This window comes from Asterias rubens, chromosome 11 (assembly GCF_902459465.1).
Source record: "Asterias rubens chromosome 11, eAstRub1.3, whole genome shotgun sequence".
Taxonomy (NCBI): Eukaryota; Metazoa; Echinodermata; class Asteroidea; order Forcipulatida; family Asteriidae; genus Asterias; species Asterias rubens.
In genome coordinates, this window is record NC_047072.1 from 16,154,124 (window position 1) to 16,209,930 (window position 55,807).

At 37.9% G+C, this 55,807-nt stretch overlaps 3 protein-coding genes across 8 annotated transcripts; 1 reads left to right on the plus strand and 2 right to left on the minus strand.

Annotated features, from left to right (window-relative positions):
* Positions 1-2,505: 2,505 nt before the first annotated feature.
* On the minus strand, positions 2,506-20,838 carry LOC117296568 (mitogen-activated protein kinase kinase kinase 7-like). Of its 6 annotated transcripts, none has more exons than XM_033779579.1 (18): positions 20,636-20,838; positions 18,374-18,484; positions 17,544-17,797; positions 17,135-17,259; positions 16,474-16,602; positions 15,302-15,359; positions 14,875-14,947; positions 14,090-14,138; positions 13,417-13,550; positions 12,934-13,084; positions 11,810-11,860; positions 8,794-9,132; positions 8,221-8,334; positions 7,609-7,670; positions 7,233-7,292; positions 6,727-6,782; positions 4,197-4,290; positions 2,506-3,355 (listed from the first exon to the last, which is right to left on the minus strand). In XM_033779579.1, exons 1-18 carry the CDS (start codon positions 20,702-20,704, stop codon positions 3,257-3,259), a joined length of 2,028 nt encoding a protein of 675 aa, XP_033635470.1. In that variant the 5' UTR covers positions 20,705-20,838; the 3' UTR covers positions 2,506-3,256. The 6 variants fall into 6 exon arrangements, with proteins under 6 accessions (XP_033635470.1, XP_033635471.1, XP_033635468.1 ...); XM_033779577.1 differs by having other exon boundaries at positions 2,507-3,355; positions 13,363-13,550; positions 20,636-20,836; XM_033779580.1 differs by lacking the exon at positions 8,221-8,334 and having other exon boundaries at positions 13,363-13,550.
* Positions 20,839-21,434: 596 nt separating this feature from the next.
* LOC117296866 (histone-binding protein RBBP7) lies at positions 21,435-29,192 on the minus strand. Its single transcript, XM_033779960.1, has 11 exons — positions 29,056-29,192; positions 28,056-28,209; positions 27,676-27,726; positions 27,210-27,304; positions 26,629-26,802; positions 25,852-25,967; positions 25,140-25,300; positions 24,793-24,919; positions 24,159-24,313; positions 23,804-23,972; positions 21,435-22,502 (listed from the first exon to the last, which is right to left on the minus strand). Exons 1-11 carry the CDS (start codon positions 29,072-29,074, stop codon positions 22,431-22,433), a joined length of 1,293 nt encoding a protein of 430 aa, XP_033635851.1. The 5' UTR covers positions 29,075-29,192; the 3' UTR covers positions 21,435-22,430.
* An 18,693-nt stretch (positions 29,193-47,885) lies between these two features.
* On the plus strand, positions 47,886-50,156 carry LOC117296807 (alpha-2B adrenergic receptor-like). The gene has a single exon (XM_033779871.1). The coding sequence runs from the start codon at positions 48,405-48,407 to the stop codon at positions 49,794-49,796; it is 1,392 nt and encodes a 463-aa protein (XP_033635762.1). The 5' UTR covers positions 47,886-48,404; the 3' UTR covers positions 49,797-50,156.
* Positions 50,157-55,807: the final 5,651 nt, after the last annotated feature.

A 55,807-nucleotide genomic window follows, 5' to 3' on the forward strand; every position in this document is an offset into this window, starting at 1 on the left:
GCCCAAACTATTCACGCTTTTCCTCCGCGGACCAATAGCGATGGTTTTCGGTCCTAAATGCCATATCGAGAACACATTAAATACAATGTCCTATTCGGTAGGGCTTAAACCATTTTTCGAAGAACACTAACAATTTTGTTGCATCGAACTTTTGGAGATCAGATTTCAACAAAAAGAAAAATATACTTGTATGTATTGTCAGGGTTCAGCATTAATGGAATCGCCCAAGCGCCACTGGATCGGCCTCGCGAAAAGGGCACTGATAAAAAAGGCGGCCTTTTCAGTTCAAAACAACAATCGGAATTCTGACTTTTTAACGCCAGCTCAACACCCATTTTTTGCATTGTCTCCTGTTTCTGTGTCCTTGTTATTTAAAGGCAGTGGACACTATTGGTAATTGTCAAAGACTAGCCTTCACAGTTGGTGTATCTCAACATATGCATAACATAACAAACCTGTGAAAATATGAGCTTGGTCGGTCATCGAACTTGCGAGAAAATACTGATAGAAAAAAAACCCCTTGTCACACGAAGTTGTGTGCGTTTAGATGGTTGATTTCGAGACCTCAAGTTCTAAACTTGAGGTCTTGAAATCAAATTCGTGGAAAATTACTTCGTTCTCGAATACTATGTCACTTCAGAGGGAGCCGTTTCTCACAATGTTTTATACCATCAACCTCTCCCCATTACTCGTCACCAAAAAAGGTTTTGTGCTAAAAATTATTTTGAGAAATTACCAATAGTGTCCACTGCCTTTAAGATGCTTGTTTTCATCCGCAGGACGTGGTATTTGTCTGACTACAGAACGGTTTTGGGGTGAGACTGAACGGGATGCGGCCCAAGCCAAATGTAAGACTATGGATGCGGAGCTTTGTGACTTGGGCATGTTGTCTTATGCGTGGCAGCAGAACTACGCTGATGGACGCTGGGGCATGTACGACGTGCCAGGTCGGGACGCTAGAGTTACTCCCTGTGGCAAAAACTACTCTGGTGACGAATGTTATACCTATAGAATGCTCATTATTGCTCCCATTCACGTCATCCCGAACACTCCCCGCCCTAGTCCTAAGCTACCCGCTTGGTGCTGTAAATAGACAAACATAGTAAACAACAACAAAAACAAACATTGTTCGGTTCGGTTGTCAGGATACATATTTTGTTTATCCCTTTTCGTTTTTCCATTAACCCTGTCAAGATTTAAGTGGACTACCTAGATAATAGACTACCTGACAGCAGCGTAACCATGGCGTAACTAAGGTGTATTTTTAGGGGGGGGGGTGCACACATTCTTCTAGGGGGGCCCTTCAGAACATTTGACCCGATAAAATATATCGGGCTTTAGATATCTCTAATACGACTTTAATTTTAGGACGGTTATTAAACATAAAGGAATTTATTGATTTATAATTATGAACAATCAATGTTCAGTTAATTTGTTAACAATACCATATTAATTATCGCTTGTCAATTTAATAACTGATGATTATTCTAATTACATCTTTTTTTTACTACGCTTTAATTCTTTCCTTTTGCCGTTTTTACATATATAGTTTGAGTGTATTTTTGTATAAGAGAAGCTTGAATAAAATTCCTCCTCCAGGGTAAAAACAAAATTTGGATTCTTGTCCAACATCCCCTAACTATAGTTATTACCCTTGTGGCTTAAAGGCACTGGACACCTTTGGTAATAATTGTCGAAGACTAACATGTAGTATTCCAATTTGGGTGTATCCCAAACAATCTGTGAGCATTTGGACTCAATGGTCATCGAAGTTGCACGAGAGCAATGAAAGAAAAGAAAAAGACTCTTGTCACCGGGTTTTCGGCTTTCAGATGCTTGAATTCGAGACAATGTTTTACATAATATTAATCAACAGCTCTCCATTGCTCGTTACCAAGTAAGTTTGTATGCTACAACTATTTTGAGTAATTAGTGTCCAGTGTCTTTAAAGTGATTAGCATTTATAGGATAAATGAATATAAAAAAGGCACAAAAAACCTTCAAAATGGCAAAACGAGAATTGAAAGTAAGGTGAAATGGGACACAAAAAATGTGAAACTCTAAGGATTGCATTAAAATGTACATTTCATGGACCCTGAATTCTTGCGAAGCCATGCCTGGTGAAAAATGGGGGGGGGGGGGGGGGGGGGGGGGTAGTGCTTTCTGCTGTACCAGCCAGGCTTCTGACGGACTGTATAGCCGTATGGACTGTAAAGGGGTTGCCCGTTTCAGCCCCAGGAGTAGGTGGCAACGGCCCCTGGAAAACAGTTAATTGTAGCCCACACCTTGAAGTGGCCTTCAGGCCTTGTGTGTCTGGCTACTTGAACAAAATAAAATAAATAAATAGATAAATAAAAGCTATTGATGTAAAAGGGTATTACTTCACATCCAACACTGGATGCATCAGAGTGATATGCCAATTGAACGACTTGGGCTAATGTCTTTATTGATACAGTGTTTAGAAAACAAAACCGAATGATTTACAATGACACAAATACAAACTAAGTACCAACAACATTTTGTATTATTCAGTTTATTTATTTCTTCAATATACAACTGTTTGATGTCAGCTAATTTCAAGTCTTTATTAAACAAGAGAATAAATGAAAACAATAAAACTCCAACGCATTGGTATATCATGATAAGCCTCAAGTAATATTCTTGAAATTTTAAATTCCTTGTAATCCATGTTTAAAACTTCAAGGTTGGGATAACTTTCTTTTATTCATGCATAAGTATTGTGGGAAAGAAATGTCCTATTATTTAACTATAAAATTAACAAAATTGAGAGAGAAAGAAGCAATTTTTACCTCATTCTTAAATTCTGTAAAACTTTGATCAGTTTAAAAATATAGCTGTCTTGAAAGAAACATTTATTTTAAAAGATAATAGTCTAATTTATAACCGATTAAAAAACATAAAAGTTTACACTAAAAGTAAGACTTTCTTAAATACAAAGCATTTTCTTAGATTTCTGAGATTTATATCAGCAATCACAGATAAAGAATACTTCCGCCCATGTTAAGTGTCACATGAGCAGTTATAGATGCACACCAACTCTTAACATGAGTGGACATGGGTGGACCATGGGCGGACCATGGGCTGACCATGGGCTGACCATGGGCTGACCATGGGCTGACCATGGGCTGACCATGGGTGGACCATGGGTGGACCACTGGCTGACCATGTGAGCACCAGTAGCAGTATGTGAAGTCAGGCAAAGGGTTGTTTGGAGTTGATCTCAATCATCAATTGGTTACAACTTTCTACCAAGTAACTTCTGTTTGCGTTGAACTTGGGCTCTGATTATATCAAGTTGAGATCTTAGATTCTTGTGTACTTCCATCAGTGTCTCCTGAAAACAACAAGACAAAGTCATTATAATTGCAAGATATTATAATAAAGCAAAAATTTGTATACATGTAGCGCCCAATCCATCAGGACAAAAACCAATGCTTCATGGCGCTTACAATCCCTTTAAACACAATGTAATTATCAGAACAAATACATTTTTGTACATAGAAGTTATCAGAAAAATGGGCTACTCCGAAAAATCAACAACAAAAACGATCTCTGCCCTCACAGATACCCATTAAACCCTGGGTGGAAAGAAGCAGTTATAGTTCAGTGCCTCTGCTAGGAACACAAAGTGTAAAGACCAGGACTCCAACCCACACTCTGCTGAACAGAAGCACCTGAGCTTGAGTTTGGTGCTCTCATCCACTCAGCCACGACACCCTACGACACCCTACGACACCCTACGACACCCTACGACACCCTACGACACCCTACGACACCCTACGACACCCTACGACACCCTACGACACCCTACGACACCCTACGACACCCTACGACACCCTACGACACCCTACGACACCCTACGACACTCTACGACACCCTACGACACCCTACGACACCCTACGACACCCTACGACACCCTACGACACCCTACGACACTCTACGACACCCTACGACACCCTACGACACCCTACGACACCCTACGACACCCTACGACACCCTACGACACCCTACGACACCCTACGACACCCTACGACACCCTACGACACCCTACGACACCCTACGACACTCTACGACACCCTACGACACCCTACGACACCCTACGACACCCTACGACACCCTACGACACCCTACGACACCCTACGACACTCTACGACACCCTACGACACTCTACTTACCTTTTCTCGTTGTAACTCATTATGCTCATCAATCATTCTCAAACTATCTTGCTGATCCTTCCAATCTTGATCTAGCTGATCCGCTAACTCTTTCCTGTTCACAAAATCAACATTTATTTATTATTAAGTTGGTTTATTTAACTACTGCACTGGCAGCCAAGCAGGCCGAAAAGTCCTTTTTACAAATAACAATAATTCATAGAAGTGAAAATATAGAAATGAAAATATATATATATATATATATATAGACAGGCACCCCCGAACAAAGATATTGACAAAATTGGGAGACCACCAACATAGGGCTAGATAGCTCAGTTGGTAGAGCGCCGGCACGTTAAACCGGAGGTCGTTGGTTCAAATCCCGCTCTAGTCAATTTTTTTTGTTCAATCCAAAATCATTTAAAAAAAATGTTCCCAGTCAGTTTCCCTTGTGGTTTATTATTTGATATCTGATATAAAAAGTCGCATCCCCTTAAGGTGATCCCCTGTCTGCCGCTTCCCAGGTTGTATCGTTACCCGGGTGTGATCCCTGGCTACACGGCAGTTTGCGGTTTAATGGCTTCTGACAGGCACCCCAGAACAAAGATATTGACAAAATTGGGAGACCACCAACATAGGGCTAGATAGCTCAGTTGGTAGAGCGCCGGCACGTTAAACCGGAGGTCGTTGGTTCAAATCCCGCTCTAGTCAATATTCTTTGTTCAATCCAAAATCATTTTAAAAAAATGTTCCCAGTCAGTTTCCCTTGTGGTTTATTATTTGATATATATATATATATATATAAAATGAATAGGGTAGATGGCCTTAGCTTTCGATCCAATCCGGACCTTCTTCAGAGGCATAAAACAAGTACAAACAAATACATATCCATATATATATATATATAAATATACAAATAATTAAAAGAAAAGAAAAAAAACACTAACTTAAAAAAACAGGGAAAAAAAGGGTCTCTGAAAAGACATAATCCCACCAATTGTTGTTTAAGACAATAGAACCACAAAAGAAAATACAAAAAGCTTGAACCGACAAAGAAAAGCTACATGTCTGTGTTTACTAAAAGAGACACTCTCTCCCTCCATTATAAAGACAAGTCATGTTAATTGTACATGATACCATGAGTTGTAGAAAGAGTCAATCTATTAACATCCTTTAGCTTTTAATAAACAATTATGTGTAGATTGGTTTAGTGTTAATAGCAATAATAATTATACAAGAGTCTTATATAGTAATAACAATAACTAGACATAATTGCATTTGTGCACAAATGCAGAGCTGTTTCGTGAAGAAATTTCTTTTTTCCACTTAATTTGAAGTTATCTTTGCATCAAAGTAGTTATGACCAATCCAGCCTATTTAAAAAAATATTTTGGATTATACCATGTTCAGACAGCATTTTATTACTTAAAGGTGCAAAAATGAAAAAAATAATAAAAAATAATGTGATGACGTCATCATGACGTCTTTTCACATTTCACAAGAACTTGTCAATATCCAACAACCTACCAAGTTTCAACATGATCGCATAATTACTTAGGGAATTATATTAGTTCAAAAAGTGCACCTTTAAGGCCACGTCACGTGACCCCCGATGACGTCATTGATCTGAAACTTCACACATATGATGGCTGCCTGACAGTTAACGTGTGTATAAAATTTGAAGTGATTACAAAAAACTTCACCACACACATTTTCAAAAAGTCCATTTTGACAAGTTTTCAACCTGCCGCTAGAGGGCGCTGTTGCATTTTGTGACGTCATCAATGTTTTTGTTGAACTGCCCACCCTTGCTAGACACTTACGTCCTTGAAAAGCAACTTCATAACTTTTACCACTTTTGAGTTACAGGGCACTTCCGTTTTTGCCCGTTTCAACCGGAAGTAGAGGTCATGTGAGGTCACGCACACGAAACAAAATGAAGACCTAATTTTTCCCTACCACATCCCGCAAACAGAAACCTACGGTCTCGTTTGGCTGATTTGATATAGATTTTCAAACATTTAACATAAAACACCTTAAGATGACGTCACAGGACCAGTGATGACGTCATCATGACATCCTTGCTTTAGGATCATTATAGCACCATAACCTTCAATCCCTGAAAGTTTCATTGCAATTGCTCTTTGGGAACTATGCAAAAAATTGCGAGTACTGAAACAGACAAATAAAAAAAATAAAAATAAAATAAAAATACAAAAAACTTTAACAAAAACAAGAGCTGTTTCGCTGCGCTTGGCTACGAAACAGCTAATAATAACAGACATTTACATTGCACCTATATGAATACACGTGTACATGTACTCTACTGCACATTACAAGAAACACAAACAAATGCAGAGGAAAGAAATACAAATATATAATATGCAAGGCTTCAAATTGCTTTACAAAAATACACAAATCAGCAATTACATAATACAGATAGAAAACTCATCAAATCTTACAATAAGCAGATAAGCAATACAAACACCAATAAAATATAGAGATTTTAAAAGTGTTGATAAAAACAAACAAATTAAGAACAAATCCTTACTTTCTTTGATGAAAGAGAGCCATTTCTGTCTGTATTCTAACCAGCTCCTGGGCAGCCTGCAATAGTAAAGTACAAAGCAATAAATAGCACCATATTTCTAATAACAGCAATATATTTGTGAGCATTTTTGACTAATTTCTACATTCTAAAAATTGCCACCAAGACAAAATGACTAAACTTTAACATATTTAAGACTTCCTAGAATAAAAAATATCAAAAACAAGGAGGAAAAGAAAGTACATTTTTAGCACTAAAGATTTTCAATGGCTTCATTCTTGAGTCAAATGAAAACCCAAACCCTAGTCAAGGATAGTTTGAGTAACTCGTTCTCACTCGAGCTGTCGTCCTAACTCGAGATAAGACTAGTCCTTACTCTTTGTAATCCACACCAGAACAAGACAGGATAGAAAAGGAAAAGCTTTAGTCCGTCTGCTGTGCACTGTGCAGCTGACTGATGATGATGATGATGATGATGACGATGATGATGATGATGATAAAGCTCTTACCTGTCGGTGTGTAGCAAAGATTTCCATTGACTCTCTGGAATTAGGGTTGGGCTCAAGAGGCTGCAAAAACAAATCATTTATAAATCACATTACACTATAAAACAATAAAGACAGTGAGAGGAGTATTATTGTGGCAAAGTAATGGATGACACTGTGGTTCCACAAATCAAATGAGCAAGACTTGTACAATGTATGTGTGGTATTTATAAGGCAGTGTCTAAAACGACGACTTCGGCTACAGCTACGACTAGATCCTGCACGCCTTCCTGTTCTTCAACACTGGCAGACTCGCTGATCTAGCTGTACCTGTAGCAGAAGTCGCCAGTTCAGACACAGCCTAATAATATTGATGAGATTTTTAGAGCTAAATTATTACCCTAAGATGGTGATCCAGAGTCATATATGCCATAGGAATAACAGTCTCTTCCTCAAAGGTACCTGTATAACAAACAAACATAGCCATAGGAATAACAGTCTCTTCCTCAAAGGTACCTGTATAACAAACAAACATCATATTCCCAACATGTAAGCGTCTTTAGACAGATTGATCATGTAATCACCGATGCATTCACCCATCTCAGTCACGAGCTCCAAAGTCGCACCGAGCCAAATAGATTAGGAGCGACTCTAGGTCGACCCAAATAAATTCTGGTTTCAGACAGACAAACTTAACATGACATTTACAAAGTTCGGCTCATGACAAGATTGACGTCTGAAACCAAGGCGCTCCAGAGTCGTTTCGAACGACTGCACCAGACGATCTTTCAACTTCTAGCATGTGCAGTCACTCCTAACTGTTTCAGACGCCAAACTTTTCATGTGCTTAAATATCTGTTGCTCATTACCAAGTAAGTTTTTATGCTAATATATATTTTGAGTAATTACTAAGCACCTAAAACAGACATTTTAATATTGAGTGAATTATATGAAATTGCAGAAAGTATAAAGCAAAATAAAAGAACTGAAAAGGTTATTAGCAAGTCCTCACCAGAGTGTTTATGTTCCATTGAGACACTACGGACAGGTCTTTCTCCTTTACCAAACTGCTGAGTAGTAAGATAAGATGTGTGTCTCTGTGTATCATCGCTAACCTGAGGCAAGACTAAAGCAGATACAGGCCAAGTCAAAAACAAATTGACTGAGATTGGTGACGTTTTTCAAAACAAACAAATGACACTCAAAAGTTCAGTAAAGCATAATTAATTTAACAGGCACTCTCCCCTGCTGATTGGAATAAAAAAAATGAAAGAGATTGATCAGTCTTAAGAGGAGTTTGGTCTATTTTAATAAAGGTACTCATTTTGCAAGCTGTCCACAGACTACTCAACAAAACAAATGTAAACTACAATTCACGCCCTGCCCTTCAATCAAGCATTAACATTCCATGGACAGCTACAAACTTGAGTGCTTTCAATAAAATAGGAATATTTTCTCTTAGAAATTATCAATTTGTTTTATTTGTTATTTAGCAGGAAACAATGCTCGTTATGCTTTACTTGGGTTTTGAGTGTCAATTGTTGTGTTGTTTTTAAATCATGAATCTCGGTCAATTTGGACTCACCTTGTACACTATGACTCAACCCAGTCAATGAAGACCTCTCATCAGAACTAAGGAACGTACCATCATCAGAGTTAGATCGTTGCTTCATATTCATGGGATCAAACTCATACAAGTCATATGGGGCTGTTTGTGAGTGAGGAAGGTGACTGGAATGTGGGCGTTGAAGTGGGGTAACTCTGGGTACAGCATATGCTGAGACAGTAGAAGATGAAGGCGAGGTGTGGGTGGTTGGGGTTGAAGGCACAGATTGAATAATGGGTACTGGGTTTGGGATATCTAAGAAGGAATCGATCTTGCCATGGGAATTAGAACGGCGATGAGTGTAAGTTACGGAAGACTCTGCAAAGAAACACAGGCAAAATAACAATCTTAGCATGCATGTAGTAATCTCAAAGTAAAATGATCATGCGGTTAATGAAGTTTGAAATTAAGTGTCAGTGCAACAAAGGTTAATCTCCTAAATACCAATTACACTAGATTTACATGCATTCTTTAGTGTACGTGTCAGTTTGAAAGTGTCACAGGCCCTTTGGATTCAGCTTCAAGCTCCGTCCTATATAGATCTCGTCTGACGCCCCGAGCACGTACGCAAAGCAACCGCAATTGTCAACACAACTGCTGGGCCAAGCTAGCCTGGGCCGAACCATGAGTCAAAGCCGTGGTTTTGAAAAGGGACATAATGTTGTTTCTCCCTTCAATCACCCGTTTGTACACAAAACCAAGAAAATTACCTTTTTTGTTAGGAGTGTTTCGGCAAGCTATAGTGCTATTTCAGATGTGACATTGTTGCACCTACATGACAAATCATCATTCCCAATTCTGCTTTATTTCAAGCATTACTAACAAAACAGTTGGATTTGAATCTGACGTTGACGGCAAGTATACTTCAATGTATTGTACTTTTCTTGTTATCATCGTGAAGATACATCAATGGTTTGGTGAATAGTTCCTTCATTCCAATAAACATGCCATCCATACAACAAACACTCAACATGCTGACCCAGGGACTACTGATGCCATCCTTACAACAAACACTCAACATGCTGACCCAGGGACTACTTGTATTTTCTTTCACAATTTTTTTATTACAAGAGGGTCAAATGAAATCAGAACATAATGTTGAAGGACAATTGTCTTACACACTCTAACCTCTTAATCTAGTCAGAAGTAGGTTATTTGGATCATATCATTTCTTTAGGCTAAAGTCTTTTACAAAATGAACAAAGTTGTGCATAACTTGGTTTGTGTATCAGACTTGTCACAAAGAAATGACCCTAAAAGTACATGCACATGACATAGAGTCATTTATTTAGAAGAACTAGCAGGCATACAAAACCATTTATTCGACAATTAGCGCCAATTACACGATGAATGGTCAACGAGAGGAAATGCTCAGAGCTAGATGCTGGAGGAAAACCCCAATGGGGGGAAACCCAACCCAATCCACATGCACGGCTTTGGTCTGGGGGGGGGGGATAGGTAAAAGGCAGGGCAAGAAACCACTTTGGTGCCCTTTGCAAAGTCCTAGAAGAAGTGACAAGGCTTTGGTCTGGGGGGGGGGGTAGGTAAAAGGCAGGGCAAGAAACCACTTTGGTGCCCTTTGCAAAGTCCTAGAAGAAGTGACAAGGCTTTGGTCTGAGGGGGGTAGGTAAAAGGCAGGGCAAGAAACCACTTTGGTGCCCTTTGCAAAGTCCTAGAAGAAGTGACAAGGCTTTGGTCTGAGGGGGGGTAGGTAAAAGGCAGGGCAAGAAACCACTTTGGTGCCCTTTGCAAAGTCCTAGAAGAAGTGACAAGGCTTTGGTCTGAGGGGGGGGGGGGGTAGGTAAAAGGCAGGGCAAGAAACCACTTTGGTGCCCTTTGCAAAGTCCTAGAAGAAGTGACAAGGCTTTGGTCTGAGGGGGGGTAGGTAAAAGGCAGGGCAAGAAACCACTTTGGTGCCCTTTGCAAAGTCCTAGAAGAAGTGACAAGGCTTTGGTCTGAGGGGGGGGGGGGTAGGTAAAAGGCAGGGCAAGAAACCACTTTGGTGCCCTTTGCAAAGTCCTAGAAGAAGTGACAAGGCTTTGGTCTGAGGGGGGGGGGGTAGGTAAAAGGCAGGGCAAGAAACCACTTTGGTGCCCTTTGCAAAGTCCTAAAAGAAGTGACAAGGCTTTGGTCTGAGGGGGGGGGGGGGGTAGGTAAAAGGCAGGGCAAGAAACCACTTTGGTGCCCTTTGCAAAGTCCTAGAAGAAGTGACAAGGCTTTGGTCTGAGGGGGGGGGGGTAGGTAAAAGGCAGGGCAAGAAACCACTTTGGTGCCCTTTGCAAAGTCCTAGAAGAAGTGACAAGGCTTTGGTCTGAGGGGGGGTAGGTAAAAGGCAGGGCAAGAAACCACTTTGGTGCCCTTTGCAAAGTCCTAGAAGAAGTGACAAGGCTTTGGTCTGAGGGGGGGTAGGTAAAAGGCAGGGCAAGAAACCACTTTGGTGCCCTTTGCAAAGTCCTAGAAGAAGTGACAAGGCTTTGGTCTGGGGGGGGGGGGTAGGTAAAAGGCAGGGCAAGAAACCACTTTGGTGCCCTTTGCAAAGTCCTAGAAGAAGTGACAAGGCTTTGGTCTGAGGGGGGGTAGGTAAAAGGCAGGGCAAGAAACCACTTTGGTGCCCTTTGCAAAGTCCTAGAAGAAGTGCCCCTCACCAGAGGAAAATTGCTGTGCCCCTTAAAAAACATTCAAGGCTTGAACATACATGCAACTTAAAATTGCTGTGCCCCTTAAAAAAACATTCAAGGCTTGAACATACATGCAACTTAAAACTGCTGTGCCCCTTAAAAAAAAACATTCAAGGCTTGAACATACATGCAACTTGTGGTCAATATGAGATTCAGAGGTAATAGTGTGGGTATCTAACTATTGTCCCAAGTGAGACTCAATGGGTAAGAGTCTAATTAGAACTATAGTGACTTCTCAAAACACCTGTCAAATAATAATAATTGCAAATATAATTGTGCCATGATACACTTATATCAAGTAGAAACAAGGATACTACCTGGTAAGGTTTGTGGCCATACAAACCCATGTATTAGAGGATTAGGCGGAGCTAGGGTGTTATAAAGGAGTAAAATATACAGAGGTTTGAGCTTTAAAAACGTTGTGTTGAATAATCAAAGATGCTATTTCCTTAAAGGCAGTGGACACTATTGATAATTACTCAAAATAATGATTAGCATAAATTTTACTTGGTAACAAGTAATGGGGAGAGATTGATATTATAAATTATTATGAGAAACTGCTCCCTCTGAAGTGACGTAGTTTTCGAGAAAGAAGTCATTCTCATTGAATTTGATTTCGAGACCTCAGATTTAGAAGTTGAGGTCTCGAAATCAAGCATCTGAAAGCGCACAACTCCATGTGAGAAGGGTGTTTTTTCTTTCATTATTATCTCCCAACTTTGATGACCGATTGAGCTCAAATTTTCACAAGTTTGTTATTTTATGCATATGTTGAGATACACCAAGTGAGAAGACTGGTCTTTGACAATTACCAATAGTGTCCACTGTCTTTAAATTCCATTGATTCTTATCATTATATTTGAAAAACTCAAACAAAACAAGTGAAGCAGCAAAGGTGAGAATATTTTACTTTAAATTGTTTATGGATTGCAAGAAACAGCATCTTTTATAAATAAAGAGAAGTCACAAATTAAATGCTTCTTAAACAAAAAGAATTTTATTTAAAAAAGAAAATTGCTTGTGATTTGGGTTTGAAAATTAAAAACACTGACATTAATATATAAACAATGTTATCAATATATTAGTTTTGTTTGATTGTATTTTCAAATCATTAAGCATGGAGGTGGGTGGAAGGGGGTTTGATGGAGTTTGGAAATTTTAAATGTGAAGGTGCCTCAACATTAATATTACGTGTTTTTGTTTTGATGACAGATGGTTCTGCGATGGTATGTAGTTTCAGCCAAACGTTGTCGTTTTCAGTACTACTGTCGTAGAAATTGAGGGACGACCGTCCTCAAAGCCGACGCATGCGCAGATGACGCCAAATGTCATCATTACGGTCGCAGAACCATCCCATTGTAAACAAAAACTCCCTGTTATAGGGTGTACCTCAGACAAAGTTTTGTGAGAACAATGTATGTATTGTTTTAAAGCAACTTACTTGATTGTTTCTCCTCCCACTGGTCTTCTTGTCTCTTGAAGCCAAGAACTTCAGCGGATCGTCTCTTTTTGTTATACTCTGGGTCTCTCTTTCTTGATGAGCTGTCAAGTCTTAGTCTTTGTGTAGTGATGACATTAGATGGTGGCGTATACTAATGAACAATAAGAATGTAGTCAATCATGTATTACAACCAAGCAATAGACTAGTACTCCATCAAACAATCACATCTACTAAGCTCTCTGCAAAGTTCCAACAGATCACATTTTACAAAATCTAACACCTTCCAATTGTGATTTAGCCTTCAAGAAAGACGTAATGACACAGGTGTCACAACTGGGACTCCAACCCACACTCTGCTGATCAGAAACAGCAAAGTTTGACCTCGGTGCTCTTAACCGCTAGGCCATGATACGCCACAAAGTTACTAACCTCTTGTTCTTGTTGCACTACTTCTGTCCTGTCTGGAGCTTTAATGACTGTAACCTCTTGTTCTTGTTCTACTACTTCTGTTCTGTCTGAAGCTTTAATGACTGTATTATGAGTAGTACTTCCTGTTCTTGAGTATGTAGAATGACTTGAAGAATAACAGGAGTCTTGAGTCTGTAGTCCACCCTCAACTGTTATCAAAAAGGTGAAGTTGCTTTTACAAATACCAACAGTCTTACATTAAAAGTAGATTGTAAAAAGCCAACAGAAGAAAACTTGGGATACATGTCTACTAGAGAGAAGTAATAACCACAACAAATACAAAACATCTTCCATTAACCCTTGTAGTGCCGCCAACGTTCTGAATATTGTTCCGCAGGCCACCAAATGTTCCCTTACAATCTGACACTTGACCATCTAAAACGTCTACTGACAACCCCAAGACCTTTGCCATTCTAGAGCAGTGTCATACCAACTAGACCACCGAGATTGACCGGTTGCTAGAGGCCGTAGGGTAACACCAAAATTAATATTCTTTATCCCCGATGCACAAAATTTACATCTATTATCGTTGAATGGTTGGTTGCCCTAAAAAGGTTTGAAGGTTCTATTTTTAATGAGTGCCTCAGTGGATATTCCAAACCAATTGAAGAAATCTAGAGAGAACAAACAACAACAACAAAAAACACAAAATGAAAGCGACTGAAACAAACAGACTAAACTTACTCACCTTCCTCTGTGGTTTCATATCGCAACGGCTGCTCATGGCCATCAAAGTACTGTTTAAAATAAAGGAGTTCAACAAAATAGTAAACAAAAGGGTAAAAAAATTCAAATAGTCAAACACTTCAATGAGATGATATAATCGAGATTGCATGCAGTGACAGTTTTGTAGGAAAAACTATAAGATTATTTTGGCTAAGGCTACTAGTGACAATATTGAAGCCTCATCAATGAGCACACAATATTGAAGCCTCATCAATGAGCACACAGTGTGAAGCCTCATCAATGAGCACACAGTGTGAAGCCTCATCAATGAGCACACAGTGTGAAGCCTCATCAATGAGCACACAGTGTGAAGCCTCATCAATGAGCACACAGTGTGAAGCCTCATCAATGAGCACACAGTGTGAGCAGCAATTTGTAGTTTAGATCAGGTGGATGTGTGGGGTGTCTCTGGCTGATAGGCTGTCAAATGAGGAGCTGAAGAGGAGTGGAGGGGATCAGCACTATACTGAGGAGGTACAGGCTGAGGTGGTTTGGTCATGTGGAGAGAAAGGAGAATGCCAACTGGGTAATGTAATCGTGGTTGAGCCCACACCCCACACCGCACAAGACGTAGCAGAGCTCCGTGTCATATGACATGGAACTGCTTGGAGTCAAAGCAAGGGACGCGACGGACAGAACCAAGTGGAGGAGAGCCGTAGGGAGAAAGCAGGCCAACCCAAGAACAGACTGGACAACGGCCTTAAAACCGACATGTTGACATGAGTGCTGATTAAACTGAAACCCTACCTTCATGAGATTAGACATGACACCAACTACTTCAGCCATTGCAGGTCTCTGAGGTGGCTCTTTAGCCCAGCACCTAAATAGATCAATTGGCAAATATTGGAAACAGTCACAGACGTGATACTTCACGGAACCAAAGAAGGTGACTGCCTCTATGCCCTCTGGTCCTCTGGTCATTGCCTTATAATGCTCCAGTAGAAACTTACAATATCCTTATATAAGGTGCCTGCTACCAATAAGAAAATGCCTTGGTGCCTTTGCCCTTGCAGTCAGTTTCATTTCAGAGTTAAATCTCTTTCAGTGTAGCAACAAACTTCTTTTGAAACACACACTTTTTTGAATCACCAGTCACTGGTTTACAGAGTTTTTTAGGTCACCTTATATTTCCAGTGTAATAAAATCCTGAATTAATGTTGCAACTATTATTTACCTTGTCATAAGTTTCTCCAGTGGTTTAGGAATTGACCGAATCATAGGTGGTCTGGTTCCTAATGGATAGAAAAAGATATTATTATTAAAATAATAATAATAAGAGGAGAAAAATTAAAATGCACCAGTGTCTGTCAAGTGTTGATGCTCATATGGCGCTGAACAAAAATAGCAATTTAACAATAACAATTAGCACAGCATATAAACAACTATCAATACAAAAACAATAACTGAAACTAAACTAAGCCAAACTAGATTCTTAGAAAATACAATCAAAAAATATTATAGAAGTATTAAAATCACTGTGCACACATAAACAAAGAAACCTACATGAAAAGCATAAATATTCAAAAAAAAGTTGCACATATAAAAATATGAAAATACAATACACATAATCATATTAAAAATTGACTGAGACAAAAGATAAACCGCAAAATAAGAATGACAAGAATATAGCGCATCTGCATCCCATATCCAACAAGGCTGATGATCTGAGACACAAGATATGCAAGGTCGGATATGGGATGTAGACACGCTATAATTTCCTGTATTCCATGTGAGCATGTGTGATATTGAAGTTATCTTCAAATCAACTTGACATACAGCTTGAAATAGTGCAATAAATAGAGTTAGAGTAGTGCAATATGCAGTGTGTGAATATCTTGGCTAGGTATACTTTGTAATATAATATTAAGAACCGTTATAACAACCAGTATTCATCAAGTTTTGACGCTCATGGCACGGATCAGTATAGCAATATAACAGTAAAACTATAATAATAGCAACATATTGAAAATAAAACATAAACAATATCTGAAAATAAGCCAAACTTCTGCTCTAGAAGAGATGGGTTTTAAGAGCAATTTTGAAATCACTAAGGGTTGATAGGCTATGTATTGTGAGTGGGAGCTGGCTCCAGAGGTAAGGGCCAGCATGAGAAATGGATCTATCCCACCAAAGACTGCGAGCTAGGGGGACGACTAATAATGAAGGATCAGATGAATCATTAGATTATAGGTGAGAAATCAAAGAGAATCAAGTTGTATTGAGTATCATATAATGTACATACATACCTTCATGTACTGCCCACATAATACGGAAACAAGGACTACTAAATACATACCTTCATGTACTGCCCACATAATACGGAAACAAGGACTACTAAATACATACCTTCATGTACTGCCCACATAATACGGAATGCAGGACCACCAATCTCATCAAATGGTTTCCTTCTAGAGATCACTTCCCATAGGATGATCCCCCAGCTAAATACATCACACTTCTCACTGTAGTTACTCCCTGTAGCAAGGCAAAAGTCAACTCAAATCTCAAAATTCCTTTAGAGGGATAACATTTCAAGTGAAGAGCATCATCATTTAAAAGATGTAAATTTGCATCAGGGATACACAATCTTAATTTTGGTTTGACCCATACCATGTATACATGTACACTGATGTGTGTTAGCACTGTATACTTGGTACTTCCCCAAGCTCTGTGAACAACAATCACAGGCAGTTAGGATTCAAACTGCCTCTAGCTACCGGGCAATCTCGGTGGTCTAGTTGGTAAGACACTGCTCTAGAAACGCAAAGGTCGTGGGCTCGAAACCCACCCAAGTAATATGCCTGTGTTTTGTTTTCTGAGTATACAGTGCTAACACACAACAGAGTTAATGTGTGTTATTCTATTTTCCTAGTATGGGGTGCTTGGCAAAATAAAGAAATTAAAGTTTTTAATTTAAAATTAAAATTTCATAAAGTTGTTAAGCAGAAAATCAGACTAAGACAGCTCTTTTTTATTATTCTCTTACTGACAATTATAACATATTTACCTTCAAATACTTCTGGTGCCATCCAAGCAGCACTTCCCTTATTGTTTGTCATATGGGTCTGAATATCACACGCTGTTCCAAAATCACATATCTTCAGCACTGTACCTCCAGCCATTAGTAAAAGACTGTTAAGAAATAGGACAAGTAGTACAGCAAAATTAAGGATGGCTGAATAACATAATCTCATGGGTGGCTTACCATCAGTTCTAAATCCAAAGACATCAAGGCAGATATTGCAGATAAAACCACCAAAAGTACAGACACCGTAAACAAACTACAGATCACAATGTTACATAAATAATGTTAAAAACTTGCCCAAACATTGGTAACAAAATCAAGGCAAGAGGAGAGCTAAAAAAACACAGCCACCATGATGAATAGCGCCCTCAGCTGTCTTGTTCAAACTTACTTTGCTGGCTTGAGATCTCTGTGAATAAGTGCCCTTGGAGTCATAGAGTGTAGATATGCAACTCCTTTAGCACATTGGAATGCCCAACTCATTGCATTAGCTGCTGTGTAGATAGCTTTAGGGGGTCCTCCATGCAGTATGTTATATAATGATCCACCCTCAGCATACTCCATGACTAGACATACAGGGTGTCTAGTGCAAGCGCCATACAGAGTCACAATGTTCGGATGATACACACGAGATAGCTGTCGTACCTGAGCAAAACAAAACATTCCATCTTGGACTTACATGTATGATTGTTTTGTGTTAATTTGTCTTTTTTACATCATACAATATTTAATTTCTTGTACAACATTCAGCTTAAAACAACAAATCGTTTTGCAAAAGATCAGTGTCTGCACTGTTTGTGACCCAATATATAATAAATGAAATACATTTTAATATTAATATTATAATTATTTATTTGGCCGTTTCAGAAAGAACAGAAACAATACTTGCAAACAAAAGTTTAGCTACAGGGAAACAAATATTACATGTTTTACAGAACTACCTGTAGGCCTACAGGCTAAATAGCAACTAAAAGCACTGGTCCTGAATGAAGATGACTGGCATAAGGTTTGGAAACAACAAGGAACAAGTGAAGAATAGATGAGAGATTAGGGTAGATTGGGTATTAAGGATAGAAAATAGGGTGGGAGAGGGAACAGCAGGGAACTAGGGACAGAGACAACCCAATTCAACCTGGCCTGGATTAAAAACAAAAGTGTACTTTTAAAACACTGTGACCCTGTAAATGCAATAATGCTTGATTGAAAAAGAGTCTGTAATACCTCAACCCTAAATGCCTTGATTTCCTCTTCGGATTCGATCATCTTGACAGCAACATACTTTCCTCTCCATTTGACTTTACTGACGACACCAAATGCACCTTTACCAACAACCTGTAAAGTCAACATTACACATAATCAACCCTGAAACACAAACTTTCATAACACTAATAAATACCTTCCTTGGATACCTTGCCCTCTTCTTATCAGTGGAAAACTGGCTGTGTGGGGTGTCCTCCTAGAACTAAGAGGTTTGTTCCGCTATTGTCTCACAGCAGAACAAACTTCATAAATGTACGTAGTTCTAGGAGTAATGTGTGGGATTTATTAAAATGTAATAAAGACCTGTCACCATCTCTGTTAATTGTATTGGTCCTAGTAAAATAGTAAGCATAGAGGGCCTACTATTGTTTTGTAAACACTCTGTACATACTGTGCTTGTTGGGCGAGGAACTTGACTCAACTGCGTCAATTAGTGCATTTCTTTTTTGCAATTTTGGCAAGGACAGTTCTTATGGGGGATTGTGCTGGATTTGGTTGGAAGTGTTCAACTTCAATAACTTAAATAAGAAACAACAAATCTTTGATATTCAGTGGTTGGTTTGGGTCCTACTAAAAGCCGACAACGCCGACAAACTTCACGAAAAGTGTGTATTTTTTAGCACTTGTCAGATTTAGCACTTGTCAACAACAGAGGGTGCTTCATGTGAAGACCTTCACTGCAGTGTGCACAGTGCTCTCTATTGCTAAGTCTGACTCACCCACATCATAATGGACTGGTCCAAACACGATTTTAAGCCAAGATGGCGTCCGACCGTTTTCCGTGAAAGTTAAGTTTTTTTTCTGGTTAAAAATTCCCACTTTTCGTGAAGTTTTTCCATTAAATTTATGTTTATATTACAAAACACACATATTTCTAAAATATATATGGTTTATTTGCCATTTTTGAGGTATTTAAAACTTGTTGGCGGCGTGTTGGCGGCGTGTTGGCGGCGCTCTGGACTTGTTGTTGGCGTTGTCGGCTTTTAGTAGGACCCACTATGACACATAACAGGGCTACTAAATAATGACTTTGTCCAGATGTAATGATTTGAAAATTGGTCCAAAAAATCGTGTACAAAAATTACATTTAACGTGACATGTACCTGGGCGCCGCCATGTTTTAATGATTCTCCTCCCTGTTGATCGTGAGAAGTCAGGGCACCAGGCAAATCTTGCAAGTCATGAATATCCAAGAGGTAATGTCACATGACGAGGTATGGCTACGCTGATTTATCAATTTGTGTGGTGTACAACGTAAATATGAATATGTATGAGGTAAGGTTGCGCGGTGGTAGTTTCCAGCAGATACAGCGCATCGCTACGTCACCTTATGGATATTCATGACTTGCAAGATTTGCCGGGCGCCCACGATCAACAGGGAGGAGAATCATTAAAACATGGCGGCGCCCAAGTGCATGTCACGTTAATGTAATTTTTTTACATGATTTTTTTGACAAATTTTCAAATCATCACATCTGGACAAAGCCATAATTTAGTAAGCCCTGTTATGTGTCATAGTAATTCCACAAATGTAAGGAATAAAATGAGGTATGTTGGAGTAGTATAGGACTTTTTTAAATGGGAGAAATTTGCAATCAAACTACCACGCATTTTGCGTATTGAAAACTTAGCGTTTAAGACATGTATCGAAGGTGGGCTGTAATGGTGACAGTGATGAGACCGATGTTAAAAGCAGAGCCATTAACAGCTCAACAAGGTGGGCTAAAGTTGTGGGTAGCCATTGTATTGGCGCGCCTGTACACCAGAGAGTCCCAGAATTGAAAGTAAAGACACTGGCTGCATTGGAACAGTCTCCCCTCCTACATCCAGAATGCTCAGACAATTGGCAGTTTCAAAACACAATTAAAAACCCATCTTTTCAATGGTTTCCATCAGTGCCAATGAGATTACAATAATTTTTCACATAGTCTAATGATATTTGTCTCTTCTAAATAGCCTGTTATATATTGTATATTTCGTGTACCTTTTGTATTATTATTGTATATTTCTAGCTTTAATTTTCCCGTTAGCTTACTTAATCGTTTATATTTACTTTGTGAAGCGCTTAGAAACTTATTTTTAGTATGAAGCGCTATATAAATGTAATCATTATTATTATTATTATTGGCTGTCTGTCACGTCACTCGTCATTGTTGTGATTTTGATTGTATTGTAAAACTGACGATAGTTTGTGACTGTGAGTGAAAACAAAGACTCACTCACCCCTTCAAACTTCAGCTCTTTATACTCTATCTCCTCAGCAAAGCTCACTTGATGCTGTAATTTCGCCATCTCTGAGATTGTTTACCTTCATTTATTTACAAAGAGTTTCATGTTCGATAACTTTACTCCACTACATCATGACTTCCTGATGACACAGTGCACACAATGCATTCAGACAGTGTTCTGAATAGTAACTCGTCCCATGACTGGCTCGTCCTTCCGAATAAAGCATGTAGTTACTGACTCGACCGGACCAGCTCTGCGAATTTCCCTATACACCCACACAAGCATGAGGTCGTCATGTGTCTGTTAATGGTGTTATCAGCGCTGCAATAGGACGACTTGGCCCGTCATACAGATATTTTGCAGACGGCAGTCAAGCTGGTTAAATCATACCGTAGGAGGGCGTGCTGTAGCAATTTACAACTGACGTCTTGGGCCAAATTGTGTGGAAACTGCTGGATTTTGTTTTCTGATAAAACTACTGGACTTAATAACGCTTGTGATTTTTAACCCAAATTAATTGAGAATTATAACAGCTGGACTTACCCCTTGTGTTTTTTCAACTAATGGCCAAAATCTGGGTCGAAGAGTGACCCACATTGGGATTAGCATTCTCGTTTAGGATGTGTCAATGAGCTAACAACTAAAGTTGGGCTTTGATTTGTTAATATTATTTTTAAAAAATACCTGCCCCACCCAAACAATTTTTTTTTTAAAATAAAACATCTCTAATGACATACATGAAGGTAACACAAGAAATTTGACATTAAAGTTTTAATATCAAAGAACAGTTTACTTGGTTCTTCGTTCTGGTTTATTTCTCTGTCAATATTTAACATTCTAAACTTCTCAAGAAACGGTTCCTTCTACAAGAAACCATGAACATAAAAGTGCTCACTGCTTACAATGGATTCTCATAGCAAAGTGCCAGGCACAGTCAACTTTTGTACCATGTTTTTTCTATTTTCATTGACTGAGCTGAGAAACTATAAATGAGGGCATTTTTGCTGAAACATTGCATGACTGTACCCTGTCCAGTAATTTTAAAATTTACATGAATGGACTTAGAAAAGAAAAACAAAACCTGTAATCTTCTGTCAAAATGGCAACACAACATGATATATAAAAAACACATAATTTACTCAAGTTACTCTCATGACTTGATACTGACTTGGTGCAGAATCGGTCAAGTCTATAATAGATGCAAACGAATAGTTAATGGTCTGACATTTTGACCTTGGCAGAGTCTTTCCCTCATTCTCCAAAACACCTCCTTCACCAAGATGTTTCGACTTGGATAAAGATTGGTACATGTATGCCTTATAAGTTATAATGATAAGTGTATTTGGTTTGTTCCAAATCCTACAAAAATCAACAACTTCCTGCAGAAGATTTTGGAGAATTTGAACCGTGAATTGCTCTGAAGAATGTTTTGACCACCAACCAGATTGGTTAGGTTGTTCATAATATAATATCATAGAGTGTTTGGCAATTACATGTACACAGTACTTCTGAGCAGTCATTAATAACTTATTGTTCACTCAATGAAATAACTTACTAAAAACCGAGTTAAAGAGTTTTACAGAAATAGTTATTTCACCTAACATTAAAGTTTTGTAGTAAAAGTTTTCTTTACTCTGTTTCAAATGTCATTAACTTAAGAAAGAAACAGGTAGCGTGTTTTACACAAATAGGTCAATGTTTTCTAATATTTTTTGGTTGTTAAGTTCTTCCCTCAAACACAAATGGAACATTCAGGAAGACATCACATGTCACCTGGATGCATAGTAGTTTATTGTGAGGTGGGTGGTTCCAATTCAGTAGCAGGGGTGTCTGGCTCTTCATCGTTGTAGATGTTTTCAGCCTGTATACAAAATAAGCACAAAAAAACATTGTCACCATTAGAATAAGAAAATTAGAGAAAGCTTCAAACCAGAAACCGGTAACTAGTTAAAGTCACCTGGAAGTGGTATTTTTTCAAAATAAAGCTTTTGTCACTAAAAAATGTGTTTTGATGCGTGGAATATGAATAAACAATTAACTAAGGTTTAAAAAAATTAGTTTCCATGTTATTTACAAATTTGAAAAAAAAGCCTGACCCAAGAGGGCGCTGTTCGTGACGTCAATCGAGGCGCGATGAATCGCATGCAGTGCCAAAACAACATAGTGACGCTTGGCGCAAGCTAAAAACATGCCCTCAAAGTTGAAACAATAACTGATTTTTTTTCACGTTAGGCAAATGCTCCGTTAGGTTCGCTACGTCTTTCAGATACCTTCTTCGACTTCCCACTAGCTGGACAAATTATTGGGGTGGCGTCATGTTTTAGAAAAGAACTTTTCTATTCATGTCAAAATGTGTAGTGTATTCTCGAAGCACGACTGCTCGAATGAAGTGTTTGCTGCACAGCGCTGGAAAAGACGTCGGACTGGACAACTTGGCAAACTGACACCATCTTTAGTTGTTTTGCTGCATCAAGCAGCAATACACCTGGTCGACATTGCCGGAAAAATGCAAGAAAAAAACTTTTTCAAAACGTACAAACTAACGACTAGGACTTGAATGTACTTGCCCGTACGTGTGTTCGATGTTCGATCGAGGCAAAGTCTTCCTCGATTGACGTCACAAAGGGGTAGGCGGAGTCACCCCCACACAACTTTATTTAATTTTTTTAACTTATAAATCGTTAAAAACAATTACTCAAAAAATTATTTTATTGTTCAGGAATATATACTCTAATGTTTGAAGAAAAAAACAATATATTTCCAGGTGCCTTTAAAATGCCTTTAAAAACCAGTAACAATTTCAAAAGTTTAGACTAGTACCAATTCAATAGTTTAAACCAATAACCAGCTTAAAGGTTCAAAGTCAAACCAGTAACAATTTTTCAAATGAATCTCGTTCAGTCATTAATTTGTTCTAAATGGACAAAGCTTAAACTCATTCAATACAGTCTGATATTCGTGTACTCAGGTAGGACTTCCAGTGGTATGAAAAACACCACATTTTACACCAAGCAAAATAGAACGTTTGAACAAAATAAGTGTGTCACAAGTAGAAAAGATAGATTTTTTAAGTGATCGTAAGTGGACAACAAAGCAAAACAACAACACAAATTATTGACATTTTAGTACAAGCAAAATAAAAATGTGAAAAGAGTAGTTTACCATTTGCCAGACTTGCATAATATTATCCTCCGATACTGAGCAAATAACCCAAGGCTCGTTGGGGTTCCAGGAGAAGTCTGAGATCTTAGCCGTGTGTCCTCCATGAATAAACAACAATTCTCCGGGACCATCTTCAGCATCCTCTATAGTCTGTTCCTCACCAATTTTACTGCATCAAGAGAAATAAAGTGAATATCCTGTCATTTATGAAAATAGAATTCACACAGCATAAAACCCAAAATAGTTCAAACTCCCGAGTGAATAAGATCCCCATGGACTTCTGGGGACTTCAATAGAAATTATAAATTTTATTTCTACTACCGGTAATAAATAGGTTTATTCTTTAGTCTCTTACCTGAGATCCCATACATTGAGTCTTCTGTCTGTTCCACTTGACGCTAAGATTGTCTCGTTATGAGGCGACCACTGAACCTGGAAGATCTCGTCCCGATGAGATTCAAACGAGTGTAGCTTGAGTTTCAAATTACGGAGATCCCACAATGCAACAGTCTAGATAACAAGAACGAACATGAAGAGAGAAACAGAATTAAGAACACATTTCAGGTCTGGAATAAACACAAAATACAAATTGAAAACATTACAAAAATATATCACTAATTAAAACAAACCACGACAACACATTAAGAAAGAAAGAATAGTCTGCAATATGCTACGTTCATGAATGAATCAATTAATAAGGGAGTATAGATGATCATATCCAAATCTCATTCACCTACAAAACAAAAGTTCAGATTCTTGGGAAAACCTTACCAACTGTATACACATTCAACTGTGATATGATTTTTCTTTTGAACAACAGTGGTAAGAAGTCAACAGAGTGGCTAATGATTTACAGGCATGGAGTTTCTTGTTTGAAAGGGCAAGGCTATTTTTCATTTTGCAAAGGGCATTATTTTTGCCCTCTATTTACAGGTCTTTGTGCTTGTAAACATGTAGGTGTTTTGCTGAAACACTGTTTGATTTCTTACCTTATCAGCGGATCCAGTGGCTAGGATAAATTCACTGTATGGATTGAATGAGAGGCAGTTAACCTCAGCTGTATGAGCCTCAACAGCATGGCTTGCCTTTGATGTATTATTCACTCTGGTATCCCAGCTGAAACAAAGATGAACAAAGACTTTTATTGTTGGAAACTTTGTTTATTCTTTAAGTTGATTCAACATAACTCTTGATTTTACAATCCAGTGTATTCCCGACACTGTCCTTTAAAAAAACTACATCAATGCATGTAGTCAAAAGGAATAACTGCACGCAAATAATAAACCCCACAAAATAGAATGATTAATATTAGTTTGAATTTTGATTTGTTACTCACATCATAAGTTTCTGATCATCTGCTACTGAACCGAATAGACTCTCATGAAGAAGATGCCAGGAAACATCTTCAACGACTGCTGAGTGTCCGGTGAAGATTGTCTTAGCATCAACCACTCGATTCTCCTCAGGATTCTTATTGATATCCCACAAACAAATGGTCTGAGAAATGAAAACAAATAAACAATCAAATCTCAGAAGTACTCAGCCGATCTTGAAGGAAGATGGTTTCAAGGTAAACAGAATTGTCAACAATTAGTAATTTATAAAAGAGCAAACAAGAGCAACATCAAGAGAAACTGAATTGTTGACATAACAAGTTCTGCGGCTAAAAGGATAAGAGCACCAGACTCAAGCTCTGGTGTTCCTGTTCTGCTGAGTGTGGGTTCGAGCCCCAGTATCGACACTTGTAGATCCTTAATCATTAAAGTTGTGTCCTTCAGATGGGACATAAAGCCGTAGGTTCCGTGTGTTGTGAAAAGAACCCAGTGAACTTATTGCTAAGAGAAGGGTCTTGCCCCCGTGTTTCTGGATTGATTGGTTGTTTATTGTGCCACAGCTCCGCGTAAACTATCACATAGGTCTTGTACACCAAAAACATAGCTCCACATTACCTTTAATTAATTACTATTCTTAAACATCAACAAGTCTAGATTCTTATCCGACCACTTGGCAATCATTCATAGTTTAAGGAAGGTAACCAGTCTACTCACATGATCATCTGATGCACTGAGGAGATTTCCACCGAGGTTTGGATTCCACGATAATCCATAGCCTTCTTTCTGATGTCCTCTCAGTCTCAAATCAGGCTGACATTCACCGCTTGGATCTAAGTAAATAAAAATTGCACAAATAAAAGTTGCACAAAGTTTGATTGAACCTTTGAGAAAGACTCTGGTTTGTAAGACATTAGAATGGCAAAGGTTATTGGTTTGAATCCCACTCAAGTAACATGCCTGTGATGTTAAGACTCTGGTTTGTAAGACATTAGAATGGCAAAGGTAATTGGTTTGAATCCCACTCAAGTAACATGCCTGTGATGTTAAGACTCTGGTTTGTAAGACATTAGAATGGCAAAGGTTATTGGGTTGAATCCCACTCAAGTAACATGCCTGTGATGTTAAGACTCTGGTTTGTAAGACATTAGAATGGCAAAGGTAATTGGTTTGAATCCCACTCAAGTAACATGCCTGTGATGTTAAGACTCTGGTTTGTAAGACATTAGAATGGCAAAGGTTATTGGTTTGAATCCCAAGTAACATGCCTGTGATGTTAAGACTCTGGTTTGTAAGACATTAGAATGGCAAAGGTTATTGGTTTGAATCCCAAGTAACATGCCTGTGATGTTTCTCACAGAACTCTAGAAAGTTAAGTATACAGTGCTTACACACACCAGTGTAAGGGTCAATCTAAGTAATAAGCTATATCTTCTGAATCAGAGATGTCTTTGCCTAAATGTCAAGAGAAATGATGAAGATGCCATGACTTACCTGGTTTTGAAGGATGTTTTGTGTAGTCAAAGACCAATACATCACTTGATGGTGTCTTGGTTGCGATAATGGTAGCGTTCTGTGGCATATAACGAGCTCTGTTTACTTCACCTTCATGATTGATTTTAATTTCAATCTCAATCTTTCCGCTGACTGAACCAAAACCACCAAACTCTACAAATAATAACAAATAAATAAATCTTATTAAGAGTTTGAATGGTAAATGGCTGACTGAATCAATCTTATAATAAATCACAAGATTAAGTGACTGGGTACATTTTAAATGACTCTGGGTTGAACAATAAAATTGACTGGAGCAAGACTTGAACCAAAGACCTCCGAATTAACAAACTTGCGCTCTACCAACTAAGCTATCTAGCCCTTTATGTTGGCAGTCTCTCCGTTTTTTTCAATATGTCTGGAGGTGCCAGTCAGAAGCCACACACCCACATTTGTGGATCAACCAGGGAAGCGGCAGCCAGGGGATCACCCTAAAAGGAGGATGCAACTTTTTATTTTAGATAAGATAATCTGGATATCAAGTCTTTACACTGTTAATGCATTAGTGTTGAGATTCTTACCTCCTTTTTCACTGTCATAATGAGACGCATCAAACTGTGCATCATCATTAGGAAGTTGAACACTAGCAATGACAAGATGATTCTGCTCATCAGATCTAAAACAAAAAAACAAACAAAACAAAAAAATTGACACAGAGATGTAAAAACGATAAAATAATATTAATAACAATAAACTAAAATGAATGTACAGAGTGCCTTTAACGGAAAAATCAAGGTCCGTGTACTCCGGTACTGTAAGAGATGAATAAATCTCAGACCTTGTCAGTTTGGTTTGGCCGAGCCTAAGAACATCGGAATTAAAATGTATACAAGAAGGTTTCCTTAATAATTGTAAACACACTGTTTTTGTTTTCTCAATCCACAAAGAAATCAGCTCGAAACTAAACAGTATGTAAGGTTTGTATAACTATTTTTATACATCTATTAAACTATTTAAATAGTAATACAAACACTTGATGAGACTTACGTGTGTGTTCCAAGTACCAACCGATGGATGGAGTAATCTTTGCCTTCAGGTCTGCACGATAAAAAGAACAAGAAAAGAAGAATATTCCAATAATTGCTCTCTCACATTCTTATTAAAATGTTCGGATATGTTTTAATTATACACTAATGAGATAGACAATGCAGGTAAAGATTCGACTACAGTGTCAAAACCGCAGGATATAAACCATTTTTTTTGTGAATTAGTGTAAAAAAAATAGTTTATGGCCTTAACCAATCAACAAACGAAGCTAGAAAAATGTTTTCCATTGTGTTTGTCATCTTTACTCAACATTCTGCAACCCTCACCCTTTTGCTCCACCACCAAATCATTTGACCGTTGACATTTTTATCAGATCTTACCTTGTGACATCTGGCAACCATTGTGATGTAAGACTGGGCCATTCTAGAGCATGGGTCATTACTAGGTCGTACAGGAATGGTGTGTTTTTCTTCCATATTTTATATTCTTCATTAATGACACGTTCTTCGACAGCATCATCAAAAGGTTCTGGAACTGTAAATTAAAAACCAATATGTTTATTTGTTGTTCATTTATTTATTTTATATATTTGAACACTTTTCGGTTCCCGAGTTTACAGAACATACTACTATTTATTAATGCGCATAAATACAAAACATAAATTCTCATGGCACATACAGAGCAAACATGATCATCATAACAAAAGCAACATACACAAATTGATTTTTTTTACTGAAAAATGTTAGAGACGAGGACAGTTATTTTTGTGTTGTATTTTCTTCTAACCGAATTGGCCTTGTTTTGTTTTGTCACAATGAAGTGAATTGATAAAACAGAAAAACCAGAGAAAAGAGGCTTATTTGGAAGGTTAATGTATTAGTTATCCAATGTTACATGAAAAAAGGGAAAGTTTCCGTATGGCGCCACCACTTTTTCATTCAATATGAAATAATGTAGTATCTGCGGAAAGTTATCCAATAATTCCTCACTAGATTTCCTTATCCTGCCACCAGCAGCATTTTTGTTATTCATATTTTATTTTTTATTTTGAGATTAAGATTTTGCTACCGCTGGTAACATTCATTCAAGCGAGTAAAAAAGCAATGGCTGGATACGAGAAAATTTTTCCCTATAACCCTACACTACAGTTCATTATAATATAAATCTTGAATTCTGACTGTTCATTAAAAATATCAGTCTATCAATCAACATCAATCAATCATCTAACGTCCGGATATTGGACAAATTATTTACTTTGTCAGTTTCTTATTCTTGGCAAGTTCTACAATCTACGCAAACTTATGCTAAACGGTAAAACATTTACATATTATTTTATCATTATTTATTAGTTTACATGTTAGAATAATTTTACATCCTTACCTTGCTCTTTATCTGCCATTTTGGGGATTTATTTGGAATATTACCACACGTCGAACTGGATATATCGCACTATCAACACACACGTTTCCGCGCCAAATCTAACGCCGTTGTTCGAGTGTGTCACACATTGCTTAGATGGTAACCAAGCTCATCTGTTAATTTGCGTTTGAGTTAACAAAGTACCAGTGGAAACGTAAAGAAAGTCAAGAGAGGGCGCTTAACCAGTTGTCTGTGATGTGGATCTCGAAGGAAAACCACAGACATGCCGGGGGAGGTGGGGGGGGGGGGGGGGTGGCTACACATACCCATGCACATACCGACCCACAATTTGGGCGTTATTGGTATTTTTGGAATTTCGAGCAAAAATTGTGTTTTAAAGGCAGCTCGACGAAAATAATAGTCTCCCAAGATAGATAAAGTTCCTTATAGGGTTAGAGTTAGGGAACTGTACTTGCTGTGGGATGGAGGTAGCTCCATGTTGTAGGGGGGGGGGGGTTGTGATTGTGTGGTGCAACCACAATTTTTATTAGAAAAACTAAAACATGTATATTGTGTATCATTTATATACTTTTACTGCAGCATTTTATTTCACACAGGGCCAAGCAGTTATGGATTTCACTTCGCCCCTTTAATACATTCTTGCAAATTAATTTAATGTTTACATTTTAATTAACACTTGACACTGAGAAGTGCATTGCCCAGCAACCTTACTATGTGTCTGTACTAACGAACCAAAGAATCATAAATGTTTTATGCTATTCAAGGGTTGTTTGTACACGGCCCCTCCACTTGACTCCCTCGTACCGTAGGACTTAGACCTTCAGTGAGTTCGTTCGTGGGGAGAAGCATTTTCACGTTCTTTGACAGGCTCCTCCTGCAGCCAGTTGGGGATGAGGCACTTGGTCTTCTTACGAATACCTCCCGAGCCTACAACTCTTCACCATTGTTGTTTCATTCGATCCCAACAAAAACTTAGCAATCTTAAAACCAAGTTGTAGTTTCCTTCTTGAGTATCCTCCGTTGTTTGCTCACTTGAAGATGAATTTCTCCTCAGCATGGTTTGCAACATGGTCATGCCATCATCTAGTTTGCCAATTATTTTGATCTAGATTTAGCGGAACATGAAATAAAAGCAGAAAAGAAACAAACTTAGTGATTATTATGACTGACACGTTTCTGTAAATGTCAGTCTCAAAATAAACTCCAACGCGAAATTCTTTGTGCGTTTGATGCTGTCCATCAGGATTGCCGGGTCCTCGATTTGGCTTCATGGCAACCTTGTATGTTATGTATAAGCGAAATAGGGTTTTCCCAAGTGTTGTCTATGTCCCATTTTTGGCCCATCCATAACTCGTAAGGCCATATCGTGCACCGCTAAGTTAATGCACTCACTGTTTCCGGTCCCAACTTTAAAATATTTGTTAATTGACATTAAAATATTATGCATGTACATTGGACCATCTCCCCATGTTTGCATGTAGCTCTAAACTTTGGTAGACTGTGCTTTGATTGAGTTAGACTGAAAGAGGCCACAACATGCTAACTTCTTATTCATTGCTTCGACGTTAAACGAATAATGAACAAGTAATAGTAATGTGAATCTTACTACGCGCATCGTATGAGCAATCAAGTTATAATTAAACATTAATGGCTCCGAGTCACTTGACCCGTTTTCCTTGATTCCACGATCCAGCTCATTGAAACGAACTCTGAATTCAGGAATTGATGAACGCGTGGTCGTATTCTTCCCATGAGAATCTATTCAAGACATTCAAATCTAAAGACGCTCTTTAACGAACTAAAAGTTCTTCTGTTCGATCGGCAGGAAGACATGACATATCTTACGCCAGTAGAGCTAGCTGAATAGTGCAGAGCTAACATGCACTTGATATCAGTTCCATTTACATCCCAACTTTACCGTAAACAGCCATTTAAATTCAGCACTTTGCAATCAAGCAGTACTCTGTACAGCCAAGTAGGGTTTGTAGTGTTTAATTTCACCCTCCCACTCGCTTGATTAGAGTTTTTTATTACATTATCGTCCGCAACTCTTAAAAATGTAAGAGTTACAAAGGAATTCAGTACAAAACAGGAGAATAAAACGCAGTCGATGAGAGAACTAGAAAAAAGATCGATCAAATCTGCATTTGTTCTTATTTGCCTTAGCTTCGAGAAGCCACCGTGAAACCATAGGCTCTAATAGAAGTCCAAGATCCGTTACACATCCAGAGTAATAGATTCTTTCTTACTCAATTTTTAAGTACAGCTTTTGAGAAGAAATCATATGAATGAATGGAAAACGAAAAAGTACATCAGTTTTGTACTTTTTGTGTTAAAGTGTTGTTGAGCAATTTTAGGTAAAGTTTAAAATGTCATTTCACATCATGTTATAAACTAAGAAGAGGTTTGTCACTGAAACTGTAAGTAATCCTTGCCAAAAAAAACCTATTTAAAACAAATCTAATTTGTCATTTTCTACGAATTTGTCGTTTTTACACAACGATGAAATGGAGGTAAATTGGCCCCTGCATGCCTTTATTTCGAAACAGGAAAATAATATTAGGCCCATTCCATCAATAACAGGTAGACTACTTAAAAAACGAAATAACTTTGTTTTTTTCATTTGGGTTTCTAACTGTGTTCTTAAGACGGTGGAATAATTCTTGACATGGAGTTGGGCTAATAAAGAAATGAATAGAACATTGACAAAATAGCATAAAATCCCACGTTTCATAACGAAAAGATAATAAAACTGAATAAATAAAAAGAGTTGGTCTTAATGGAATTATTGCCTGCTGAGAGTTCTTGTCTTTCAATTTAGACTTCCAGCTGTCATGCTGTGCAACTAACCCTTGGGAACTCTAAGGAATAATTACCTCCAGCTTTTATTATAAGTCATGATATTATGGTAGGTATTGTAATAAAAAGTCAACATATTGATATCTTTTATTAAAAGGAGATATCATGACATCATGGGTGAAAAGTGACCCGTAAACATTAATGTCAGAGGTGATGACATTTGCAAAACTTTAAGTCCTACTTTTGTTTGATTAAATAGACGTGGTTCCCTTTCTCTTGATGTGTGACCCTCAATAGACTTAGGGAAGATATGATTACATCTAAGATGTAGTAATACCTCTAGGACGAGGTTTGTTCCTGTGAGATTGGCCTCTAACTTGAAGAGCCAAGGGGATGGGATCCCTAAAGCAGTGTCATTGCGTCATGGTATTGCCAATTCATGCCTACAAATCACGTATGCCTTGAGATCCACAGATGCAATCATAGTAAAGAACTTCCCACGGGAGTAGTACGCAAGGAAACGGCTCCAAATTAATATTTACTTCAAGGTTTAAAGTCCAAATATAGGGCAGCCCTTACCGTGCCCAGGGAGGAATGTAAGACGGTGAGAATATATTCCTTTCTTGGTTTCCGGCTGTCGGCAGTGAGAGGTTGTGGAGCATCTCATGGGAGGTGTAGCGGCACGAACACGGCGTGGCACTCTGCGAAGGCTAACGCTAGGCTGTGATCTTAAGTGGAATTGTAATTGTAATATGATTGTTCAGATGTGCGTTGCTTTGGGTAAGTAACCTCACGGGTCCTATACAAACTCCGTCATTTAAGGGGGCACTGACCATCTCACGAGTTCAGACACATCCGAATAACATCAAAGATCCCATTACTGATAACTATTTTTTTTTTATCTCCACAATTCCCTTGGAAAAAAGACATAAGCCTCGATAAATTCATTTAATTTGCAAAAGTCCTTCGTGGAAATGACAACGTTTCTCATTCACAATATTTGATAAGGGAATTGTAAAGATAAAATATGTTTACCAAAGAATAATGTACTTTCGCTGCGCAGCATGGCGTGACAAACATCGTGGGAAAACGTCAACTTTCTGATCACATCGTGACCATAAACATGAAGTGATGTTACACAAAATAGTAAAATTTTCCTAAAAACAATTCTTCTTCTTTTGATGTATTAAAAACAACGTGTACGTCTTGTTTGTGGTTCCCTTTTGTCGTTTCACGTTTATGGAACCAGTTTCACAATGCGCAAATCAGACACCAAAACATCAGTGAGAATCACATATTTTTAAAAACATTAATTGAGCTCAGGGCACGAATTACCATAAGTGACTTGTATTGTGACATCACACTTTACTTGGCAGTTAAGATTTATTCTCACTTGAGATCAGCCATTGAGTCACCTTTTCTGCAAAAAGAGTAAGCCGAAATGGTTCATCATTTAATTTAAGGGAAATAATATAGGTAAGAAGAATACAGATTTCCCTGACAGTTGCTGATGTAGTCAACAGGTGGCGCTACAGCCCAGATCCCAATCAAACCCATGAAGGAGATGTTCCCATTCAGATCAGATAGCAATGGCTATTTTGTTCGTAGAGTCAGAGAGAAGGTATCAAATGGACATGTTGAAGACAGCCTCTATCCATGGCCGACTGCAATATTGCATCTCTTTTGCAACAATGACCTCAAAACAAAGAAACAAGAACCTGGTTGTCCCCTTTAATTTACGATCTGAGTGTAACAGAAGTAAAGTAAGACGTCTTCATCACTCAGTGTCTGACTTATTACATTAAGACTAGTTAGAAGGCCATGAAACGACGTAAGAGACCGTGGAACACACCACTTGGCAAATTTGAAACATGTTTCATACGTCAAGAAAAATTCCTTATAGTAGCAATCATGATTTAGTCCAACGTCATAGTGACGTCATGCATTTCATTATCAGGAACACCTGCCTGTTCACTTAGCATGTACAACATGATGATGTATTGATTGATGAAGTCGTCCTATGTAGCCATAGGGTTGCATGAAACGTGCCGGCTTAGTTGTATTATTACACCTCACTGCAATAATCCTAGCCAAGTGCAGCAATAATCGACAACTGGTCCATGAAATAGTCTTCCCCAAACATGGCGAGAGACTCAAACCGTGCGTGTAATTACATCAAGATAGTGTGAAACTACCTCCAATAGGAATGCTTACAAATTATACATCGGCGGCTTGGCGGGAAAAGCTTAAACTAACCAAGAAAATAACATAACATGTGGATAACTCGCCTTCTGACCTTATGCAGTATTTACATGCCCTACAATCCACCGACATCTGTGCTTGTTAAAACTAAAACCATAAACAACATTCACTCTCGGACTACTAATGGACAAATAAACAAAAGGAGCTCTAACATGGTGGGGTTGCATTAACACGAGCAGTGCAGAAGTCTCTTCAAATAAAGAAAGTAACATGGATGCAGATTAAGTCCCTACAGAGTTGTGACAAAGGGTTGGAAGAGTTCAGCTCCATATTCACTCAGTTTCTTGGCATTTCACATCTTTTTCTTCTTCAAATCTTCTTTTAGAAGAAGAAGATTTGATTTATCAAATTGCGATGCCTATCAGTATACGTGAACTGTAATCATACAAAAACCACGGTGAGCTTCTGTCGACAGGGCAGGTTTTTTAGTCAGATGGACTAAGAAAAAACATGGAACGATTTCACTCTAGTTTGAAATCATCCATAAAGTAATGGCAAGCATACGTTTGAATATGAAATTAAATCAAAAACAAATAGGAAGATTTCCATTGCAATTACTTGAAAGAAAGTTTCTAAAAACAGTTCCACAGTAAAGTCCGCACCCAGATAATCGCTTATTGCAAAATCACTCGAGCACTAACATACGTTGAATTTAGAAAGGCCTTCAAAATAAAAAAAGAACAAGTCACAAAAAGATGTCTCATCAACTAAACTCACGCGTTAGTACGTATGACACGACTATTATTTTCAGTTGAACTGAGAAAACGTCGTCTACAGATGTTTCTCTGAATCTTCAAGTATTAAGACGTGTCTGTAATTGCCTCTTCTCAGTTTGTAATTAAGTCAATAGATCTCTTGACTCACAGTGACCGGTGTGGATGCAAAATACGGACACTTTGATACACTGACATTTCCAACAGACTATAAAATCACTCAACGTAGAGTCAAGTGTCCCAATATTAAGAATTGACCTGATGAACAGAGTATGGGAGGAACGCGTAGTGTTCACGTGATTGCAGCAGGCCAATAACACCGTAGGCAATGACGTCTTGTACCATGTGACGTCTTGTACCATGTGGGCCCAATTTCATAGAGCTGCTTAACGGTCGATTTTGTGCTTAACGGGTGCACCTAGCAAGTTTTTCATTTCATAGCCTTGCTTAAGCAAGGTGTTTTGCTTACATAGGTAAGCAAACAAAAAAGGTCCTTAAAGCCTCTATTTTGCTTAAGCACCCTATTCACACAGCGCATAGTGCAACACTCATTGCAAACGATGTTATTGTGCCGGCACAGCGGTGATTGTACGTGCGTTTGTACGGTAGGTGTAGCGAATAAACGAGTGTCTAAAATGCTTCAGAATCATGCTGTACAATGTGTTATCTTCTTGTTTACTTTCAAGTTAGTGCGTAAACCTTTCGAGGGGCACTTTGAACCATTACAAATAATACATATCAGACACAGAAGGTGATGAATTTTTTGTTATCGCCACTCGAGTGCACTCCGCATTTATTTCGCCCTTCATTTTGTCAGCACCTTCTTCTTTTTCGCTTAAGCAAACGATCTAAAATGTTGCGCGCGCAGTTTGTTTACGTGCTTAAGCTAGCAACCGCTGGTGAAATAGGTTTACGCTTAAGCAATTTTTGTTGCTACGTTAAGCCAACATATTTGCTTACTGTTAAGCAGCCCTAGGCCATGCACACAGTGCAAAATACACTGCCTTCTGTTTTGCTTAAGCAAACGATCTAAAATCTCCGCGCGCAGATTGTTTACGTGCTTAAGCTCGTGCACGTTTAGCATGGAATCCGAATGGTTTTAAGCAATTATTTTTGCTACGTTAAGCGAAAAAATTTGCTTACCGTTAAGCAGCTCTATGAAATTGGGCCCTGGAAATTTAAACCTCTCGGCAAGTTCACGTGGTACACGATGCTTTTTATTAGTAGGCAGGTGTCGTCCAATAATGAACAGCAATGATGATATTAATTTTGATCTTAAACTTTGGAAAAAGCTTTGCTCCGGTTTTTCTATTCCTTCGCGATAATGCCATTCTAGACTTTGCTCCACCAAATTCACCTTTTGGGACTCATCTGTTCATCCTTGTTCATCTTTGTTTATCTCTATAATGCTAATGCTGCGCCAACGTGCCCGTTGAAGGCTACTGGACGCGTTGGACAAATACCCTAAGCATCATAATAAACTTACCCTAGCTTCTGGTAGTGAGTAATGGACAGCTGTTGATAGTATAAAACATTGTGAAAAACGACTCCATCTGAAGTTATGTAGTTTTTGAGAAAAAATGTAATTTCTCAATAACATATTATTTGAATCTGAGAAAGACTTCAGGCCTGAAGCCTTTCTGATGCATTTGAAAGCTCACAAATGTTCAGTGCAACAGGGGTGTCTCTTCTTGCATTATATTCCTGCAACTTCAATGACAAATCGAACCCATAATTATTTCCACATAATGTTAGGATACACCAAGTGAGCGTAACCTACTGGGCCCAATTTCATGGCTCTGCTTAGCGCCGAATTCTGCGCTTACGAACACGATTCCCCGCTTACGTGCAAGCGCCGAATTTCTGCGCTAGCCTTGTAAGCGTAGAATACCTAGTAGTAATGAGAAGTACGCACGCGCAGAAGCCAAAATTCGCCGCTAACCCGTGAAATACGCTTGCCGTAAGCACATAATTCCCTGCTTCCGTAAGCGCCGATTCTGTGCTTACGGTAAGCAGAGCCATGAAATTGGGCCCTGGTCTTTGACAATTACCAAACGTGTCCAGTGTCTTTAAATCATGCGTGAAGGACGGACAATCATTTTCTAGATCAAGATTCAGAAGATTGAAAGCTCTGACCAAGTTTTCAATCAGACCAGCAGACAGAACTGATTCAGAACATTTCTAATTGCACTCTCGCCGTGTTTAGTCGACAGGCACAGCCTTTTTGAACCTTGTATAGGACGGGACCGGCTGTCAATATGGTCGTGTAAGTTGACAGCAAAAATGGCAATTCGTGTATTTTTTTGTGGACCTGTTCAAGCTGAAATAACGAACCTGGGCAATATTGTCTCTGCCTAGAATATCATTTCCCTGTTCTTCCTTTAAGGCATAATTTTAAATTACACAAAAAATATATCGAAGAATGCAAACCCTTGGTCTTTTGGCTGGTTGTGTTGGGTTTGTAGAGCATTTTTGAGACTGACTGAATAAGATACAAGGAGAATCATTTTTTTTTTAAAGTCATTTGTGACGTTTGGAGGGAATGTAGGGCCAGTAGCTCTATAATCCGAATGTTATAAATGCCAGAATTTTGACCGTAACATTATCCTTGCAATAATTAGTATACTCCGCTGGAGTACAATACTAAGCAACAGAAGTTCCCAGTGTCACTGAAAATCAAATCACGTTGGAATATTCCACTAAAGGTTCAAAACATTTTCTTGAGATGTAATGACAACAATATTTCAGTTCAACCATAGCATGAGCCTAACAGAAGGACCTGCCCTGAAATGTAACGTAAACAAGCTTGGGTTTACTCACAGGTGTTCTTCTTGCCCCTAGTCTATTCCAAACTCCATCAAGTACATCTCAATCCCTCCATACGCAAGCCTTGCCCTTCTCGCCTGAAGAACTACTTCCAAGTCACGTCAAATGAAATTATAATCTATTATTCAGACATTTAGAAAGTAAAGAAACTTCAAAGACACCGCTAAATACAGTGTAAAAGGAACATGGCTGTGTTTCGAATAGTGAAGTAGTAGTAATGCCATGATGGAGGAGGGTGTCTTATTTGAGCTGACAGTGTGCTAGCTAACACGTGATATTCAGACCCTCCCGGTTATTTGGATTGGAATGTTAAAGATACTTATTCGTGGTTCATTAACATTGCCTTAGGGCCATTCATCATCAATGCATTATTATCAAAGCTATAATTAAGTTTGACGTCGCTCTGTGATGGTACATTATTTGTCTGTTTATTTTCAGGGGACTTCTAGCACTGATGCAACCAGAGTAGAGATAACTCAAACGATCTGGACACACAGTTTGCTCAGAGATACCAAACAGACAAGAAGATGTATCGGGGTTTGCGGACATGCACAATCAAAAGTAATAGTTTCAAGATGGCTGAATTATTAAACGATTTGTAACAAAATGACAGAAACCCAGATACACTTACATCATATGAGATATGTCGTTATCCAATGATGATGCGTATTGCAGACTCCTTTAATTCGTTCCTGACAGACACTTTAAATATATATAAAAGTACAGTACAGACGGCAAAATGACAAGAAGTTATGATCGATGAAAAAGAAGAATAAACATTGTGCATGAGGAAATCGTAAACAAGTTGGTCAAGTATAGATCGATGAGAATTATTATGCGGTAAGTCTGACTACTGAATCATGCTGTAAATTCGCTGTTTAAAGATCTTAAATGTTTTTGTTTTACCCATACAGGTAAACTGTTCAACAATCATACTTTTATGATTCGGGTTGATTAATTGATTGGATATCGAAGCAATTTGATGATGTAGTCTGATTAATTTTGTGCCAAGACGCCCAAATCTGTAGCAATATTTTTCGGGAAACAATTGGCTTTTAAAGTCACGAGTTCAGGCTGAAGGTGTGTGCCAAGGATTTTCTTATCATGACTCTGTCTTCGTATTGAATTTTGTAAAAGCAAGAACATTATTATTTTATATTTTCTTTATTCCGTCCATGTGAAACCAATTGAAAGTTAATTTTTAAGTGATATGATCATTAATCATTTATATATCCGGTATCATGTCATTCTAGCTCTAATATAATATCAATGGTCACGATTTGGATTTCCTTGTTAATCTTGACGGAACACATTGAGGGAACCAACTAGAATTTTCTGATTGAAACTTGAAAGATTAATCCTCCTATCGTTTGCTATTTGCAACTAATCATTACCTTCTTATCATTACACATCAATGTGAAACAGCATGGGTTTCCCCCCGTGTCCGTCATCAGTGAGATCGAGGTTGATGGCATTGCTATAAAACATTGTTATCCTTTCACAAGAGGTGCAATTTCGCACCAATGCTAGAATCAAGCAAGGGACCATTGCTAAGATGCTCTCGTTGGTAAAGGGCTCTATTACTAAAGGCTTTCCTCTGAGCTAGAAACCACTATGGCCTATTCTACGTCATTCCGATCCACGTAGATCCATAGCCCGAGATAACGGCTGGATTTAATACTAATTCATGTCCATGCTGCGATGTGATTTAACTTGACTTCAAGCATCAAGTCCACGAGGGATTAGTCTCACATCGAGGATTTACATGGATTAACCTGTCTTTATCAAACTAGGCTCATTTATCGTTGAATCGTAGCACCTGATATAGTGACTATAGGGATTGACCCTTCATCCAAAACGCCTTACACTATGGACCCTGGTCTCCCGTTGGGTTAAGCCGTATTTTACATCTGTGTCGAATAATCTCAAGTCATAGTCAAGAATAATAAACAGACTATGGATAACCTTAAAGGTACTGGACACCTTTGGTAATTATTGTCAAAGACGAGTAGTCAATTATTTGGACTCATATAATTATATCAAGTAGCAAGATAACAACGAAAGAAAAACACCCTTAAAGGGTGTATGTAACTTTTGTAGGACAAAAAACACAATGTCCACAGATTTACACTAAACTTACACAGTTTGAAGATAATGATAGTTAAGAAATATTAAGTGATGAGGTGCTGTAGTTTTGGGGAAATGAGCAAAACAATGTCATGTAAACAGTTTTCGTCTCATGAGACGAAAATTATTTTAATCATTTACAAACGGTTTTCCATGACATTGTTTTACTCATTTCTCAAAAACTACAGCACCTCAGTAAGTAATTATTTGAAGGGAAGCTTTCCACTATCATTATCTTCAAACCTTGTAAGTTTAATGTAAATCTATGGATATTTATATTGAAAAGGTACCCAAATCCTTTAAGTTGCACAATGTGTGTGCTTTCAGGTGCTTAATACAAGTTTTTAGGCCTAAAGTCTATAGTATCCTTTAAGTTGCACAATCTGTGTGCTTTCAGGTGCTTAATACAAGTTGTTAGGCCTAAAGTCTATAGTATCCTTTAAGTTGCACCATGTGTGTGCTTTCAGGTGCTTAATACAAGTTTTTAGGCCTAAAGTCTATAGTATCCTTTAAGTTGCACAATGTGTGTGCTTTCAGGTGCTTAATACAAGTTTTTAGGCCTAAAGTCTATAGTATCCTTTAAGTTGCACAATGTGTGTGCTTTCAGGTGCTTAATACAAGTTTTTAGGCCTAAAGTCTATAGTATCCTTTAAGTTGCACAATGTGTGTGCTTTCAGGTGCTTAATACAAGTTTTTAGGCCTAAAGTCTATATTATTATTTGAGTGAGAAATTACCTTTTTCTCAAAAATTACGCTATTTCAGAGGGAGCTGTTTTTCACCATGTTTTATACTATCAACGACTTACCAAGTAAGTTGTGATGCTGACAATTATTTTGAGTTTACCAATAGTGTCCAGGGCCTTTAAGGAATAGCAAAAAGGTATTCCCTTGTTAAACTCTTTCAATAGATGAGGCTACATCAGTCTAAGGATCTTATTATTCAAGATAAATTCTTGTGGTCATGGGTCAAATGCTAATATGAAATAATACTTTAATTAGAGTAATTTCCTTTACTGGTTTATAGCCTAAAGTTATTTTAAAAAAAATACTGTTATCACTAAAACAGAAAGTGTAAAATATACATGAATAAAATAATCACAACTAATGTGATTGGAATGGTAACTGACTTGCTATAGGGTGATTGACAGGGAGCATTTGAATGTGATATAAAATAGAGTGTCAGACTGTATCCCATGTGTATAGCGTTGGGATTCACATGCAATTAGTGTAGTATTCTCCAACTGGGACTCCAAGATGTTTTCGTTATGGTGTTATATACCTCTAGGGAGTATAATAATTACAATAACAAAACACCAATGTAGCACCAATCCATTGCTTGAAGGAAGGTTGGAAGAATACTTAACACTTTGCTACCTAGTCAACTTAACACGCTTAGACGAGTCCATCAGATTCATCATTCGAAATAAAATGGACTCCATCTTCATCAATCTGTCGTCTTAAAACATGTCAAGTAGAGTCTACAAAATCCACCTTTTTGACAAGTTTCTCCCCCAACTATACCAGTCAGCTACTCGTGCTTGCTCGTTCGCTTCGCGAAAGATAATGGACAACACGCTACTTAAAGGGAAGGTATACGCTTTGTAACCACTCTTAAATATAATGGCAATATTAAGCATACATCAGCTTTTGGGAGTATAAAGCATTTTGAGAAATATTTCATTTCGAAATTGTTAGATTTTAATACTTAAATATTTATGTGCACGGTGTCTGTATAATATAAAAACAATACACATTTATAAAGCTGGTCGAATGCTTAATAAATAAGAGCTTTCTTTAAAAAGAAACACATTATTTATTTATTTGAACAAAGTGCACCCCCAAAAAACCAAGCTTGCTTCTTTCGTTTGTTTGTCTATTTTTTGGACGTGTTTCAGGTTTTACACTTATTATTTTACTTACGTGTACAGACATCACATACGCAGTACAAATGTCACAAAGTGTATGGCATTGGTCATAAGTGCTTGCTTTAAAAGTTAAACAAATAACTCAATGTGTTTGCATTTCAATGCACTATATATATCTGGGCCGAGACACGCATATAGTACAATGTTTATTATAAAAATAGGGGGGAAAGAATAGAATTTAAAGCAAAGGAGTAAAGTTTAATAAGGAAAATCAAATTGCTATTGATTAAATCTGAACAATTGTTCCTAAATTAAACAAAGTTAATTTACTTACGCACAATCTCTTAACACTAATGTAATGTCAAAGGTGTATGAATGAAATTCATGGATAGTTCTTGAAAGCTTCTCCACTTTTTGATCTCAACTGTTTAGCATGACCACTAATTGACTTAGCTAATGGCAAGCCCTGCTCTTCTACCCCCAGCCTTTCGCCGGAGGGCATATTTTATAAGAAAGCATCGTAGCCTCTTGCTCAAGGAACCAAAAGCTCCTTGTTATAAAACAGTGCAGTATGTAACACGTGTAGTCGCCCGAAGGACTAGTGCAACTCGCATTCTGGACATACAAGTTGAATTAAATTGGTAAATTGGGTCTCTTAAGTTGCCAATCATGGACTCACCTCTCTCAATACTGCTTTATCACGGCAACTAGCCTCCAGATAGTCTTCATCTTTAGAGGATAGCATTTAACTGGGAGCTTTTTAAATGTCATGTAAATAAGAAGAGTGCTTTCGCTTCGGGATAGGGGGTGATGTCCCCTTCATAAATATTTAAAGAGTAACTTAGTCGACTCTTTTGTCTTCAAATCACATCAAAAGTAGAGAGAGTGTGTGTGAGGTTTTTGTATGAGACCAGAGTGGTGAGAGGTAGAAATGGGGACCTAATGTACATGGGATGTGGACGTTCATCGATACATCTCAGGGCCAACCCCGAGAAAACATTTAAACACGAAGAGAATTTCCGCGCCAAAATATTAAACCTGAATACTTGTTTTCTCTTAGTGCTACGATTTGTTATTGTGGCTAGCGGAGTGGGCAAAGTCGAGATTCAATCAAAAAATACCTCAGATATGAATCATATTCCTTTCTGTTTGGCGCACGTGCTAATACGAACGTCTCTCCTTTTCATGTTTTAACTTTGATTGTTCCCTTCTGCTTTGCAGGAGTGAGGATTATTGGAAAAGGTAATTGACTTGGTGAAGGAGTGACAAAAACACTCTCATAAACAACCCACCATTCTCTCCAAACAACCACAGTGTTTGGCAATTTTTATATTAACATCTTGTCTCCCGTTCCAGGATCTTAGATGCAGGCACAAGAAAGCGGCGCTAAGGAGCACTCTAGTGTTGGGTTTTGTTGTTGCAGCTGTCTGGGTGTAAAGGAATCTCTGAGATTGTCAGTTGTGGAACTACATAATGACCACAAGGCGGCGTGAGACTGCACTCAATATTCTGGTCACACACCTCCATCACACACTGTTTATTACAAGCCGTATCAATACGCACTGTCCACCTTTCCTTTACTCAGATGTCAAAATAAGTTTCTCTCCTAAGTCGATTGAATGATAATAAGAAGTGAGGACAATATGATAAGATAAGAATCAAATTTACTCCTTGATCAAAGATTCGATTTATAAATTTGCGCCGAAGATGTCTTAAACCACTTGCCCCTTTTAACCAAAGTGCATTTTTACGTTGACTATTTATGAACCGGGAGCGATCGTACAGCACCTGGAGCTATCATTTAATTTCAATCAAATCCTTTCAAATGTCATCAATCATTTCCAATTTTCTTCACATGATATTTTTATATTTATGACATGTGATAAGGATATCTGATTTCCATAGACGGCGCAAGTCTCTGTGAACAGATTAAATTTTACATCTGACTTGTTCTAGGAAAAAAAGAATGACAATACTGTAGATATAGATTGCAGTTTGATATGAAACACTCTATGAAAACGATATTATTGTTATTAGATTACTTCAACAAGTTTGACAGCGTCATTGCCATGCGCCTTTGAACAGAAATGCTTTGTTTGGAGTTGACGCATTATAAATTTATTTGTATATTATGATTATTTTATTTGAGCAAACGACAGTTAAATATTGAAAAGGCAGTTAAATATTTAAATGTTTTTTTTTATGGAGTATAAATTGTATGTATTCGGTAAATTAAACGGTTATTTTCATAACGCTTTTTACTCGTCACATGAGCCTCCGATGTGGTTCAAAATATTAAAGCTAAAATTAACCATTTTTTGAAAAGGCAGGAGTTTTTTTATGTGAGGGGCGATTATGAGGGGATTAGCCTAAAGAAAAGCAAAATACACTCGAAGCAAGTAGCCTGCGGTATTTGATATTTTGATATTTGTTTAAACACCCAACAGCCCAAACGATAATTTAGCATAATGTCTGTGCATGTTTGTCCACCGTGTCTGTGTTTATGAGCAAGGGAGTACGTAGTGTTTGATCACCACTCCCTCGTTGCTCGGTATAAATGAAGGCAATTTCCCGCCGTGTTCCGCGACGTGAGACCCCATTGATCAGATGACGATCTACGCTAATTTGCTGAGCTTCAATGATGACATATGGGCACCTGACAATTTGCATTCGGAAACGGCACGTCACCGTGAGTGAACACTTCTTATTCTGATAGCACGTAGAACCAAGAAGAGTGTAAAATGAAGAGTGCCGACCACTATGGCAAAAAGTGCAAGCAGAAAAAGAGGGAAACGGTAACCATAGAAACCATGTTGACAACACCTAATCCTATATCTAGGTCGACCTCAGCTTCTGGCCATCAAACCCACCTTGATATGAACAAGGCTCGCCATTGCTAGATGAAGTTTGGATCCGTAAAGACGTCATAACAAGTCCCAGTTGGCAAATATACAAACCATGACCACTCGTCATTAATTTCCGTTGCAGACCAAACACAAGTGAGCAGTAAAGTTTGACATTGTTGAGAACCCATCCACTTCAACACATGTAGTTGACAATCGCCAAGAGACACGTTGATACAAAAAAAACTGTATTACTCGTCAAAAAAAATCTCCTGACAAATATGAAATTGAAATGTCAGGAAGAGAATGCCAGCTTTTATTGAGCTCCATGTATTTACGCCGAGTGAACACGGAAATGTAAAGATACATCTGTCATTCAATAAAACTAATGACATGTCTATGTAAGTTTATTCCGCTTCATCAATAATATGTCACTAGATTTAATTGTCAAACTAGTGTCACACTAAAACTTCAACCAGTGAGCATGAAAGTATTGCCCCTAAAGTGTTGAACAGCAATTATGTGTAAACAACCAATCAGCGCGTTGTTACTTTGCAGCAGATACCACCGTGTCTGTGATTGGCTGAAAGTTTGCCTGTGTTGACGCCCGCTTTTAATGTGACGGCAGGCATACGTCAGTTTGTTATTTATAAGTTTACACAAGCATGGATTGAACACAGAATAATAAGTTTACGAGAATTATTGCAAATTAGCAATCAACAAGAAGAGCTATGATCTCTGTTATGTACAGTGACCTTTTACTTATATATTTAAACTTTACAATTACAACTCTCGCATAACAAAATATTTGTTCAAGATCCCATGCAAGCATTTCTTTCTTTAACTGCAGAAGCAAAGAGGAAAGAAGATCTTGTATATTGATCGAGTAATGGCATGTTAGTTTGATCAGCAGTAATCTAAGGGCAGGAGGGAGCGGATACTTGCTCGAGCTTACTGAATTAGAAAGATTATTGATGTGGTTAGGATTTACAGTAGTGGTGGGTTTGTTTAGGACAGTACACCTGTTTGCATGCAACCTGTCTCGTGAACGTGCAACTGAATTATATCACGACACTACTGCATTACTAACATACTCAACCAAACACTCAAATATCTCACTACCATAGTACACGTCACCGTGGTCCAGTAGTTACTGCAGGTCTTGCAATCACAAGGTTGTGGGTTCGAATCCTAACCAGGCTAACTTAATTACTGATCGTGCTACACTACTGCATTACTAACATACTCAACCAAACACTCAAATATCTCACTACCATACTACACGTCACCGTGGTCCAGTAGTTACTGCAGGTCTTGCAATCACAAGGTTGTGGGTTCGAATCCTACCAGGCTAACTTAATTACTGATCGTGCTACACTACTGCATTACTAACATACTCAACCAAACACTCAAATATCTCACTACCATAGTACACGTCACCGTGGTCCAGTAGTTACTGCAGGTCTTGCAGTCACAAGGTTGTGGGTTCAAATCCTACCAGGCTAACTTAATTACTGATCATTCGACTGCTGCATTTACAAACGGACAACACTAAACTCGTAACTCCAAACTCTCTTTTTAATCCAGTATGAATCAGCATGGTCTAGTGGTTAGACTGCATGACTTGCAATTACAAGGTTGTGGGTACGAGTTCTACCAGACTAACTGCTAGCTTCACGGCGAATAAAATGCCATGTATAGTTACCGATTCACAATTCTGAAATTCATAACCATTTCAACCAATGTTTGTATGAGAAAGATCTACATAGCTTGCCAATTACATCCCCCTGTGGGTGTCTGCAAACAAACAAACAAACAAACAAACAAACAAACAAACAAACAAACAAACAAACAAACAAACAAACAAACAAACAAACAAACAAACAAACAAACAAACAAACAAACAAACAAACAAACAAACAAACAAACAAACAAACAAACAAACAAACAAGCAACAAACTTAACACTAATCCAAAGTATACTTTGAACAAAGCAGAAAGATCATGTCCGTGTACATGTACAAGTTACTTTGCAGACTTTTCTCTGTCGCAGTATTATTCGCAGGTGCATATTGTTTGAATTTGTTTGCCCAAAGGTTTTTAAAGATTTCTAAACTTAAGTCCATATTCCATCCAAAAAATCTAACCGAGAATTCCAAATGCTCATCTATTGACTGTAATGTTTTTAATAGTTGATAAAAATGTCGAATGAGTATTTTTACCCTACGGAAACCCTAACGATGAACAAACATGTATAGAATCAGAGTGAATGGGATATTTCTGTTGTCACCTGCATGGTCTACTGAATGGAAGAATTTGATAGGAATCTTGGTGTAGTCACGAACGCTAATTTCAATATGTCACTCAGTGACTCAATATAATTGCTGGTATTAGAAGCTTTCATGCTATGAATCCCGTTCACTTCAACACGCAGCATCAAGTGAGAAATCAAGTAAATATGATCGCTCTTTCCACATGAGGTACTCGCAGATAAACACAACTCGCAGCACTATAATCAAATTAATAATATCGTAGTACGAGTGCAGGTTTGAATGAATGCACGTTGGATCGCAAAGCGAACATTTATGTTTTTCTAATCAGCTTTAAATCCCGAATAAGAAGAAGCTAATTAAAGCGAAATATAAGAACTTCTAAAGTTCTTTTTGTTTCGCTTTAATTAGCTTTTAATTACCAATTTTGTGCAGTGCCTTCAAGGATAACTAAACATTAATTGTCTTTGGAATGCACTGGACACTATTGGTAATTACTCAAAATATGTATTAGTATACATAAACTGACTATAAGTAACGATCAATGGAGAGACGTTGATAGCATAAAACATTGTAAGAAACGGCTCCCTCTGAAGTGACGTAGATTTTGAGAAAGAGACAATGCCTCACTCAAGTTTGAAACTGAGAAGGACTTCTGGCCTGAAGCCTCTCTCAGGCATCTGAAAGCACAACATTGAAATTGTGTTCAGCAAGAGTGTTTTTTCTTTCATCAATTTCTTGCAAATTCGATTAGCAATTGGCCCCAAGTTTGTACAGAGTTGTTATTGTATGCATAAGTGAAAATACTGGTCTTTGGCAATTGTGCACAGTGCCTTTTAAACATCAAAAGGTAATAACTGCTTCCGTAATACAACATATAAGACAAGAACAACTCGTCAGTTAATATTATGGATTTTCTTCTTCTAGGTTGAAGCTTGTTACAAAGGTTATGGAAAGTCAGCGCTGGGCTAATTTGAACAAGGTCTACAGTGATCCATCATACCGGATGATCTTAGGGCGGAGCGACCCCGGGGAAGCCCGAGTCTGCGCAGTGGTAAACGAGACACGTTATTGCGCGGCAAACCACTCGCATCAATCTCTAAAAGGCTAGCGACAAGGGAACTCCAACGTCAAATGAAAAGAGCAGTAGTGGTTTCAATGGGTTACTGTCAACTCATGATCTGCAAGGCGTTCTCTAAACATAAAAAGTTGGCGGTGTCTGTTCTTCACACTCTACAAAACAAAGCACATGGATGTGTTTCTATACAAGTTTGATTGATAGTAGAGATTTTGAAACAACTTTTCCGATTCTTCTCATCTCTCATCTTGATGCCTTCTCATCATTGAACATACTATCATCATCGCGATGTGACATTCACCAAATGTTTTTGAATTCCTCACACGCTCTATGATTGATCCAGGGTTATGTGATGTGAATGTGGAGTCAGTGAATTCGAACTACACCGATAGTCAAGTATCAGTGTGTTTACTGCTTAGAACTCAGCCTGCTTGGATGGACAAGTGCAGTGTTTTCAGTAGACATAACACTAAATCTACACCCTGAAAGTAAATGTTGGTTGACTGCGTCCGAAATCGGCACTAACGCATCCCGCATCTGTGATTTGAGACTAGTTATAGGTCCATCATGGATGCAACTATCCCGCTCATTTGCAGCTTTCATATTCTAGTTTTTCTGATCGGCGTACCGGGAAATCTTCTTATCCTGCAAGTTTTTGTCAAGAAAACCCGAAAGACTAGTACCAATGTTTTCATAATGGCATTGGCGTCCGTAGACCTTATGGCATGTCTTTTGAGACCAGTGTTTGTGGGAAACAACATGGTACTTGTTGTAACGGGAGAGTATCCCTCAATATGGAGTGAAATCATTTATTACGTTTTAACTTATACCACTATTTATAGCTCGACAATTTTAACTGCAGCAATTGCATTCGACCGCTACGATGCCGTATGTAGACCACATACTCGACTCCTAACATACTTTGGGGCACAAGTTGTTGCGGTGTGTTGCTGCGTTGTATCTTTACCAATGACTGTACCAACTGTCTTGATGTATTTTAGGCCAACATTAGCAGTTCGTCTGTCGAGACATTGTCTTTCTTTATCAACATACATCATCTCTCTTCTACTTGTAATCATCTTTTACATCTGTGTCTATAAAGCTGTTTTGTATCGCACCAAAGTACGGACCAAGTGGGGACGCTTTACCGGTGTTACGGCAGCCGTGGAGAACTCGGTGTCCGTAGCCGGACAAACAGAAGTTTCAACTTTAGCAGCAGCTACAAGAGACATAAGTAAACTGAGTCCAGTTACTGAACAATGCGCACTTCAGGATGTGAACCATGGACAGAGTGATACGCAGTTTGATTCCAAACCAAACCAGACATCATCTCCAACTGATTTGGAAATCGTGAGTTTGAAAGACAATAAACAGTCGGTAGTTTACCGAAACCTTGGTACAAATGAAGGACCCTCGAATGCCCAAAACCCCCCAAGTTATTCCTCCCTATCTCCTGAGATCCAAGAAACATCTTCAAGTGCGGTGAGTGAAAATCTTAAAGTTCCAATTTCTCCTCAGATATCAGGGTGTGGTACCTCGACGTCAGCAACGAATAGCTCTACCAAGAGACAACGGTCACCAAGCGAGAGAGTCAAATCCTCTAAAAGTATCGCAGTAAGGATGCAAAATAAAACCACTAGAATGCTTCTAATTACTACCATTGTGTTCTTCGTAACTTGGATCCCATACATGTGTTTAGCTTCTATCAGCATTTATCACATGGTTGCCCAAGTTGAACCTAACAAAACTTTAATGAGTTTTTTCTCCACGGCATCTCATCTTCTATTAATTAATAACGCAGGAAACCCATTTATTTATGTACTCGCAAATAGACAGTTCCGAAATGACTGTCAGCGGGAGGTACGTCGATTAGCGCGCATAATTCAACCTTGCTGTAGATGTTTCATGTGTTCTCCATTAGTCAATATGATCAGACGTTGTGGCAATACTACTGTCTAAGGTCCAAATGTCACACCAGGCAATTTACAGGCAACTAGTTACAGACAATCTCTATGGAAAAAAAAACATAGAAAAAAAAGACTTTGCTATAGGGTCAAAACGTCAGGCCATTACAACATTTGAGCGTTTATCATAGGTCATTCTTTGGTTGGTAAGCAGTTAAAGACAGCTAATTATATTTATTTAAAAAAATCACATTTCAATGTTCACATATTTGTTGCTGTTGATCGCAAGAGATTGTTGTTCGAAGATTGAGTCGTGTGCTACAAAAGTAATCCTTTAAGCCAGTACACTATTGGTAATTGTCAAAGACCAGTCTTCTCACTTGGTGTATCTCAACATATGCATAAAATAACAAACCTGTGAAAAATTTGAGCTCGATTGGTTGTCGGGGTTGCGAGATAACTATAAAAGAAGAAAAAACACCCTTGTCACACGAAGTTGTGTGCTTTCAGATGCTTGATTCCGAGACCTCAAATTCTAAACTTGAGGTCTATAAATAAAATTCATGGAAAATTACTTCTTTCTCGAAAACTATGTCACTTCAGAGGGTGCCGTTTCTCACAATGTTATTTTACTCCCCATTACTCGTTTAAACCAAGGAAGGTTTTAATAATTATTTTGAGGAATTACCAATAGTGTCCACTGCCTTTAAGCATGCTTTAAGCATGCTCTGCAGTTGGTTGCCTGTAAAAGTTGCTTGGTTTGAAGGCCCTTATCTTTGGAGAAATACGGTTGGATGATTCAACACGGCACTGGTTCATTGCATTCGATTAGGCAAGGTACAAGTATGCAAAGTGACATTAAATGTGCGATATTGTTATAAAGCAAGCATGTATTATCAAATGTGTATTGATAAAAAGGAACTTTTTTTTCATGTAAAAGAAATGGTTAAACTTTTGTGAGTTATTTCATTAGACGTAGACAACGTGGACATCAAGATCTGTAGTTCCTTTCAGTTTAAAAACAAAATGTCAATGCTCTCCAATAATTGTTTTTCATAAGTTTTTGTTTTAGTTGTCGTTGTTTGCCCTAAGGTTTTAGATATTGTTACAAATCTTGTAGCATAGTTTTTAGATTTTTCTATGAAATATTTCGTTACTTCGCTTTAATTTTGTGTTTTGAGAAACTGAAAATCGTTATCGCGTTGTGGTCAATCAATAGGATGCAAAGTGCAGGAGTTGCCACGATGTAGACAACCATGTCCCAAGGGGTTAATGCTTCTAGGGTTAGAATACTATCCATTGAAAAGTGCAATCAAATAATCATGACCAAGGCTCTGTACTACTAGTCTCTATATAGTTTGAATATATCATTCCTTTTTATGAGAATAAACATGGAGTATTTAATGGTACGTGTTTGAAAGCTGTATATATTACAAGAATGCATGTTTATAATTTAGTAGTGACTAGCATTGGTAATAACTGTAATATAAATAATACACGTCGTCCAACTCCAATTGGAGCAATTTATTTCAGGTGTAGTATTCGTTGGTTCACCCAATAGTGTCACGTGATATGTTGCCGAGCAGTGCGGTAGTAATTCCGTGATGGGTAATGATCATGGCCCAATTTCACAGAGCTGCTTAAGCAGAAATTATTGCCTAAAAAGTATTTGCAAAGCAGAAATGAGCAGGATACCAGTCACACATTGTACATGTGACATTGTAGTTTGACTGGTAATCTTATTCTGGTAAGCATAATGTTGTTGTGGTTAGCTAGTTTTAGTTTTGTCGTGCTTAAGCAGCTCTATGAAAATGGACCCAGACTAATTCAACCATAGCAGTTTAGGGTCATTACAGTTCTGCATTATAAAGAATAATATAGTATCGCTTTCTATGTGTCCTGTAAATAAGCTAAGAATTGTAAACAGAAAAAAATGTATAATGCACAACAAACATATTTCTGTACTCGCTCTGTGGTGTGTAAATAAAATTACTTATGGGGCCAATGTAGATAGATTCTTATGTATTAAGAATCACGTGACAATGTGCCTATATATATAATAGGAGTTGGGAAACATTCAATAACGTACAAGAAATTGTTAGTTTCTGTGTTAGTCATTTACCATGTATATATCTCGGTCATAGTAAACACATGCCATGTAAAGACAAAGGAATCAGACATCGTTGTGGGCTATGTGTCTAAAATCAAATGAAGGCACCAGACGCATTCATACATTCCGGTATGAAAATATTAATACTATGTCATCAAAGAAAGTAATTATCTTATTAATATGATAAATATATATCTTTTCATGATTTAAAAGATATATTCTACTTTCATTTTAATTAAACTACTGAGTAATTCTGTGTGCTGTAGACCATTTGATGTGTATAAAAAAAGAACTATAAAGTTCCGTGACGTACCATAATTTGCATAATAATTAAATATAACCCCAAAGCGTTCTCAAGAAACCTTTGAAAACGAACTGGAAAACAAGAAAATACAAGCAACAAATCCCGAGCTGAAGGGTGCCACTATTTGTGTATAAAGCTATAGGGGTGACAGAAACAACAAGTGTGGTATATATTCAAATATTAAACGTAACACAGGTATATATAACAAAAGTGTTGTCGTTTTTCAACATAGAGCATACTTTGTATGTCGACATTGTGTGAAACATCCGCAAATGTTTGTTCTTAATGTTGTAGTCTTTTTCCAGTTTTCAAACCGCAAATTTAAAAGTCCTTTTCAAATGCAGATAGAGAAACAGTCTATGTCTATCTAGGGTTTATTTCTATAGATGCATACTCAGTTCTAGATTATTATTCCATTTATAACTCCAGACGAATATTACAAATAATGCACGATATAGACAATACTTTTAGTTTGAGAAATATGGACGGTTTTGGAGTATTTTGAAAATCAGAATATTATGTGCATTAATGGAAAGTAATTTAATCTCAGCATTTGTAAATACTTGTTTTTGTCATTTCGAGGATAAGCACTATGGAGGGGAATTCCAATCAACTGGGTGTATATTTAAAAAATATTTGAAGTAATAGTTGAAGGTAATCAATGTTAATCTCATGTAATTATTTAATTCCAACAAATCTCTGCAGTGCGTTGAAGTAAATTAGTATTTTCCGTGTATATACCAATGTTTTAATTATGTGTTATATAAAAGTTAATGTTGGCTTTTAATGTACATCTTATTGTTCGTCTTGAGGTCCCCAATGAGGTCATTACATTGGAATTAAGCAATTAACTATGGCATCTGGTGAGCCTGTAATACAACTTCCCCCTACTTTGTTTTCCTTGCTTACAAACCAAATTGAATTATACAGCAAGTAAATTTACGAGTGGACAGACAAAAAGGGGCAACATCCTTCAGAACATTTTATTATAAGGAAACGAAATGTCAGAGGAAGGCGGTTTAAGGTGGACACAAAATGCCAAGGATGGGTTGTGAGAGTAATGCTCTTACCCAAGCCCCTAAGAAACAAAGTACGTGCAGGAAAGATTGGAAAGAGGTATTCTCTAGGGATGGATGATACATGTAAGACGAATGTTTGATCCAGTATGCTCTCATCGCGGTTCTATTGTGCTCAATTATTCACTTCAACCCATTTCGTTCTTCATTAGAAAACCTTGAATTAAGCTTTCCGAATCCCTAGCACCCTTTGCTTTCTACCGATACAAATGTCATTAAATCTGCTGCCTGACTTCGCTACAATCTGGGAGAATGCACGCCTCCCTTTACACGTTGACTGCTAGATACCATGGTCGAGTAAATTCCGTTAAGTATCAATCTCAAGACATGACAGGAAGACGATGACGTCACAGACATCAATAGACTGGTCACACTTAAAACGAAAGATACAGACAATACAAAGACAACGACTAAGGAAATCAAGACACAGGGGACAATACTTGGACTACATGCATTCAATTATGTCCCTAACTTTCTTGAAATTTAGACCTGGTATCACTTTAAGTAGGTCAAGAAATGGACTAAGTCCAGATAACTTCAGATTTTAATCTTTAAAGTGTTTTGAGTTTTGTGACAATCAATTTAAAACAAAATTCAGTTACTTGACATGACGGACAACACATCGATATTTTCCGAAGACATTGGACGAAGACAAGACAAGACACGACTTCTCCTAGCTTTCTTTCTTTTGGGTTCACACGAAAGGTATTAGACATTGTTATTTAAAGACAAGCAACACAATCAAGCTATGGGTTTTTTATTTCATATCTCATGGCAATGACTCAAGATGGAAAGCTATAAGACTGTAGTCCAAAGAGCCAGTACAGCCATAGTCGAAGCCAAAGCCAATTAACCATTCAATCAATGGCTTCGTACGTTTATAAGAGCAATATAGGGAATCCAAATGTTTGTTTTTTTTTAGCTATAGACATAAAGAAGTGATTGGTACAAATCGAACCGGTTTACCGTTACGATCCGTGGTTTCGGGTATGGCTTTATAAAAGATCCCAAGTTCCACCAAGACACTCTACCAAAACTACCAGTACTCCTAGTAGTAAAGACACAATTATGGTAGCATGCCATCGTTAAACTAGTATCACGCCTCTTGGGTGTTAAAGCACTTTAATATTCGATCAATATAATAATAAGAGTCAGGGTGTATGACCGCTTGGTCATTGCATTAATAACGTTTTATGACGACAATGTTGACATACAATGGTCGACTGACTAACTGATGACTGTACAAATTAAAACCGACAAGCCGTGGACACTTTGAAGATACCAATCTTACTTCAATAACCGTTGATTGTAAACTCAGATAAACAAAGCTCTTACCGGGAATATATTAAATTTGATTTAACTCCAGATTTCTGCATATACATGTATAAAATATTAGACAGTAATTGTATAAACAAAGTAAGGTAAATTATAAAGTGTATATTGTACCATTATTTTGATTAATACTAAGGAAATGACGTCACAGCTAGATGTGATTAAGAGTTACCCAACCTACATTCTTAAAAACTCCTGTGTCAGATTTGCCCCTAGTCCCGGGTCCCATGTGACCTGACCCGTCTTGGGGTCCAGCTGACTCGAGAAGTAGTTACACAATGGGATTTTAAGTTGAGGTTTTGCGGAGTCAGTTTGAACCATGTATGGGTCATTTTAACACCGATTCTTGAGCATACTGACACAGAAATAGGTAAAGACCTCGGTGACCGGATCGAGGTCAACTTGAATTGTTTTTGAAAGAAATACAGATGGTATTGTTTCCCTCGTATACCGAGGGATTAATGTGCATTTTCATAAATATTATTTTGAAGTATGTTTTGTTATCCGAAATATGTTTGTACATCCTGATTAATGTCGTGTTGCAATCATTGAATACAGTTGGAGATACACTAGTCGAAAAGTTGAGTTTTAAATATTATTTAACTTCCGATTGTTACATTGTGATTTAATTATCCATCCACAAGACTTTAATCTTAACATGATAAAATAACTATTTTCAACTATTTTGTCTATTTCTTTTTAAAGTAAAATGTTCAAGTAGTCATAGTCCGAAGGTGCAAAAAGTTCAATCAATTGTATACGGCCACAATTACATGTTATGACGATCATGAAGATATGCAGTATAGTCCACTGAACCCATATGACTTTAAGATTACTTTAAGAAGTCAAGACTACGTAAGAAGTATTAGACATTCAAATTTTCGCAAAGTCTATCAAAATACTAAATAAGTAATATAACTTGCTATAATAGTATAGGGTCTATCAGCGCAATTATACCAAACTGTTAAATGTCTACTTTTTGCAATAAAAACTCAGTACGAAAGAAGATTCTAAAGTCTGGTGTTTCTGAACTTTGATGATCCCTATACATTTTAACGGGGCCTATTTTATGCGTAGACACTGAACAGCTCAAGTATTGCTTTACTACACAAAATCACTGTAGGCAGTAGCTGGTGTTCAATCAGGCCAGTGCAATCTTGAACATAGTCTTCATTTTACGAGTCAAAGTAGAAATCAGAGGCGATTGGAGTAAATACGGACGGGATGATCAGCTTGAAGGGGTA

What these genes read in the sequence shown, in the direction of transcription:
- LOC117296568 (XM_033779577.1), bottom strand. Translation starts at nt 20,704, where the DNA reads ATGGCGAAATTACAGCATCAAGTGAGCTTTGCTGAGGAGATAGAGTAT. An exon ending in GGCACCAGAAGTATTTGAAG is followed by an intron (nt 16,603 to 17,134) that starts GTAAATATGTTA and finishes GCCTTGCTACAG; the next exon opens with GGAGTAACTACAGTGAGAAG. An exon ending in GCTCTCTTTCATCAAAGAAA is followed by an intron (nt 4,291 to 6,726) that starts GTAAGGATTTGT and finishes TTTTGTGAACAG; the next exon opens with GAAAGAGTTAGCGGATCAGC.
- LOC117296866 (XM_033779960.1), bottom strand. An exon ending in TCAGTGCATCAGATGATCAT is followed by an intron (nt 25,301 to 25,851) that starts GTGAGTAGACTG and finishes TTCATTTCTCAG; the next exon opens with ACCATTTGTTTGTGGGATAT. An exon ending in GATGATCAGAAACTTATGAT is followed by an intron (nt 24,920 to 25,139) that starts GTGAGTAACAAA and finishes TCTTTGTTTCAG; the next exon opens with CTGGGATACCAGAGTGAATA.
- LOC117296807 (XM_033779871.1), top strand. Translation starts at nt 48,405, where the DNA reads ATGGATGCAACTATCCCGCTCATTTGCAGCTTTCATATTCTAGTTTTT.